The sequence below is a fragment of the Balaenoptera musculus genome, chromosome 12 (genome assembly GCF_009873245.2).
Source record: "Balaenoptera musculus isolate JJ_BM4_2016_0621 chromosome 12, mBalMus1.pri.v3, whole genome shotgun sequence".
In the NCBI taxonomy this organism is placed as follows: Eukaryota; Metazoa; Chordata; class Mammalia; order Artiodactyla; family Balaenopteridae; genus Balaenoptera; species Balaenoptera musculus.
Window position 1 is genome coordinate 11430670 of NC_045796.1, and position 72089 is coordinate 11502758.

A 72089-nucleotide genomic window follows, 5' to 3' on the forward strand; every position below is an offset into this window, starting at 1 on the left:
GTGTCAGAAGATGGGGAATATCATTATGGCTGGAACCGGGGGTCAGTTTTGGATTTTGCTATGTGAGAAGCTGTGAAGAAGAGAACTGAGGGAAGAAGGAAAGAAATTTGAGTAGTGTTGTATATTATTCATTGGTTCCCTTTTGATGTTTTTCTGGAGACATAAGTAAATATTAGAGTTCTCTTTTCAAGTTAATTTTTGGCCACTGGGCTATATGTCTTCGTTAAGATTCCATACAGAGACCAGGCCATGTGAGGTCCCAGGATTTATTAGTTGTATTGCTCTCTAAAGTACCATAAAGAGAATAACATCACACGCACAAAGCAATGTATTTTATTTTTACTTACTCTTTTCTAGATACCTTAGAATTACTAAATATTTCAAGGACTTTGACAAAGAGTATACAACACTCACAGGGCCTATCGTTGCCAAAAAATAGGTTAATGAGAATTTTAGCTTTGGGCTTTGATGGGAAGGATCGCTCACTGCTTTTGCTTCTCCTAAGAAGGAGATTTGAGCCTTTGTTTTGGTTCACAGGTGACAATCCAAGTTGGATTCCTCATTTGAGTAATGTGCTCTCTAATAGACCAAAGAACAGCATTAAGAAAATAATTAATTTTAAAAAGCAATTGCCACTTTGCAAATTAAGAATTATCTATTTATGTGCACAGACTCAGAAGAATTATAACACATGATTCTTATCCAGTGAGGGCTTACTGTCTACTTAGTTCAGATAACACAAAAAAAGCAGAGAAGAGAGAGTAACCTAAGAATGAGGACAACATAACATCCTGGGTCATAAATATAAATATCTGCAGATATACAAGGTACCATACAGCTGTTTAGAGCAGCTGTCAAAACTTCCATTAGAAACTTTATTTGAAATGCAGAAAGGTAATAAACGTGTGTTGAATGAACGAATGAATGCAATAGCCCCTCTGTCCCGTGCCCGAATGTGTGGTTTAGGATCCACCCAGAACATACAGCTGCTCTTGCTAAGTCATGTGGTTTCTTCCTTGTAAGTTTCTTCACTGTGACGGACACCATTCACATGTTTGTGAATTCTGATAGGATCACAGCCCCAAAATAACACTTTGGAATGCAATTACATTTTAAAATAATTTAATAACTCAAGGACAACATCCAAAGGAATGAAATTGATTTTCTCAGTTCTTTCAAACCTCAGGCAGCAATCAAATTATCACCAAGATCCCCACCAATAGGAGCAAAGAATGGTTTTGAATAATCAAATACTTTGCAAATGCATGCAGCTCTTACCCCTCTACAGATGTCTATTCAGTGCTTACCATCTTGGATGTAAAAAGATTTTGATCAACGTGTTCAATAATCACAATGGTACGCCAGGTTTGCTAATCCATATACTAGCTGCTGTCATTGTAGGTACAGTTGCCCGTAACAGTCAAGCTAAGCTTATGCATAACTCAGATAAACAGCACCAGGGAGTGCATTGTATTCTGTTATTTACTCCCTGAGTCTGCTGAGGTCTCAATGACAAACTGTATGAGGCAAATTCATCTTCAGTTCATATAGTATACCACAGAAGGCTAGAAATGCACTGAATGAGTCATTCATAGTCTATTAAATTTAAATAATATCATGTCTTAAAACATTTATTCTAGTCTCAGGGTATCCTCTACCTGTGTTTTCTCTAGCCCCCCAGAGGCCACCCACCAATGGATCATTTCCATTCAGAGACCCAGTATTGAGTCAGGGCAGAAGTAGTACCCCAATCCCCATCATGTGACTGGATCTTCAATTAATCTTTCTGTCAACAGATTTGGTGAGTCATATGCTGGGGCTGCCCAGGATGTTCCTGTAGCCTGAATCCTCACTGTGTTTGCTAAGTTGGGCTTGTGTTTAGTTCCCTTGACCACTGCTTGTGTTCTTTCCTGACATGGAATGCTTGTTTTGAATTCAGGCCCTGGTTGGTGGGACCCTGAAAACTTGTTAGATGATGGCTGGGCACCATATTTCAAAACTGAAAAAAAGAATGTCAACATAAAATTCTATACCCATTAGAAACATCTTTCAAAAACAAAAGCAAAATAAAGACTCTACACACATGCAAAAGCTGAAAGAATTCCTAGCCAGCAGAGCAACATAAAAAAATGTTAAATGCAGTCTTTTAGGCAGAAGAATAATAACAGATGGGTATATGATGGACACAAAGGAATGAAGAGCACCAGAAATAGTAACTATATGGGTAAATATATCAGATTTTTTCATATTACTTAAACCTCTTTAAAATATAATTGAATGTTTAAACGAAGTAATAACAACGCATATAAAAGTAAAATGTTTGACAACGCTGGCATAATGATCGTGATGGGATAAAAGAGAATGAACTATTGCAAAGTTTTCATACTATATATGAAATTAGTATAATATAACTTTAAGGTAGATTGTGATAAGTTAAAAATGTATTCTGCAAACTCTACAACCACCACTATAATAACAACATATTTACAGCTAGTGAGCCAACAGAGGAAGCAAAGTAAAATTGTAAAAATAATCAATGAAAGAAAGGTAGTACAAAGAACAGATGGGGGCTTCCCTGGTGGCGCAGTGGTTGAGAATCTGCCTGCTAATGCAGGGGACACGGGTTCGAGCCCTGGCTGGGAAGATCCCACATGCCGCGGAGCAACTAGGCCCGTGAGCCACAACTACTGAGCCTGTGCGTCTGGAGCCTGTGCTCCGCAACAAGAGAGGCCACGATAGTGAGAGGCCCGCGCACCGCGATGAAGAGCGGCCCCCGCTTGCCACAACTAGAGAAAGCCCTCGCACAGAAACGAAGACCCAACATAGCCATAAATAAATAAATAAATAAATAAATAAAAATTAAAAAATAAAAAAATAAAATAAAATGGGAATTCGACGTTACCTGCAATTTTGGGAGCAGCTCACAGTGCATACAGGGTTATTGTTTCTGTGTCAGTGCAAGAGCCAGCAGTCCACACACACACACACACACACACATATGTACATATACAAAAATATACATGTACTTACCTATGTGTGTATCTGATTTGGATTGTGTCAGGATAGATTAACTGAACTGCATGCCCTAGAATTTCCTTCCTGGCCCACGAGAGGCCATTTTGCATGTATATACCAGACATGTAGTTACACATTTACTACTATTGGAGAAGCTGTGCTAGGAAGAACAATGACCATTAATGAGCACGCACAGTGTGCAAGCTCTGTGCTGATTGCTTTGCATACATTATATACTTTTATCCTTAAATGATTCTGTGAATAGGATTATTGTCACCATTTCATATATTAGGAAAAGGCAGAGAGGTCAAGTGACTCGTCCAAGATTAGATGTTAGTAAGAGGTAAAAGGGCTTCAAACCCCAAAGCCTGTGCTGGTAGCATGTGCTATGAAACTTACACAGCAATCCAATAAGATGAAAATAAAAAACAAAACTAAAAAATAGAAAGAGTAAATTACCAGGACATAGTTAAATAACCAATTAAAGAATTTTTAAAACATGGCAATGTTAAACAAATTGAAAATCCTCCGAGATAAATAACTTCTCAAATCACATTTTAAAGATTTTAATCTCATCTGTGTAGGACTCTCTTTAATTTGCACCGAGTATACACACTCCTAAAATATATGCCAACAACATGCAAATGTTTACTGACTTCAATAACCAAAAAAAGAGAGGAATCAGAATAGCCGCGAGGATCAGAGACAGGCTGGTGGGTGCAAGGGAGGGAATTTGACAGAGGGAGAGAAAAACAGGAACGAGAGATTGAAAGAGACTGAGTGCAAAACAGAGAGAGGCCTGAAGCCGAGGGAGAGAAATGCAAATGCTCATCGACTCTGTAATGAAAAATCTCCTTATTAAACTGTGCTTTATCTGGGAACAGTCTTCCTTTTAGGAACATATCCAAGCAGAGATAAAGGCATCTTACTATCCTCATTAAACTGTGCATGGTTTGATGCAATCAGACTTGTGTAATTTGCATATGGAGCAGTTTAATCTAGCTCATCCTGTCTTGCACCTATTGTTAATCATGCCCAGGCTTCCCTCCTCCTTCCCCCCTCCTCCTCCACTAACCCTTTGATTTAAGCAGATAAATGAATAGACATAAGGACATCAACATCTTTGTGAGTGAGCATCCGCCTCGTACATTCAGAATATCCCTTGGTTTGCTGATTATGCCTTGGTTGGCATTCCATATGTTTTTGATAGTGTCCATCTTTGGTGATTTAGAAAAGGCTGTATACAGGCAGTTTGAGATGACAGAAAATCATTATCAACACACATTGTGGGCCTAAGTCTTTTGTTAGTCTTTAGTCACCATAAATAATAAGATGGGTGTTCTCACTTTATATATCGGGTGGGTGCTCCTTTCAACAAAGTATCTTGGACTCAGTATGCCAGGTTTGACTGTACAAGAGCCTTTTAAGAAGGTATGAAAACTTTGTAATTGCTTCTTGGCAGTAAATAATATGCAGTTATGAAGATGGTTGCCGTTGCAGTTTGATATTCAGTGTGTTGGTCTCTGATGAATGTGAGAAGAACTATTCAAAGTCTTTGCTTTGGTCAGTCATATGGCTTCCTGTTTTTTTTAATATCAAGGGGATAAGCCTGGAAAATGGGAAAAAGGAAGCAGTGTAAGGTTTCCTCTACCTCCTATCAACTTGACCCCATTCCCCAAATCCTGGTTCATCCTTCACCATCACACACACTCTCCCAGTGTCAGAGGTGGGGAGGAATATAGGAGAGAAGATGGTGGACATTTTTCTCTGGGGTGAATTGCATCCACTCAGAAATAGTAGGAACTCAGGTCATAGGTCTTCCCCAGGTGTACCACAAAGACAAAACCAATGGATTTGCCCCCCACATATTCTGTATCGGAAGTGGCATGAGATGGAGGCACTAAGAATTGCTCTCCCACAATAACTACACGAAGCAGTTCTCCACCAGTACAAGTCAGATGCTTGTCTTGTCTCTCCAATTAGTGAGATCTCTGAGTTAAGGAACTGTCTTATAATTCTCTTCCGTTGCTTAGATGACCTACTCCAACAGGGCTGAGCAAATAGTAGGTTCTCAGCATATTCTTATTGATGGCTGAGAGACTCTGAGAAATGAAAACATTTGCCTCGAACTGTTGGTCAAGAGGCTCCAGAAGTAAGATGTTTTTCTAAAACTCAAAGTTAATCTTCATGTGTGTTGCTCAAAATCATGTTCTTCAGAACTGTAGCACCTGAGATAAAATCCTGGCAGCGAAAAATAAAGATCATTTTTAACTTTTTGATCATGATTTTAGTCGGAAAGCTGTACTTTTCAGTGACAGCTTACCCCAGTTTTGGACGTGAGGCTGTTGCCCCAAATTTTCTGTGATCTTCCAGGGTGAGGAGTAGGTACTAGTGTTTTAATATCATCATTGCCTCTGTCGGCCCTGCTCCCTCTATCTGCCACCAAGCTGAGAAGAATACCAAATGCCTTTTCTCATTCATATGATTGCTGTCAGACCTCTGGGAGATCTGATCAAAAAACTGAGTCCTTCTGGCCAGACCAGGAATCTGGAAATTAACTTTTTATAGTTTCGAGAAACCTTGCAATGAAAGAAGATGTTAGGAGAACAAGTGGCAACCAGGTCAGAATCAATATTTATTGGCTTATTAAAGGAAAGGGGGTGTTGGAAACAAGTGTCTCTCCACATGAGTGGGCCGGAGAATATGAGTCTGTATATGCCAACTGCTGCCTGCCTGTGAATACCAACTGTTAGGGTCAAGCATTCTCATTTTTCTTATGTTTACAGCCTTTGAAGTTTCTCATTTAACATGCCACAGGGCTTGCATGCTAGCCATTCAGGTGTTAATGCAGCAATTATTACCCAAGAAATTATTCCTAGTTTTTGTTTCATCTCTCTCTTCATCCTACCCTTTCCCCACATGCTTGTCTTTTCTCTCTTCCTGCATTTAATCTCTGTGGGGGACATTCCAGTAGGATTTTAATCTTCAAAGGCAGTCCATCTCTGTGCCACAGAAGTCACGGATGTGCTCGTGAATCAGTCTCTCACTCCATTAAGACACAGAGATGCATAGACACGAGGGTTCCAATGAGAGCAATTTCCCACGGAATGTGAGGAGGTCTGGGAGGGTGATCTGCCCACCCCACACACCCTTCTTGTTTTTGTCTTTCCTTCCATCACCAATAAAAGTATTCTCCATTATTGCTGATACTAGAAATTTCTCCTGTAAGATTTCCTCCTTTGGATCAAAGTACTCTCTAGGGCAGAGCAGGATTATATTCTAAACCTTATGTGAACCCAAGACTACCTGATTAATTCATGCAATTTCAAATATTTGAGACCATTTTTACTGAGCAGCTATTGTGTACCTGACACTGTGCCATGTGCTTCGTATAGGTCAATACATACCATTTTCTCAAAAACCCTAGGTAGCAGGCTGCCTCATTACATCAATTCCACAGTTGGCTCAAAAATTTTTCTGAAGGTTATTTAGTTGACAAGCAACATGACCTGAATTTGAAGTCAGTCTAACCTGGCTTCAGATTTAAAGCCTTTCCATATACAAAGTGAAATAAAACTACAATCACTACATATAAAATACTTAGATAAAAATATTAATCCCTTCATACATCTATTCCCTGAAATTTACATTAGGGCAGACTATCATAAACTGTAATACCTGAATACTCTTGGGGAATAGGGGATGGAGAGATTCAATCATTCAATAATACTGAGTGCCTACTATGTGTCAGGAACTTTTCTAGTTGCTGGGGTTATAGCAGTCAATTAAACAAAGATTTCAAGTCTCTTCTATTTTAGTCGGGGTAAGTAATTTTAGATGGTGTGTTTGAAGGTTATTAGTGCTAGGAAAAACATAAATCATGGATGGGAAATGAAGCAAGGAGGATGGGTGGATTGTAATTATAAATTAGGAGTCAGAAGCCATGTAGCCTTTACTAGAAGGTGACAGTTGAGCAAATATGTGAAGAATATGTAGGAACGAGATATGGGCAGAGAGTTCCAGGCAAAGGAAATAGCTGCTACAAGGCCTAGAGACAGTATTTTACCAGGTGTGTTCCAGGAACAAGGAGGCCAGTGTGACAGGCAGTTAGAGCTGAGTGACTGAGCAACAGGGAAGAGATAATATGAAGATGAGATCAGTGAATTAATGATGAATGGGGAAAATTACTTGTTGCTTGTAGGTCCTTAGAGAAGATTTTGGTTTCTAATCTGAATAAGATGGGAAATCATTGCTGGATTTTAAACAGAGGAATGACTTGGTCTGAGTTACCTTATAATAGAATTACTCATTTGCTCTATTGACCAGAGTCTGTGGAGAGGAAAGATGGAGGCACAAAAATCTGTCAGAAGGAGACTGCAGTAACTCAGAGGAGATGTGATATTAGCTCAGAAAAAGTGTTAGTGGTGGAGATAGGGGAAAGTGATTTTATTCTTTATATACTTTTAAGGTAAAACTAATGGCATTGTTAGCTGACTGCATGTGGAAGGTGAGAGAAAGAGAGGAGTCAAGGTTAACCCCATGATTTTTGGGCTGAACATCTGGAAGAATGAAGTAGTCCTACTGAGATGGTGAGGATTTAAATAGGGACGTCAGGAGTTTAGCTTTTGACATGTAAAATCTGTGATACTCTTAGATATCCAAATATTAATAGACAGGTAAATATCTGAGTCTGAAGTTCAAGGGAAATATCTCAGCTAGTGATAAAAACAGTTTGGGGTTCATTAGCATATATACAGTATTTAAAGTAAAGTTATTGATAAAGAAGAAATTCAAGAATTGAATCTTGGAATACACCAAAAATGAGAGGTTAGAGATATGTTTGGAGAGATGTGGAGAAAAAAAGCAAAGACCAGTGGGATATTAGATAAACCAAGACAGTCTGGTATCATGGGAGCTAAGGGAGGAAATTATTTCAAGGAGGAGGAGGTACAGAAAGGTCAAATAAGATGGAAACTGAGAATTGACGATTGGATTTAGCTATGTGGAAGTCTTTGTTGACACTGACAAGAGCAACTCAAGTGGAGTGGAGTGCCATAGGTGAAAGCTACCTGCTGTGATTTTAAGAGAGAATGAGAGAGGAGGAATTGGACACAGTAAGTATAGACAGGTCTTTCAAGGGTTTTTGCTGTGAAGGAGAGCCGAGAAGTAGCACATAGAGAGGAAAGTGTTTTTTTTGTTTTTTTTTCAAGATGGTAGAAATAATAGAATGTTTATTCTTCATCATATCACTTACCTATTATGTCCTTTGTGGGTGTGATTCCAGTGACCCCTGTTATTACTCTGGTTAACTGGTCAACTTTGACTTTGTTTGGAAAGGTTTCCAAAAATTCTGTGGGCTTTGCTGGTCAACCACAATCTTTGTGACTTCTGGTATTAGCATCATAGAATGCTAATACCACCACTGAAGGTTAAAACTGGAGGAGCGATTCTAATGTGCAGCACAGAAGGAGAGCCACTGCAGGCCAGCTTCTCCAACTCTGAAGGCACTCCAGGATACAAAATAATATCACAGAGGACCTTCAAAATGGCGGAAGAGTAAGACATGGAGATCACCTTCCTTCCCACAAATACATCAGAAATACATCTACATGTGAACAACTCCTACAGAACACCTACTAAACGCTGGCATAAGACCTCAAACTTCCCAAAAGGGTGTCAGACCTGAGCCTCTGAGGTGGGAGAGCCGAGTTCAGGACATTGGACCACCAGAGACCTCCCGGCCCCACATAATATCAATCGGCAAGAGCTCTCCCAGAGATCTCCTTCTCAACGCTAAGACCCAGATCCACTCAACGACCAGCAACCTCCAGTGTTGGACATCCCATGCCAAACAACTAGCAAGACAGGAACACAAGCCCACCCATTAGCAGAGAGGCTGCCTAAAATTATAAGAAGTTCACAGACACCCGAAAACACACCACCGGATGTGGTCCTGCCCACCAGAAAGACCAGGTCCAGCCTCATCCACCAGAACACAGGCACCAGTCCCCTCCACCAGGAAGCCTACACAACCCACTGAACCAACCTTACCCACTGGGGGCAGACACCAAAAACAATGGGAACTATGAACATCCAGCCTGCAAAAAGGAGACCCCAAACACAGTAAGTTAAGCAAAATGACAAGACAGAGAAATACACAGCAGATGAAGGAGCAAGGTAAAAACCCACCAGACCAGACAAATGAAGAGGAAATAGGCAGTCTACCTGAAAAAGAATTCAGAGAAATGATAGTAAAGGTAATCCAAAATCTTGGAAATAGAATGGAGAAAATACAAGAAACGTTTAACAAGGACCTAGAAGAACTAAAGAGCAAACAAACAATGATGAACAACACAATAAATGAAATTAAAAATTCTCTAGAAGGAATCATTAGCAGAATAACTGAGGCAGAAGAACGGATAAGTGACCTGGAAGATAAAATAGTGGAAATAACTACCGCAGAGCAGAATAAAGAAAAAGGAATGAAAAGAATTGAGGATAGCCTCAGAGACCTCTGGGACAACATTAAATGCACCAACATTCGAATTACAGGGGTCCCAGAAGAGGAAGAGAAAAAGAAAGGGATTGAGAAAATATTTGAAGAGATTATAGTTGAAAACTTCCCTAATATGGGAAAGGAAATAGTCAATCAAGACCAGGAAGTGCAGAGAGTCCCATACAGAATAAATCTAAGGAGAAACATGCCAAGACACATATTAATCAAACTATCAAGAATTAAATACAAAGAAAAAATATTGAAAGCAGCAAGGGAAAAGCAACAAATAACATACCAGGGAATCCCCATAAGGTTAACAGCTGATCTTTCAGCAGAAACTCTGCAAGCCAGAAAGGAGTGGCAGGACATATTTAAAGTGATGAAAGGTAAAAACCTACAACCAAGATTACTCTAGCTAGCAAGGATCTCATTCAGATTCGATGGTGAAATTAAAACCTTTACAGACAAGCAAAAGCTAAGAGAATTCAACACCAACAAACCAGCTTTACAACAAATGCTAAAGGAACTTCTCTAGGAAGGAAACACAAGAAAAGGAAAACACCTACAAAAACAAACCCAAAACAATTAAGAAAACAGTAATAGGAACATACAGATCGATAATTTCCTTAAATGTAAATGGATTAAATGCTCCAACCAAAAGACATAGACTGACTGAATGGATACAAAAATGAGACCCATATATATGCTGACTACAAGAGACCCACTTCAGACCTAGGGACACATACAGACTGAAAGTGAGAAGATGGAAAAAGATATTCCATGTAAATGAAAATCAAAAGAAAGCTGGAGTAGCAATTCTCATATCAGACAAAATAGACTTTAAAATAAAGACTATTACAAGAGACAAAGAAGGACACTACATAATGATCAAGGGATCAATCCAAGAAGAAGATATAACAATGGTAAATGTTTATGCACCCAACATAGGAGCACCACAATACATAAGGCAAATGCTAACAGCCATGAAAGGGGAAATCGACAGTAACACCATCATAGTAGGGGACTTTTAACACCCCACTTTCACCAATGGACAGATCATCCAAAATGAAAATAAATAAGGAAACACAAGCTTTAAATGATACATTAAACAAGATGGACTTAATTGATATTTATAGGGCATTCCATCCAAAAACAACAGAATACACTTTCTTCTCAAGTGCTCATGGAACATTCTCCACAATAGATTATATCTTGGGTCACAGATCAAGCCTTGGTAAATTTAAGAAAATTGAAATCTTATCAAGTATCTTTTCTGACCATAACGCTATGAGACTAGATATCAATTACAGGAAAAAGTCTGTAAAAACTACAAACACATAGCAACTAAACAATACACTACTAAATAACCAAGAGATCACTGAAGAAATCAAAGAGGAAATCAAAAAGTACCTAGAAACAAATGACAATGAAAACATGACAAGCCAAAACCTATGGGATGCAGCAAAAGCAGTTCTAAGAGGGAAGTTAATAGCAATACAACCCTACCTCAAGAAACAAGGAACATCTCAAATAAACAACCTAACCTTACACCTAAAGCAATTAGAGAAAGAAGAACAAAAACCCCCCAAAGTTAGTAGAAGGAAAGAAATCATAAAGATTAGATCAGAAATAAATGAAAATGAAATGAAGGAAATGATAGCAAAGATCAATAAAACTAAAAGCTGGTTCTTTGAGAAGATAAACAAAATTGATAAACCATTAGCCAGACTCATCAAGAAAAAACGGAGAAGACTCAAATCAACAGAATTAGAAATAAAAAAGGAGAAGTAACAACTGACACTGAAGAAATACAAAGGATCATGAGAGATTAATACAAGCAACACTATGCCAATAAAATGGACAACCTGGAAGAAATGGACAAATTCTTAGAAAAGCACAACCTTCTGAGACTGAACCAGGAAGAAATAGAAAATATACACAGACCAATCACAAGCATTGAAATTGAAACAGTGGTTAAAAATCTTCCAACAAACAAAAGCCCAGGACCAGATGGCTTCACAGGCAAATTCTATCAAACATTTAGAGAAGAGCTAACATCTATCCTTCTCAAACTCTTCCAAAATATAGCAGAGGGAGGAACACTCCCAAACTCATTCTACGAGGTCACCATCACCCTGCTACCAAAACCAGACAAAGATACTACAAAAAAAAGAAAACTACAGGCCAATATCACTGATGAACATAGATGAAAAAATCCTCAACAAAATACCAGCAAACAGAATCCAACAGCACATTAAAAGGATACACCATGATCAAGTGGGGTTTATTGCAGGAATGCAGGGATTCTTCAATATATGCAAATCAATCAATGTGATACAACATATTAACAAACTGAAGGAGAAAAACCATATGATCATCTCAATACATGCAGAAAAAGCTTTTGACAAAATTCAACACCCATTTATGATAAAAGCCCTCCAGAAAGTAGGCATAGAGGGAACTTACCTCAACATAATAAAGGCCATATATGACAAACCCACAGCCAACATCGTTCTCAATGGTGAAAAATTGAAACCATTTCCACTAAGATCAGGAACAAGACAAGGTTTTCCAGTCTCACCACTATTATTCAACATAGTTTTGGAAGTTTTAGCTACAGCAATCAGAGAAGAAAAAGAAATAAAAGGAATCCAAATTGGAAAAGGTGAAGTAAAGCTGTCACTGTTTGCAGATGACATGATACTATACATAGAGAATCCTAAAGATGCTACCAGAATACCAGTAGAGCTACTCAATGAATTTGGTAAAGTAGCAGGACACAAAATTAATGCACAGAAATCTCTTGCATTCCTATACACTATGATGAAAAATCTGAAAGAGAAATTAAGGAAACACTCCCATTTAGCACTGCAACAAAAAGAATAAAATACCTAGAATAAACCTACCTAAGGAGACAAAAGACCTGTATGCAGAAAACTATAAGACACTGATGAAAGAAATTAAAGATGATACAAACAGATGGAGAGATATACCATGCTCTTGAATTGGAAGAATCAAAATTGTGAAAATGACTATCCTACCAAAAACAATCTACAGATACAATGCAATCCCTATCAAACTACCAATGGCATTTTTCACAGAACTAGAACAAAAAATTTCACAATTTGTATGGAAACACAAAAGCCCCCGAATAGCCAAAGCAATCTTGAGGAAAAAAAAGGAGCTGAAGGAATCAGGCTCCCTGACTTCAGACTATACTACAAAGCTACAGTCATCAAGACAGTATGGTACGGGCACAAAAACAGAAATATATATCAATGGAACAGGATAGAAAGCCCAGAAATAAACCCACACACATATGGTCACCTTATCTTCGATAAAGGAGGCAAGAATATACAATGGAGAAAAGACAGCCTCTTCAATAAGTGGTGCTGGGAAAACTGGACAGCTACATGTAAAACAATGAAATTAGAACACTCCCTAACACTGTACACAAAAATAAACTCAAAATGGATTAAAGACCTAAATGTAAGGCCAGATATTATAAAACTCTTAGAGGAAAACATACGAAGAACACTCTATGACATAAATGACGGCAAGATCTTTTTTGACCCATCTCCTAGAGAAATGGAAATAAAAACAAAAATAAACAAATGGGACCTAATGAAACTTAAAAGCTTTTGCACAACAAAGGAAACCATAAACAAGATGAAAAGACAACCCTCAGGATGGGAGAAAATATTTGCAAATGAAGCAACTGACAAAGGATTAATTTCCAAAATATACAAGCAGCTCATGCAGCTCAATATCAAAAAAAACAAACAACCCAATCCAAAAATGGCAGAAGACCTAAGTAGACATTTCTCCAAAGAAGATATACAGATTACCAACAAACACATGAAAGGATGCTCAACCTCACTAATCATTAGAGAAATGCAAGTCAAAACTACAATGAGGTATCACCTCATACCAGTCAGAATGGCCATAATCAAAAAATCTACAAACAATAAATCCTGGAGAGGGTGTGGAGAAAAGGGAACCCTCCTACAGTGTTGGTGGGAATGTAAATTGATACAGCCACTATGGAGAGCAGTAAGGAGGTTCTTTAAAAAACTAAAAATAGAACTACCATACGACCCATCAATCCCACTACTGGGCATATACCCAGAGAAAACCATAATTAAAAAAAAAAGTCATGTACCACAATGTTCATTGTAGTACTATTTACAATAGCCAGCACATGGAAGCAACCTAAGTGTCCATCGACAGATGAATGCATAAAGAAGATGTGGCACATATATAAAATGGAATATTACTCAGCCATAAAAAGAAACGAAACTGAGTTATTTGTAGTGAGATGGATGGACCTAGAGTCTGTCATACAGAGTGAAGTAAGTCAGAAAGAGAAAAACAAATACCATATGCTAACACATATATATGGAATCTAAAAAAAAAAAAAAGGTTCTGAAGCACCTAGGGGCAGGACGGGAATAAAGACGTAGAGTATGGACTTAAGGACAAGGGGAGGGGGAAGGGTAAGCTGGGACGAAGTGAGAGAGTGGCATGGACATATATACACTACCAAATGTAAAATAGATAGCTAGTGGGAAGCAGTTGCATAGCACAGGGAGATCAACTCCATGCTTTGTGACCACCTAGAGGGGTGGGATAGGGAGGGTGGGAGGGAAAGGCAAGAGGGAGGAGATATGGGGATATAAGTATACGTATAGCTGATTCACTTTGTTATACAGTAGCAACTAACACAACAATGTAAAGCAATTATATTCCAATAAAGATGTTGAAAAACCCCCAAAAAACTGGAGGAGCCTTAGCAAATGTCTGGCCTCTCCTTGCCAGTAAGGCAACAGAAGCCCAGAGAAGAAAAGTGATTTGCATAAAGCTATCTAATTTAGGATAGAAGTGAGGCTGGTACCCAGATTTGAAACTTCTGCCCACTGCTCCTCCTGGCACATCTCTCAGCTGGTTCCTTGGATTCAAGACAACTGCACAACTTCTCTCAACTGTGAAGTAAGAAGTGGCTCTTGTGATGAATTTTGCAATGTTTCTTCATGCCAAATAAGCCATGCTGATACAAAATCGATTTCCTTTGCTTGCCAATGCTCAAATAAGGAGGGATTTAAATAATGACACCTTGAGAGAACTATCTGAAATGTCAGGTTTAAGATTTCATGACTAATCAGGACAATCCGGACAATAGTGAAAGTTTTCTAGTTGTCAATCACAATCAGACCCCTTTTCCTTTTTATGACATGACATGTTATAAGGCTACCCCCTAAAGTTAAGAACTGTACTTCTAATGTGCCCAGTGGCCACTCACATAATACTGGCAATGTGAATTCTAGACCTTCCATTAGACCGATTATTGTTAAATGTGAAAAGTAGGAGAGTAGCATACTCTCCACTATATAATAATTTTAACTCCCCAGCAATAATGGTACAACTACATGGGAGATAACAATATGAGGGAGAAACAATTATGAGGGTAAGTTATGAAAAACACTTCTGCTTAGTATCCTATAATTATGCAGTTAATTTTTGTTGTCACTATGAAAGGATTAGCATTTCCTGTGATATACTATTTTCTTCAGCCCATAGTGGAGTTCTTTACTTGCTTCAACAAGTTGGGATTTGTGTGGCCTGAAGCGTGGGAGAATGGAGCCATGAGTTGTTCCCTGAGTGTAATGACCAATTATCTGATGGGACTTGACTCCATTAATGAACACTCTGAAGTGAACCACAGGCAGGTCAACTGAAGTGCAAAGTTTCCAGGGGAGTGCAGCTTAGAAGCTTAAATAGAATGAGTGAGCATGGTTTAATTGGCTAGTGTAGACATTTGATGGTGATTTGGTCTCAAGTGAGTCTGGCTGTGAATCTAAACCTTGGGAAGGAGCACCCGCCCTATTTTGTTACTATGGTGTGCACATCTGGGGCGTCTTTGTTAAAGCAAAGCTCTGTTTTCAGCTTCACCATGAACATGTGGTTCTCGTTAGAAACATCTACAGATCCAGGGATACCCGTGTGTGTGTGTGTGCGCATGTGTATATAGGCATACATGCACCCACATGGGAGTTGGTTGGTTTTGTGGGGAGGGATAGGGGTGGAGGAAAGGCAGTCATTTGAACTACAATATTACATGAAGGAATGCAACCTTATAGATTATGGGACGGGAATTGAAGGATGGCTGTTCTCCCACCCAAACCTCTGAGAAGGTTTTATCACAAAAGATCTCTGAAGTACCTGGAAGACATATTGGAGGGACTTAAACCCACCAGAGCCCTTTACTTTTCCTTCCTGCCTCATACTATACGCCTAGGAGAAGGCCAGAAAGAATGGTTTCTTTATAAACGCTTGTTGCTCAGACATTCCAATCCATTCTCTGAACCATGCCGTCTTTTCTCTCTCTGTGTAAGAGCTTTGGCAAGACGTCACTGTGCTCACTGGGGGTTCTCAGAAGATATTTTGATGTGCTGATCATGCCTCCTGTATGTGGGAGGTCACGTACTCTTAAATTTACCTAACTCCCTCTGACATGTTGAACTAACTAATAAAACGGTGTTGCTAAAGCATTTTATATTGGGCAATAGACATTGTGCAAGGAAATGGGATTCTGTTCTAACTTATACCAAGTAGTGACTTGGGATACCCTTAGGGAAGAGGGCATGCTCTTCTGGGTCACACGGGATAAGTTAATCTATTCTATAATTAGTTCCAGTATCTTCCAAAATTCCTGATTGACTTTAATAGGAGGACTTAGAAAGGAAGGAAGAGGTGAACATCTTCATGGAAATAGTGATTGTTTTGCCTTAGAAATTAGAAATAAGAAACTATAAATAGAAATAAGAAATTATGAATAGAAATAACAAAGATGACTGATGTTAAGAAAAAGGCTTCATGCTGTTTCGGAGACAAAGGCACTCCATAATTTTCGATCTGTTCAGTAAGTTATTAGGGCAACTTTTCAGAGGCCTGGGTCTTGTGCTTCTGTGGCTGGGATGGAATATGTGGGTCTTGCTGAGGAATTGAATCATGGTATCGCAAAGAAGTGACTTCTCGAAAGAGAATTGAAGGAATCTTTCTCAGATTGCAGTGAGACTGAGTAGCATGTTGGTTTGAATATCAGGGCATCATTTCATCACTAATTAATTTGAAAGATATTTTTGTTAAGCCATTGTGCGAGGTGTTAGGGCTACACAAAGATCATAATGATAGGCCTTTGCATGCAAGGAGCTTACAGTCCAGAGAAGAAAGCAGGCATTGCACATAGGGAATTTTTAGAATTTTAACGTAAGGCAAAAATAAGTGACCTAAAAGGTGTAAATGGAGAGCAATGCAAATGAGGCACTAGCCAAGTTTTCCTTGAGTGCCTATGGGTACGTATAGGACATGGTCCTCATGCTTTCAAAAAGCACCACCCAGTTGCAGCAATGATATCATTTTACCCATCTAAAGCAGGATGAGGCAGCTGGCATAGTGATAATCGCAGAGAGTATTCATAAAAGAAAGATGTCCATTCCAGCTGGGGTGATCAGAGAAGGCTTTATCGCTGAGGAAGGGTTTGAATCTACTCACGAAATGTATCTTTTTTGACAGATGAAGGTGACAGAATAAGGGGCATCTCAAGGGGGTGAAAGAGTTGGTAGCAGTAAAGTTCTGGAATTGGGAAAGCGTAAGGCATATTCTGGGCTCAGTGTCTAGGGTTCCCATAAGGAACCGCCCTGAAGTGCTGGTCTAGGTGACTCTGAAAACTTTCTAGTGTGATGGTAGATTCCGCAGGTCTGCCGCAAAAGTGGGCACTTTTCCAAGAGTCCCCAGGGTTCTGTTTACCAGACAGGTCTTTGCGATCTGCAAAGGAAGGTTTGTTTAGATGAGGGAATGAAGAAAGATGAGATGATCGATGGATTGGGGTCAGATGGCAGAGCCCTGAGTGACAGGCTGAGGCTTTTGGTAAAGGAGGTGCTGTCAGCTCTTTCTAGAAGCCACTCTGGGACTCCTTCTGTTGGTCAAGATAGGTCTGGCAGAAGTTGTGGTAATTTGGAGAGGTAATGGAACTCATTACCCAGCCCTGGGAAGCTGGGGGAGACATCTGGAGCACGGAGTGGCCTCTTAAAGTGGGTGACAGGGTGACTCAGCCCCCGTGAGCCTTCTCGTGTTTGCTGCAGGGGATCTGAGCTGCTTGCTTAGCCAGTGGCCCTCACCCAGTTTCTTTGGGACCTGAGGGATCATGTTTATAGTCATTGTGGACCACAGTGGGGCACCTGGGAAGGAGTGAACACTTGGGCCAGCCCGTTGTTTTGTTAGAACCAGCCAGGTAGTGGGCATAACATCTTACCTTGGTTCCTTTATGTTCTCTTTCTTCACCTCAAGCCTCATTTCCCAACCCCTTTGTCTGCCTCTATCCGTTTCTCTTCGTAACAGCACACATACAATTGCACGGAGTCCCCCCTCCCCATCTCTAATACAGTGAATGCTGCTCTCAGTTCAGATAAGAGCACCGCTGGATAGAATGGCAATATTTTCAGTCCTGGCAAACACCATCATAAGTTCAGTTTATTAATATTGCAACAGTTGCACTAAATGAGATCACTTGGCTAACAAAACATTTATCAACAAAACGCTGCCACCTACTGAAGGTTTGCAAACAGCCCAGATGATTGGATAAGATCACAAATTCACTCTGTCACAAGTTTGTTGTCTTTTCTGAAATTGTTCTGAAAAAAGAATGATAACCAGTAAAACCAGACAAGGCATCTCTTTCACACAGTCTGTTTAGAAAGTGTCGGGGTAAATCCTGCAGAGAGGCAGCCAAACAAGAGAAGGGAGTTTGGAGGTCATTGATGTTTAGTTTATTATGGAATTTTCCAGCAGGGTTTGGGATGCTCCCAAACAACTTCTAGAAAGGGGTGTGCCTATTAGGAACACATTCTTGACAAACTGATTTGCAATACCGATGTTCAATTGGCACATGAAAACAACTCGGTTTTAATTTTTATTCTCTAGAAAATAAATATTTGGGGTACCAAAAAAACATTCCAATGAAACTTAGATTAATAATAATAGCTAGTTTTGTATGTGAATGTATAACCCTGGAAATATACTTTCATTCAAAGACTTCTTAAACTGTGGAAAACACTTTAGGAAGGGATAATTAAGTTGTACTGTGTTTATAAAGTTCAGACTGCTTTTCTAAGTAATGTGGGAACTAATTTGTAATGCCAAGGGGGGAGTCTGAAAAAAACAAAAGAGTGATGATTTCTCTGTAATTTATTTCTTCCAAAGCTAATAGTTACTGTCTTAGGACGTAACTGGAAATGTTGAATGACAAAACAGGACTCTGGGTACCATTGCTTACCTCCCCCAGCTCAATTCTGTAGCAAGTGGGAGTTGGCTAGGAGAGAAAAGAAGATACGCTGGCACCACTGTGGAGCTTACTCTACTTTCCGTATGTGAAAACGTGTCATTTCCCCCGTGATACTGTCACGTTCTCAAGGGTAGGGCTCTGACTCCTACGGTCCAGGACAGGGCCTTGTGTATTGCATACTGCAGGCACCATGAAATGAGACATCAGAGAAGTTAGTATGTCTGAGATCTGTTTAGCAAGCCACGCCAATTTTAGATAACTAATTTTCTAGATTCCCTAGCATTAGGGGGCCTTTAAGAACTGACTTTTCTCTTTCTGGAAAATTCTGTACCTCCCTGACAGCTATGGGTATGAGATTGTTGGTTGAATGATTTCAGTGGATGAATGCAACCTTCTCCCCACTCTCTGAAAGCAGAAGGATAAAGAGGAGGGACCTCACTGCCTGTGCCCATTTATGATGGGGGCGGGAAAAACTCCTAGCCTGGGCTTCTCTTCTGCTTGTCCATGCCTCTGCTCTGCCATTTTTCTGAATTCATACCACAAAGTGAGCTTGAAAGAGAGGAAGTGCAGGGTGGGCATGGGAGAGAGGAAGCAGGCTGGTACTGGGGTTAGGGTCAAGTAAATATATAATATTAACAAATGACACTATTTATTGAATACCAAGCATTTGCCAAACACTCTTCAAGGCATTTTACCTTTATTAGTTCTATTCCTCATGACAATCTCTCAAGGTAGAAATCATTGGGTCTATTTTACAGACAAAGAAACTGAGGCCCAGAGAGATAATTGACTTGGCCAAGGTCATCCTGATGGAAAGTGGCAGACAGAACCCAGATCTAGGTCTATGTCCTCTGGCTCAAAGGTTCCTGCGCTTTGGGGGCCACCGTTTTGAGCACAGCCGACCAATTTTCCTCTTTGCTTGTGCAGAGGGTTAAATAGAGAGAGAGGAATAGTATAGAGGAAGTTCCTCTCTCCTCCAGGGAAGTTGCACTGCTCTTGCACATGGGGGAATAGAATTCACAGCGTGCTAGTAAATGAGATCATGGGTAGAAAGCCCTTGGACCTCCTTAGAAGTAAGTGACTATAAAAAGTCCAAGCCATTTGTATTACTCTTGTAGGTGATGTGATTTCAAATGGACAGAGAGCACAGTTTGTCTTCTGTTCAAATTGGCATCCCTTCATGCCATTCTGGGAATTAGTTCAGAACTGACTACAGGAAGCATAAATCACCTTTGCTACCCAGTACTATTTCCTAGCAGGCCCATATTTTCCCAGGAGGTTCTTTCTCTGTAGTAGATAAAAGTTTGCCTTCACTTCATGTGATCTCATTTCATTTTTCTCTTCAGTAGATAACCAACCAACGTCCATCATTCCGGGCAAAGCGGGATCCTGTCCCATGTACCTAAATTCCAGGTGGTCCTACTGGAGTCTCACTTTTTCCATTGAATGCCTCCACCACTCCTGTTGTTATAAGGGGAATCATTCTCATTGAAAGGAAAAGCACATTCTGAATACGTAACAATAACCTGCCTGCCGCTCTCTGATTATAAATATCAAGTGTTATAAAAGCCCCATCAGTGTATGATCAAAGGCGTGAGGAACTCACTGCTGAAGCAGCAGGTGACCCAGAACAATCGGAATCAAAGGAAATGCTGAGTAGACATGGGGTCCCAGGAAATTCACATTAAAGGTTTTTTCTGATGTATTTCAGTTGAGCTTATCAAAGGATTTAACTAAGAGCCAACGAAGCAGTTGATTTCACATTGAATGCTACCTGATAATTAAAAATAAGTTTAAGATTTACTGATCAGTAATAATTCCCATTTTTCATCACTAATAAAGCTCAAAAAGTGTTCATTATAAGAATCACTTACACTTCCAGAAAAAAGGTAATAAAAGCATTCCCATTATCACTTTCTTACAGAAAGATATTTTTCTATGAACCTAAAGGGTGCAGGTCAAGGAGAGAAACCCAGAAAGAGCTGGTGACCAATTAGTCAAAGAAAGCATGTGTTTGGCCAATAAATTCCTCTTCCTTTCTGTGAGTTAATAATCCAGGCTAAAGAACCATCAGCTACTTAGATTGAATGCACCTGTCAATGCACCTGTTGGTCCCCAACAAAGTAAGTTTGGGGAGACATCTAACAGGACAACACTCTTCCCAATTTTTTAAAGATCATTCATTAATTTTTTTACTTTAAAATAAATTTGTCTCTCACAAAAACAATCCCAGAGCGTAAAATTCACTAAGGATGACTTCATGTTAGCCCTAATCCAAGGGAGTCTCTGAGAAACCAAAATGACAGTATAATGACCCCTTCACAAAATGAACACTGAGCACAGGGTAGAGTCAGATTCCAGCGAAATAGTAATAGAGTGTAGAGCTGAATCTATGAATATAACTTAACCTAAAATGAAGCACAATGGCAAAAGTTCTTGTGTTCGCTTGAAAGAGGTAAGACTGTCTATATCACTGTTTAGTATCCGTATCTTTAAGGTATATATTACTACTTAGTCACATTTTTACTAAAGTAAATAACAGCTATTATACCACCAACACTCTTCTGCCTGAAAATCTAAATCTGTTACTTTAAAAAATTTTCATTTCGTTTCTTATGAGTAAATATCAATTACAAATTTTTCCTAATAAGTGAAGAAAATCATCAGGTTCCGTGCCGGTCGTTTGTCTATTTCTTCTCACATCCTCTCCTGGCACTTCCTGATCGGCTCTGGATTGTGGGCACCTGTATCTCTTGGGTCCCCAACTTTCTGGTTGCTGGTAAGGTTCAACCAATGGGAGGCACCAGCAGAAGACTGGAGGGTGGGAGCAGGGAAAAGCCGGGATATCTCTTCCTATTTCTCTCTGCTTTGGGTGGTGCCTTTAGCAACAGCCCTGCTTCCTTCCAGCTCTGGCTTCCTCAGACAGCCTCTCCCTGTGGAGCCAGGCTGGGAGTGTTGTCTTTGGCCCCAAGGCTCTGGGAATGATCATGACCTCCTGCTATTGAAAATGTCTGAGTTGTCTCAGTGTCCCTTGTTTGGATTTTCAGTTCACCCATTATCTTTGTAGCTCATTCCCTGTATTAAATTCTCTGTTTGACACACCTAGAGTGCTTTCTGGTTTGCTGGTTAGACACCGACCGATACAGTGTCACACTGGATTAATTCATAGTCTATTAATAACACGTTTCACATCTCAGTGTCCATTAAGTCAGTGTCATCTGACCTTTTACCTAAGAGGTTTTGGGGTGGTAATTTTTCTTATCATCATCGTTATTCCTTATTCCATTACAGAGTCCCCTTACTTTTCTGAAAGAATGTGTCTTTTAGGTAAGAGAAATGTCCAGAGATGTTCTTATTTTAAAAATCACGACTCTAAAAGGTTGCCGACTTTTGTACTAAAAGTCTTAAAAGATTCCCTGTCTTCCAGACGAAGGGTCCACAGAGGGCCATGTGCACTATCTTTTCCTTTCCTTGAGAATATCTGTCCCCATCGAGTGCAAAGCAGGCACTCTCAGCTCAGAGCAAGTTTGCCTCTGCTGTTAGCAACAGCAGCCCTTGGCACCCTTGGTGGCCAGATGCAGCCGTGCTTATTCAGAAGTAAAAGGAGAGCAAACATTTGCACTTCCTTCTTGTCCAAGAAAGGGGAGGTTTTCCAAACAGCCGGGCAGGCAAACCCCAGGAATGAGCCATGATGCTGAAGTCATGGTCCTTTAAGCGATAATGAAATTAGACCACAGAAGAGCATAAGTGATATTTGTCAGCTGGTCATAGGGAACCATGCTCCACAAACAGCTTTAGTGACCATCAACAGGAGATGCATGCTGATCTGACAAAAACTAATATTCATAAAATGTGAATGTTGCCTGTGAGTATATATTGTAATTTAGAAGAGATATAAGAAATCTTTATGAAAGACTAAAGCTTAGTACTTGATTCTTTTTGTTTTTTTATTTTAGCCTCAGGCAGTGTAATGTTTCTGGGGGAAGTTTAGGTTTCCGTATACCAAGGGTAGGGGTCTCTTCATCTTAGGTTACCCTAAGGGCTCGGTCGATAACAGGCTGTGTGTCAGGCCATCTTCAGACCCAGGAGTGGGAGCCAGCACGTGTCCAGAGGCTCCCAGGTAAGTGTCCCAGGCATGGGCTTTGGAGCCAGACAGGCTGAATTTGAAACACCACTCTAACCATTGCTACCTCTGTGATCACAGATAAGTTACTTTACCTCTCTGAGCTTCACTTTCTTTTTCTGAAAAATGAAAATAATAATTACATCACAACATTGATGAGATATTAAATCAGATAATGCATCAAAAATATTCACCATGGTTCCAGGCACAAAATTAGTGCTCAATCACACATGAGTTGAGGGTCTGGAAAGTTGGACTCTACCCAGGGCAATGCTAGAGGCCCCCCTTCGGGCTGGTTTCTGCAGAGTCTGAACTCTCCTTTCCCTTCTGTTTCTCTAGGCCAAAGACACTTGTCGTATTTTGCATTCAATACAGGTCTCGCTAATCCCAAACTTTCTTGAGGACTCAGGGTGCAAACCAAGAACTCTAAGTGCAATCTGGTACAAAGCTGCCACTATGCAAGAAGCTATAGTCAGCTGAATACTAAGACATTTATGTCTCTCTAGGAAGGGTTCCTGGTTTGAGATACTTGTTCTGGACTTAATGTTCCTGTTTAATATACCAAAATTCAGTTGCATCTTTGTTTAACTCTACTGCCAATTTTAGAGCACATGTGCTATTTATTCTTATTATCTTTTAAAGTACTTAAGCATTCATAGCAACTGGGAAGGTCACTGTGAACTTAATGACTAGATGTAGAAGTCAGCACAGCTGGTCATTAACTGCCAGGAAACACCTGATTAGGAGAACATTATTTCTAGAAGGCTGATAGAATTGTGCCTTCCCTGGCTTTTCTCTGTAGCTCAGTATTGAATCCCGTGGCCTTCTTCTGAGGGTTTGGGGTTTCAAAGAGAGTTCATTCATGACTTTTAGCAACTGGGAAAACAATAAATAGGAATATGGCCTTTAATCCTCAACACCTCATTAAGTCTGCATGAGGAAGGATGAACTTTCTAGAAGCTGCTGGAACTCGGGGAGCATAGAGATGGGGTGTTAGAGAAGAGGAACCCTCTCTGGGGGTGGAACTCCATTGCTGACTCTTTGAAGTGGCTGCAGGCAATAGTCCTACAAGTGAAGGAGGAGGGAAGAGGCCTTTTCGGTTTTATTTTCTGTTGCTTTTATTGCTTGGCTCTTTGGAAACAGAATATTTTCCCTAAGATGTTTTCTCCTATATGCCTACCATTTCTCTTTCCTTCACCTGCTTTTAAGATTCCAAGTTCTAACCACGATTATCTTTTTCTGTCGTTTCAGCTTTGCTTTTTTTCCCTTAATTGACCCAAGCTGTCCCTTCAGCTACAGGCCAAACAGTGCCCTCAGCCCTCCTTGACCCAGAGAACCAGGGTCCAGAACAGTTGAGGGGCTTTCGTTTTGATATTGTCGGGCACTCACAGTGCTACAGAGTCGGCCGTTCCTTTAGAAGCCTCCACATCCTTCACACAATTGAAGGTGCACTTGGCTGCCACGTTGGCATCTTGCAATCCCACTAATAGTCTTTTACTGTAGACAGACCATCTACAGCGACAGCTAAAAGTGCCTCCCGAGGAAAAAGCACACAGGGCAGCTAAGAGAAGGCTAAATGCTTTGTTCTCCCACTCTAACTGCAGCTAAGTCAAGTCACTGATTGTTTACAGAAGCCGTGGGCTTTCTTCCCTCGACTATGTTTCCACCCGATGGTCTAGTGACTGCAGCAGACATTGAAAATACGTGTAAAGCAGAGCACTTCTCAATTTTCTGACAGGTGTGACATGAAAGATATGGAACGTTTCATTGTCACTATTAGTAATGAAATCTAGCATTTAAACTTCTCTTTAAAAACTTCCAGACCAGAGCCTTGCACTGTCTAAAGGTACTTGTCAAAGATCTGTCCTGCGCAGTGGAGGTGATGCTACACTGAGATGAGTTTTCATCTTAAAAGGAAATGTAGCTTTCTTTAATTTTCTATAATTTATCTCATCTTCTGCTTGGGACCCCCATCCTTCTGTGGATGGAGGAAAAACTGCCCATGAGAGGTAAATGGATTTCTTTCCTATAAAAGAATATGTTGGGGTTAATTCAGTTTCTCTCAGGTAAATGTTCAGGCTTTTAGGGTTTCTCTTTTCCTTCTCCCTGCCAGGGTGGTATCTGGGTGTACAGAGAAGACTCCATGACCTCATATCACAGTGTCCTCCTCTGCTTCTCATTGGCCAGAGGGCAGTGTCTTTCTGACCTTGCCACAGAGGCAACCAGTGTCTTTCTGACCTTGCCACAGAGGCAAGGGTCCACACTGGCGTCTTCACGGGGGGGAACACAACCTTTCCCTCGGTGTGACCAAAACCCTTGCCCTTGGCACTAGATGGCTCTCCTCTGAATCTCAGAGCCACATCTTCCATGCAAGTCCTAGATGAGCCGACCTCCCTGTAGCACCTGCTCCGAGGACACTTCACTGTCCAGCAGGCTTGCCCTGGCAGGTCCACTGCTCCTCAACTCCGCAAACTGTCTTCTCTCCCCCTGGAAACCCTCAGGAATTTCACTAAAATTGGCAGTAGAGTTAGAGAATGAATGATGATGAGAATTTTGAACTGAAACATTAAATCCAGAACGAGTATTTCAAACAAGGAACCTTTCTTAGAGACACATAAATGTCTTAGAATGTGCCCATTTGGAGCTGCATTCTGGAGTTCTGAGAAGCACTTAGAGTCCACGGTGTGTGCCCCACATCCGCGGGACACTTTGGAATTACTAGGGCATCCACGGCAAAACATGACAAGTGTCTTTGGCTTAGAGAAACAGAACATTCTATTCTACAGGGGAATTGGGGAGAGACACAGGACACCATCTCCAGTCCTGTCTATGATAAGATTTTTCCCTTTGTCATTTTGGACCTACTGTGTGTTCAGTGCCATGTTGGATATGGCACTTACATGATGACATTTAATATTTTTGCTACCTGTGAAAGTATTAGATAAAATGATATAGAAGCCCACAACTCTGGGATTCCCCCACACCTGCAACCAACTCCCCCCCTGACCCCCATCACCAGCCAGGGCTGTAACTGAAGGAAGAAACTCCACGCTGGTCTCTAACCTCTTCTGTAGCTCTTCCTCTTCTCTCCTTTCCCTATGTTCAAGGCTAGAAAAACTCTTCATTCTTTCCAAGGTGAGATGGAAACTTCCTTTCGCCAATCTCTATCATCCAAGTGGGTTAGGTATCCCCTTGATATGCAAAAGAGATATTTTGGAGCCTAGAAACCATTTCTCTGTTAACAAACTCTAGTTCCCAAGACACTATGTATCCTGTTATACCCTAAAGAAACGTCTCATTTGAAACTAAAGCTTAGCAATGGCTGCCTTGTTCTAGCTGGAGTTGCCCATTTCCAGGGTCCACCCATTTCCTGAAACAGGAAATATAGCAGTAGAAAGCCTGGGAAACCCCAGGGCATTAGGATTTTTGAGGGGAGCAAAGAATGCAATCCTTTTTTAAAGATCTAAATTTCAGAAACAAAACTTTAAAACTTTTAGAGGAAAATAAAAAAAGAATATTGTTGTGATATTGGGGTAGGAAAAGATTGCTTAAATAAGATCCCCCAAACCATAACAAAAAGGAAACCTTGATATTATAAACAGATTGAGGTAGGAGGTGGGACACAGGAAGAGAAGCTGTCCTTGGAGAGAGGTATCAGTTCACTGCTTTATGACCCCTATCAGGGATGCTTCCTTCTCACTCCAAGTCAAATGGGGTATCTTTGGTCGGGGAGAGCTAAGGGGACCACTTGGATAATCTGATGTGTTTCCTATTGAATTTGATGGGAACAAGGGACTGGTGTTTGATTTATGTCTATGAAATTAAAATATTTAAAAAGGCTATGGCAAGAGTGGGAAGACGTGACTGCATTAAGAGCAAGCAATGTTCCCCAGTAAAGAAAGCTTGTGTGGATGCCCCAGGTCTGGGGGTTGGAGTTTTCAGCTATCACTCTGCATCAAAGGAATTGCAGCTAGAGGTTTCCCTTGGGAACGCTCAGAGGAACCCAGCAATGTGTCCCATGTGTTACAAGCTCACATTCAAGTCACCATCACTGGATTACATTTGTGCTGATCAAATAATATTGCTTTTGTTTCTTATCTTTACTCTCTGTCCCCACCTCCCCCACTTCTAACCGGGGATGTGTCAGAAACTGAGGCTAGGAACCTGGGGTGTGAGGGCAGAAGAGATGAGTTTAGGAAAGAAATGCTTACAATACCTCTTTTCCTCTAAGGCAAGCTTCCCAGCCTAAGCAGATAAAGTAACAGGGAATCTCAAATTCAAAGACAATCAAATAAACAAGAAGCACCAACCACCAAAAGTAGGGGCATAAAACAAAGTCTAGAAGAACTAAAGCCTAGAGAAATAGAGTGAATAGTGAGAGTGTGTCTTAGTTTGGATTTCCCCAGAAGCAGAGCCAGAGACAAGGATTCAAATGCAAGTAATTCACTGTGAGATGAAGGAAAGAGCAAGAGGAGAGAGAAGTGAAACAGGCACAGGAAGGTGGTCAATAAAGGGAATGACATCAAGCCATCAAGCACTGTGGAAACTGGAACTTAGTTCCACTGTGGAAACTGGATCCAGTGTCAAACACATGAGTCCGAGTGACCCAACCTGAGGGTGAGGGAACTCGGGGTAATTGCACACCAACTGACCAACTCCCACCAGTGATTGGTTGCAAGCTGCTCCCAGAGTTAATTCCTCAATTCCTTCAGCCTACAATTTTGGCAACAGCGTGGGCTTCAGAGGCAAGAGAAAGCCATTAGGCAAAGAAATACAGTGTTGGCAATTGGCTTGCGTGCACGTCTATGTTAAGAATGAGGAGATATACCTAGGCACTGAGACAGAGCCTACTACAGAGGGATACAGATGACTTTTACAATAAATTAATATCCTCAGAAAGATGTGAGAAGAAATTGCATTCACTAGTAAAAAAAAAAATCAAGTAGAGAATTTGGAAATAAAAGGATAACACACACACACAAATAAATGAAGAGTAAATTAGTGTAATGATTAAATTGAAGCATTTTTCCAGAAAATATTGGAAATGCACAAAGACTTAGAAAACATGAAACAAAAGTTAAAGCATAAAGGATGGATCCAAAATATCCATTTCTTCTAGAAAAAGGGAATAGAGATAATGTGGGAGAAAAATTACACACAAAGCAAGATAAGAAAATGGTATTGCTGAAAAAAGAAGCAAGTTCTTAGACTGAAATGTCCTACCAAGGGCTATGAAGGATAATGTTACAAAGACAAACATCTGAACATGGAGCTTTCACAATGGAAAGTTCTTAAACACGCCTGTGTACATGGGAAAATATGGCACAAGTTAAAGTGAATTTTCGCGTTAGTAAGGATAGAAAATCTGTTATTTGAACACGATATTGTCATGATTACCCATCGATTTAGAAAATAATAGCCAGACCTCTGTTTCACACCAAACCTCAAAATAAGTTGCAGATGAAATAAATATTTAAATTAAAAACTTTAAAACATCTATAAAAACAAGAGGATAAAATTATAGGAATTTTGCCTCACATTTACCATCAACTGACTTCAACAATGGTATGAAAACAATTCTGTGGGGAAAAAATAATCTTTTCAGCAAATGCTGCTGGGACAACTGGATATCTACATGCAAAAGAATGAATGTGGGCCCTTATTTCAAAGCGTGTGCAAAAATTAACTCAAAATGGGTCAAAGACCTAAATGTAAGAGCTAAAACTATAGAACTCTTAAAGGAAAACATAGGAGCAAATGTTTGTAATCTTGGATCTAGTGATGGCGTCTTAGACATGATGCTAAAAGCACAAGCAAACAGGAAAAAAAATAGATAACTTGTTTTTCATGAAAATTAAAAACTTTTGTGCATCAAAGAGCACTATCAAGAAAGTAAAAAGACAACCCAGTGAATAGCAGAAAATACTTGCAAATCATATGTCTGATAAGGAACTTATATCTAGAATATGTAAAGAACTCTCACAACTCAATAATAAAAAACCAAATAACCCAGTTTAAAATGGGCAAAGGATTCAATAGATATTTCTTCAAAGAAGATACCTAAATGACCAATAATCACGTGAAAAAAATACTTAACACGATTAGTCATTGTGGAAAGGCAAATCAAAACTACAATGAGATACTACTTCACACCCACTAGGATCAAAAAGTCAGATAATAGCAAGTATTGGAGAGGATGTGGAGAAACTGGAACCCTCATAAACTGCCGGTGGGGACACAAAGTGGAGCAGCCACTTTGGAAAACAGCCTGGCAGTTTCTCCAAAAGTTAAACATAGAGTTATCATTTGACTCAAAAGTTCCATTCCTAGGTTAAGACCCAAAAATATTTAAAAAAATACGTCCATGCAAAAACTTATACACGAATGTTCATAGCAGCATTATTTTTTTTTAATTTTAGTTTAACAGCATTGTTTATTTTAATTTTATTTATTTATTTATTTATTATTTTTGGCTGTTTTGGGTCTTCGTTTCTGTGCGAGGGCTTTCTCCAGTTGCGGCAAGCGGGGACCACTCTTCATCGCGGTGCACGGGCCTCTCACTATCGTGGCCTCTCTTGTTGCGGAGCACAGGCTCCAGACGCGCAGGCTCAGTAGTTGTGGCTCACGGGCCTAGTTGCTCCGCAGCATGTGGAATCGTCCCAGACCAGGGCTTGAACCCGTGTTCCCTGCATTAGCAGGCAGATTCTCAACCAGTGCGCCACCAGGGAAGCCCATAGCAGCATTATTGATCATAACAAAAGGTAGGAACAACCCTAATGTCCATCAACTGATAAATGTCCAAGTAAATGTGGTCTATCCATACAATGGAATATTATTCAGCCATAAAAGAATATAAAGAATTTATACATGCTACAACATGGATGAACTTTAAAAACATTATGCTAAGTGAAAGAAGCCAGTTACAAAAGACCACATGTTGTATAATTCCATTTGTATGAAATGCCCACGATAGACAAATCCATAGAGACAAAAAGTGGTTGTCTTGGGCTGGTGGGGATAGGAGGATTGGGGGATGACAGCTAAAGCATATGGGGCTTCTTTTTAAGGTGATGAAAGTTCTAAAATCGATTGTGTTGACGATCGTACAACTCTGCAAATATAATAAAAACCTCTGAATTGTACACTTTAATGGGCTAGTTGTAGTGTATGTGAATTATATCTCAATGATTTTTTAACAAAAATAAGAGTATTTCTGTAATCTTGAAGTATATAAGGCCTTGCTAAGCACACAAACTGCAGAAGTTAAAAGAACAGATTGATAAATCAACATTCAAAATCTATATTCGGCAAAAGATACGGTAAAGTTAAAAAAAAAAAAAAAAAGAAGTGACAGGCTGGGAGAAAATAGTTGCAGCATATATATCAGACGAAGAATCAATATCCAGAATATGCAGAGAGCTGCTACAAACATCAAGAAAACACACACACAATTGATAAGTTACAGTGAGTACTGGAGGGGAGGGTGGTGAGGACAAAGTGAGAACTGCGAGGCACATGCCCTTGTCTCCCTGGAGGTGCTGGAGGGAGGGGCGTGTCCCAGCCCGAAGAGGAGGGGCTGGAGGACAGAGCAGCTCTAAGCTGAATGACGAATTATGTGCTTATGAGGCTGGACTGGACATTTCAGTTCCTGAAACAAGATTGCTCCTGTGATTGAAAGACATAGAAAGACTTTTACTTTCTGTTAGTCATTGGAAACACAAAGGGATTTGTCTGAGATTTCATACAAAAAGTGAGGAAGAGGAAGAAAAAGTGAAAAAGTCTGAGTCCTGGTTTTGAATAGGAAGTTGTGAGAATGAATAAAGTTGTTTTTTTGCTTAGTCAATGTACTGGGTATAAACATGTGGAAAAGTACCCAAATTCGGCGGTAACCAAGGAAAACTAAAGTAAAATTATATATATATTTATATATATATATAAAACATACATATATATATATATATATATTCATCCACCAAATTGGACAAAATTTTAAACGTTTAGCAAGGGTGTGGGAAAATTGATATTTTTGTACTAGGTGGTAATATAATTTGGTGGATACTTTTTGGAAGGCAGTTTGAGAGTCCCCATCAAAATGAAAACTTCTTATTCCCTTTAACCCAGCAAGTCCAAGTATACATATAGCAGCAATGTTATTGCGAAAGTAGAATGTGAAAAAACTGAACTTCTATAAAGAAGAGAACAGCAGGTGAATTTGGGGGACATTCACACAGCATGCACATAGCAAAAACAAAGAACGAGGGAGATGCATTCGTACCAACATTGAACAACCTCTTAGGCATACTGTTGGGTGAAAAACAATGACAGTTTCAGGAAAATACATATAAAATGGTTTCATTTCATTTTTAACTGCCTGAGTATCAAAAAAGTCTTTAAAAATGCATAAAATGTTACAAGTGATTTTTCTGGGGAGAAGAACGCTGAGAGTGAAGGGAAACTTTCATTTCATCTTCCATTTTGGCACGGCTCGGCAGAAATATAATGAGAGGCATGTAAGTGAACCACATAATTAAATTTAAAATTTCTAGTCGTCACATTTTAAGAAGTAAAAAAGAAACAGATGGCATTAATTTTAATAGTATATATTTTTAATCTGATACATCCAAAATATTATCACTTCAACATATAATCAGTATAAAATTATTATTAATGTCATGTTTTACCATCTTGTTTTCATCCAGAGTCTTTGAAATCCAGGTGTACTTCAGGCTGACAAACAGCACATCTCCATTTGGAGCTGCCACATTTCATGTGCTCAAGAGCCACATGTGGCTATCGGCCACCATACTGCATAGTGCAGTTCTATATTTTATGTACTTCTGCCTTGTTTTGAATTTTTTATGATTGTATTTTTGTGTTTTTTAAAATTATTTTAAAAATACAAAGAATCAGAACCTTTAAACTATTCCTAAGGAGAAAAGCAAAAAAGAAAGAAAGAAAAAATGGAAACTCCCGAATATCACCTGCTATGTGCCCGTCATTTACTGGAAGTCCAGCTGCTGCTTCCTTCTGAGCTCTGGATCATTGCTATCGATGTGGGTGACTGGGCAAAGTTTGGAGCTGGGTGGGAGAGGTAGGGGAGCCGGAATGAGGTTCCTGTCTTGTGGGACCGTGACTCATTGACAAGTGGCTCCCCAGGGGGTGGGGCAGCTCTCTCCAGTTTCAGGGGTCTCGACCTCCTCTGCCCGGGCAGTAATCAAATCACCGATATCTGGTTGCTGGCCTCCTTCAAGCATGTGAACAAGTGATTATTCCTGGAACCTACATAACCTTAATCCCCCTGCTGCCGTCTGACCCTTTCAACTTGTCCAGTTGTCCCTGCCTTCGCTCCTCTTTATATGCTGACACACGGACTTAAAACTGCCTCTTAGCTTTCTTCTGGCAGAGTAAATATTTCCAGTTCCTCTAGACTTTCCAGTACAGGTTTGCATTCCGTTCCGATGGGCCCTTCCCAAGTTTTCCACACCTCGTTTTAGTGCAAAGCCCCAGCATCTAATTAGTGGACTTGCAAGATTAACTTGTGGTTCTTATAGTCTCTGCCCTGGTTTAGACATTGTGGCATTTTCCTCACTTTGTGTTTTTGGTTGTTTGGTTTTTTTTCTCCCCCACACAGCGGCATTTGATTCCACCAGCTATTCCTATATTGCGTTTGTAAGGAAAGTTCAGAAATGAGAGTTCTTCCTCTGTCCATAGGATAATTGACTCCCCTGGCAGAAATAAGATAAATTATCCTTCACTCCTTTAAAACTCCGACATGACAGAAGTGGGAAGTAAAATTTGAGAGAGGCCCAGGATAATGATTCAGATTAGAGGGAGATTCCCTGATTTGAACCATACATGTGATAGACTTGAGGAATGTTAAGCTAAATACTGTTTTTCATTTGTGGATACATGATCCTGTGAGTTGGTTCAGACCCTCAACCTCTCCTAAGTCCCTGGGGTTGGGTTAGGAACCTCTCCTGTGGATTTCCACTCTGTCTTGGGCCTTAAGTGCTGAATCTTAATTGACTGTTTACTGTATTTACTTCTCCTGGGGTTTGGGGCTCACTTAAAAAAATGCACTGAGGCCAGATTTTGGTCTAGAGTAGAGATGGTTAAAGGCAAGAGGCCCTTTGAAGTAGCCTGTTCCATCAAGACTTAATGATAAGTAGATGCATTGTATTTGAAAAGAAGGTGGAGAATCATGCTCAATGCCTGCCTGACCATCCAAAGGACTCCAGAAGTTTCTTTGGCTGCATGTCAAGAAGCACAGAAATTAAACATTTCATGTTGTTACTCTTTGAGTTGAGACTCAATCAAACGTTAATAACGATACTGTTCCTACTACAACAATTAATAATAAAGCCAGTTAAACTTGTGTAAATATTCCACTGAGCTCTTAGCTCCTTGAAAACAGAGACTCTTTCAGGTGCTCTGTTGACCAGTGTTCTTGCATGATGCCTGGAAGGTAGTCAGTGCTCCAAATGAGATTGTTGAACACATGAGATGGATTAAATGAAATCACATTAGGCAATGAAACCATTCATTTTTTTAAGAATCCTATTTCTAGGCAGTCGAATGCCACTTGATACATTTGATAGTTTTACTCATCTGGTTGTAATGTTTGTTTTCCAGGTGCAGAAAGTAAAAATAATAATTGGTATAGATGTTCATTCACTTTTTTTTGCCAAAACGTTAGCAGGATATGTGATATTTACACTTGTGAAACTTGCTGCATATTTCTGTGTTGCTATTTTCAACTAATGTTTTATAACAATAATTACTAATAATGTTAATGCTTTGTACTCATGTAGCAATTTCCATCAAAGAATTTCAAAAGCTTTCAAGTCAAGGTATTTCCAAGAGCAAATTCATATTATATTATAGAGTCTTACTTATTTCAAGAGTGCTTGCAGATATTGTTCATTTCTTTCCAATTTCATTTATTTTAAATCCTGTTTCTTCTCTTCACAGTTCAGTAATCTGTCACCTTTTCAAGCACTCCTCCCACCCCACACCTCAGTACACATTACACTGTATTTTAGGCTAGTCAGATATTTCCTACTAAATACTAGTTTGAAAATGGCTCTTTAGAAGCAGATGATCATTTCAAATGCAAATACCAATTTACATTCCAAATGATGCAGATGTTGCCCAGGGATCAAGAAATAAGGTCCATTACACCTACTGGATACAGACCTACAGTTGTGATTAACTCTTGGAAACAAAGCTGCTATTAGTATAAAGTAGAAACTCTAATTTTAGAAGCTCTTTTATTTCCAGTGCATGATCTCAGGTAAGGACTTCTGATCAACTGAAACTGGAAATATGATCCATTGGGCCCTTAATAATGATCAAGATGTATATTTTTACATTTTATAATGAGTTTACTTTTCCACACTATATACATATATATATATACTCAGATATATATATGAAAAAAAAGTATGATTCTCTAGAAGACTCCAGCTGGATCTCAAACCAGCTTGGCTCTTTCTATATTTACTCAAGTTGGAATATGAAAGAGATTTGGAACAGAAATGATCATTTGCATATTAAGTGTTATTTTATGTTAGTATCTGTGGGATTTACTTATCCTATGCACATATAGGGTAGGAGAGAGATTAGTTAAATGACTGATAATGGTTTTTTTTACTGTGACAATAAATCACATCAAAGCATGTTGTGCTTAAGTAGCCTTTAAAAGCAATGTCTCTGCTCTAAAAGTTGCAATAACTTTGAGTAAAAACATTTGAATGAGAAAAGAAAAATGCAGTCAATTTATTCATATGGTTTACTTGCACAATGCCAAAATACTTGAATAATCGGAAATGTTTGGGTGACTAATTGGCTGAAGTATTTGAAGTAGTGAGTCTTCCATACCAAGTGCTTTATTCTTATTACTATTAGGATTATTAGCTGCAATTCATATTCCTCTTTTGAAGTCTGGCAGACTGTAATCGAATGTAGTTTTTCTTAATTTTCAGAATCTAAATTTTCACCTTTAGAAATATTATTTCAAGAGAGGAAAGAAGAAGTAAATTATTCAGATGGCATATTTATTCAATAATGATGCGAATAAAACACTTTTATTGAGGGATCAGTCTAGTTATTTACACATCTGTGTTGATGTATTAATGCTATAGAGACTCACACATTCACATCTATGAAGGGGTGTGCCATTATGAATTATTTGGTTTTATGAATTAGCTTGTAAAAGTAATGCAATTGCTATCGAGGCTATAATGCCTCACAGAATTTACTTTGCTTGTTTGTTTTGACAAGTGAGGTTTAGTTTTATGGTAATATTTCAGAGCACACAAGTAAATGCCCTGTAGTCTGTTTTATAAAGGTAATGAAGCCTTAGTGATCTGCAATCTTACTGCTGCTTCTAGATATTAAATCTTTGCTTGAAAGTAGAGTGAGGCTGTTGGCATGTTCACTGAGAATTCTTAGGGCAGGCGAAAACGGTTAAGTATCCCCACCATGGATATTGTTTCCGTAAATCTACCCTGATCATTACCTTGCTGTGTTAAAATAAGTATTTCAAGAGCATTATTCAGAAGGTTGATTATCTTACTTAACAATAACAACACATTTTTTTTAGAATACCAACTGTTGCAGGCATTGTCAGGCACTGGGGGTGCAGCAGTGAACAAAAAAAGAAGTACTTCCCTTGTGGAGCTTACATTCTAGTGGAAGAGGACATCCAAAGAAAACAATGAAAATGCAGAGTCCAGGACACAGCTGTTCTTACTTGGGCTGCTTCTATGGCATCCCTAATCTATACTTCACACAGCAACAAGAGCATCTTCCTAAGACAGAAATCAGATCTTGTCACTTCTCTGATTATGTCAAAAAAAGAAAGAAAGGAAGAAAGCAAGAAGGAAGGAAGGAAGGAAGGAAGAAAGAAAGAAATTCCTAAACTTATTGCCTAGAAGCCTGGTTTTACTTACGCTGTTGCTTTTGGCCACAATGTTCTTCGCTTCATTTCATTGTACAGCCAGCTCTTTCTCATATTTTCAGACTCCACTGAAATGTTACCATCTCAAAGAAGCCTTATCTGACTACCTTATTTGAAGTGGTTCCCCCACCACGTCATTCTCTATTTTACCCTTGTTTGGTTTCCTTCCTAGCGCCAACAGCATTTATCATTATTTTGTATGTTTCTTTATTTGTGTTTTTGTATGTTTCCCCAATGAGATGCAAACCGTACAGGTAAGATGCTTGTCTCGTTCATCATTCTAGCCCTAGTGCTGGCACTGTGCAGACACATACTAGGTGCTCAGTAAAGTTCTGAGTGACAGATTCTGAGTGTCTGAATAAATGGAATGAATGAATGAATGAACAAAAGTCCCCTGCCGTGACACTTCATGTTCATTGTCAGACACGTCATTCGAATCGTCTTTGTTTGAGAAGAGTACGCACTCTCTTGTTTATCCCCGCAACACACACCCACGTGTAGGACCATGTCAGATTACCCTGCTCTTTGCCATTGTAGCATCGCCCTCCTTTCACTGTTTTGATTTCACCCGGCACTTTTTCATGTTGAAATATTACAGTACTTTGAGTACTATTTGCTTAACATTGGGTTCTCTAGAGATGGTGAGCATCACAAGGGCCAAATCTATATTGGTTTTGGTTTTGCTAATGCTTGTATCTACAAAGCTAGTACAAAGTCTCACAAATGATAGGCACTCAATAAATATGTACTGAATGAGTGAAGGAAAGGCCTACCTAATTCCTGCCAGAGAATCCCCTGTGTATAGGTATGTCAGTTATCAGAATTGTATGCATTAATTCAGGATGTAACAATCAGAGAGGAAGGCCCCTCAAACTATCTATTAAAACTTGGACAGCTTAAGGAGTGGACCTATTTCTTACCTTCTTACCAAAATTAACAAGAGGTTAGTTAGAAATGTCTTCTCTGGTTTAATTACTGATTTATAATATGGATGATTCCTATTCCCCTTTTAGCAAATGGAATATAATCAGCATCGTTTAGTTTTCATTGAAAGGCGTGGACAGATGGAGTAAATGGTAACACTGGGTATAGGAATCAAGAGAAGAGAGAGGGGTGAGAGTGAAGACTTGGAGAAGAATTGCCCTATCTAAATACATTCAAAACAAATAAAACAAAATAAAGCAGCAAAATCCTAAACAAACAAGATAAAACAGACAGAACAGCCCGTCAGAACCAAATATAACCCAAGTGTCCATTGACAGATGAATGGATAAACAAAATATATTATTGGCACAAAAATGGAATATTATTCAGCCTTACAAAGGGAAGACGTTCTGACACATGCTACGATATTGATGAACCCCGAGAATATCATGGTAAGTGAAAAAAGCCAGTGAAAAAAGACAATACTGTACGATTGCACTTATATGAGGCACCTAGAAGAGTCAAACTCACAGAGACAGAAAGTAGAATGGGGATTGCCAGGGGCTTGGGGGAGGAGGAATAGGGAGTTGTTTAATGGGTACAGAGTTTCAGTTTTGCAACATGAAAAAGTTCTGGAGATGGATGGTAGTGATGGTTATACAACAATGTGAATGTACTTAATGGCCCTGAAGTGTACACTTAAAAATGGCTATAGTAGTAAATCTTACGTGTATTTTGCCATAATTAAGCTTAATTAATTAATTAAGTAAGTGATTACTTAACTAAAAAACCCACAAATGTGTCTGTATGGGCCATTTGGGACCTGAAGTCTTGTGATTTTCTCCCAAGTGTCTGTACACACTGAGTTGCAGAGATGGCTCACCCATTCTTTCATGCTTCTGGTTGACTGAGCACCTGTGAAGAAGTAGGTACTGATCTAGGTGATGGGAAATAGTGAATGAGAGACCCAAGGCTTTTATTTTCACAGAGCGTACATTCTAGTTAGGGTTAGAGATAATAAAGAAGTACATTAAACAAGAAAATAGTGGGTAGTGGCACTGTGCTGGGAAAGTTCAATATTTTCTACAGTTGAATCCATTTCATTTATTTTTACCTCAACTGATAAAAATATCCTCTCTCTTTCACACACATGTACATGAATATACACACACCCTCATTACTGACGGACTCCCAGCTTGACTGTGCCCAAGATAACCAAAGTTTTACTGTAAAGGATACGAATTGTGATGATGCTGACATTCTGCAACACATGTCTTGTTGTTTGGGTTGTAGAAAATAAGATGCATGAATAAGAAATTAAAGTGTGTAATAATATAACTAAATCACACTTATGGGATGTTCTTTGTTTTGTAAATTAAAATGCACCAACAGCTCAATCCTTTTGTCTTTATTAAACAGTTTTTTGGATTGCCTCATGGACATAAATATTCAAATTGAGTTTTTCACTCTGAGGCAATTGTGACATTTCCATATTGGGTTCCTCAGTGTTTTATCTAAGAAAAATTAACCACATGTGACCAAAATATGATCCCTTCTATTTGTCTTACAAATTCTTCCAGTTCTATAACTGACAAGTGGATGATTTTACCAAGCCCTCCCAAATGAAAGTATTGTAAAGGGTTTCACGTTAACCACTTAAAGAATTAATAATGAAATGTTTATAGGGAGATAAAATACCATTAGCTCAAATAATCCAATTGGTATCTCTGCGGTTCTGTATCTCTTTTCTACCAGTCTGAGATGTTCTGGGTGTAAAGCACTTTTATTTAAGAAGAAGGCTGTGCTAGCTAGCTGCTTCGACTGATTTCGATTTGGTATGTGAGCAGCATTAAGAAAGGAGCCGTGCCAGCCGGATGCATATGGATGCAGGAAAGAAACCTGCCCTAGTCCAATCTCGCTTGTAGTTCAGATGAATTCCTTGGGGACAGCGCCTTTCCATTTCACTCTCGGCTCTGACCTTTGCCACTTTGCAGGTGATACGGAGAGGAAGGAGCCACATGTCCCTGACAAGTTTGGACCAGAAGCTCGTGAGGCATAATGCACTGGTGAAAAAGCAGGAGATCCAGAAGTAGAAAATGTATGTTTATGTCCGGGCTCACCATCTAACTAGACAAGTAGGAGCAAAACCTCACCTCTAAGGAGAGTGTGAAACTGCCCCCTCCCCCAGCTATGCTGCGGTGAGGGGGTGACTGCCATGTAATAAAGCATCCCAGGAATGTGTGTTGAACCTCAGAGTCTGCCATAATTTCACTCTGTTATTGGCATTCAGGATAAATAGCCTCCCCATAATGCTTCCCCTTCTCCCCACCCCTTTTTTTGCTGGAAACCTCATCCAGATCTCAGCCTATCCTGGCTGCATATTTCAAATAAGTGGGGGGCCACCTGGGGACCTTGAAGACCTGAGTGTCTACAGAGCCCGGCTCAGAGACACCACCAGAGGAAGGAGGAGGAGTCTGGTTTACTAGCAGAGACAAAGCATCTTTGTCCATGAGAAAAACACAAATTGGGCACCTCCAACCTCTTATGCATCTATACTTCCATATATTAGAGTAAATTATGTTTTCAGGGATTCTCTCTAAAATGCCAGGTCAAATTTTCCCTTGCTGGCGGCAATTTTCAGGGCAAGTCTAAGGGCAGCTTTTGACCTAAGGTTATTAATCCATCATTACCGAAAGTTTCATTACATAGTGTACATAGTCTTAGATCGTAGTATCCTGAATTATGGTTATTTAATAGATATGTTGTCTCTCTGTCTCTGTCTGTCTCTTTATACACACATATGTATGTATATATGTGTATATATGCTTATATTTATACATGCACACACATATACGTGTGTATAAATATACATGCACAAAAGGATACTATTTATTTTACCTGCAATGACTAAATTTTCAGGCCCTATAGGTTTATATTTTCTTGGGCTTAATGTTGCATTAATGCATTTTTGTTTGCCTGAATGAGTTATTCCCAGCCCTGGCTTGAATCTGTTCATTAAGATTTCATGAAGTCAGCTCTTGATGAATTCAGAAGCCAGAACTGCAACCTTCTCACTGTTTTTGCCGTGTGAAAAAGCGCAGCCCCAGCTTTTCATACGGTGGATGGTAGAGATAACTTCTCCAGTGCCAACTCGTCACCTCAGGATGACAGAACTCCTGCTGAATTTACAGAAGTCCTTTATTATGTGAAGTGATTTGAGTGAAACAAATGGGTTATTTATTGTGTAGCAGACTAAGAAGTGACTCCTTTAAAATGGTAAACATTACAGTACGTCATATCTGGAAAGATGTTTTTGCCGAGTGTTTGTCTGAGATTTCTGCCGTGGATGTGAAATTTGCATTTCCAGAGCACAGATTTCTTTCGAGGGGAGTGTCTGGAGAGGGGGACCATCCCCAGGGGTTTTTGGAGGACTTGCACAGCGCTGGTCTTGATCCAGCTGAGAAGTTATTTTCAGGCATTTCTTCATCGAGGGTTTTAAAACCACAGAAATTCTGTTTGGGGGATCATGAAGGTATTGCTTTGTCTTCAGGTTTTAGCTTTTTGAGCTCAGGGAAAGCACATGATTTGAGAGCAGGACAGAATGTATTGTCACCGAGGTTTCTGTGAAGTAATGGATTGAAGGATGGGAAATACCATTACTTAAGTAAGATTAAGAAAGCTGGACCCATGAAGACTTCCCACCCTGACTGTGAGGACTGTCCTCAGCTTTTGGCATGAAATTCGTGATGGTTCTTCCCGAGAACTAAGGAAGAAAGGTGAGGGCCCAAGTGTTAGGGCTTCTGGTAGGCATTTGTGTATGTCCAATAAAGGTAATAATAAGTAGTAAATACCAAGGATCAGACACTACATATACTTTTAAAGCTGTAACCATGTAACCCTTTGCAAGGGTTTTATTATCACTGTTTTACTTTGAGGAAAGAACATTCAGGAACACATGCTTGGTGGGTGGTAAGTGTGGGCTCTGAACTTGGGTTTTTCTGATTCCAGATTCTATAGCTTTTCCACTGCATGTTGCACCATCACACTATCACAGTATTTAGGATACTGGCTTTGTAGCTGTAACAAAGAGATGTAAGAAGGAAGTTCACTTCTCTCATTAAAAAAAAAAAAAAAAGACCTCAAGTCATCTGGGGTCCCAGGCTGGCCAGGTGGCTTTGCCTTGCTCCAGCCAGTTGGAAGGAGCAAGTCCATGGCAAGTGTGCCTAAGAAGATCACTGAGGATTTGCACGTGTCAGTTCCACTGGAATCCCACCAGCCTGAAAATCCGTAGCACCAATGCATGCTGGGTATTTAGTCTATGGCTGAGTGGCCAGGTGCCAAGGTGAAACCCAGGGGTTTCTCTAGTGAAAGGGAAAATGGATATTGGGAAACAATTGTCTCTGCCTCAACCAAGGTACCTCTATAGTGCCTCTACCCTCCACACTCATGGGAAAATCAGGATGGGAATAGCTGGAGCTTTAGGAAAAAAGGTGATGAAGAAAGCATAGCTCAAAGTAGTTCCTAAAATCCTGGATTTTAAAGTTCTGTTTTTTATGTTTGTCAGAATCTGAACATAATCTGCCTCCAAATTCCCTTTTCAGCCAAAATAACTTTCTCTTTCACATTACTCACCTACTTTCATAATAACCCAGAAATTGCTCAGTTTCAGAGTAATTATTGTTCTAGAAAGTAGTACCAAAGCTGTCTACTTTATTTGTTCTCTTTTGGGGTCTTGTCAACAGGGCTACACACCTGCAAGCTGGGCTTGGATGACTCCAAACTTACCAGTTTGGCTTAACTCCCGGAATATTTCTTTATTTCTCACCCCTTAGCTGACCCAGACTATGAGCTTTTGAACCCTCTTTGGAGGTGGTATGATCTTGTGATAAACATCCATTTTTTTGCCCCCATTGTTCTGTTATTTCTTCTCTTTTGAATTTCTGCCTAATTTTAACTTCTTGTGGTCCACAATTTTCCCAGTCTGTTGAAGTACAGAGGTTTACTTTTTCATTCAACATATTTAATGAACACCTACCACATTCAGTATTGAATAGAACTAAGTCCCCACTTTCATGGAGCTTACATTCCAATGTGTATGGGGGAGAGAGGAAGGAGGAGGGAGCAGGCAATAAACAAGCAAAGTTGCGAATATCAAGTATGTCACTTGGTGATTCACGCTACAAAGATAAGCAGAGTAAGGGATAGAGTGCTTAGGGTTGTGAAGGCTGGGTTATTTTATGCAAGTAGTCAGGTAAGGACTTTGGATTTTATTCTGAGTGAGAGAAAAATGATCTGATTTCCATACTGTGAAGATCACTCCTGTCTGGAAGTCATAGTCATTCTCTCACTTCTGCTATATTCTATTGGTCATATTAGCCAGATCTGATTCAATGGGAAGGTACTATTAAAAGGGACTAAGGGACAAAGATTATTGGGGCCATCTTGGAGGCTGGCTTACCCATGGATATTTAATTGTTCTAACACCATTTGTTGAAGAAAACTAGGTTTCTCCGATTGAATTACACTGTCACTCTAATAAAAATTAATTAACCATATATGTGTAGGTTTATTACTGGACTTTCTATTCCATAACATGAATTTATATGTCTAAATTGTGCCAACCCCATGCTGTCTTAAAGAAATTTATGAAATAAGGTAATGTAAGGCCTACAACTTTGTTCTCATTTTGGGGGTTAGTTTGGGTCCTTTGAATTTCCATATACATTTTAGAATCAGCTTGTAAATTTCAACAATGAAAAAGCCTATTGGGATTTTGATTGAGATTGTGTTGAACCTATAGATCAATTTGGGAAGAACACACATGTTAACATTACTGAGACTTTTGATCTATAAACATAATACATTTCTACATTTGTTTAGATATTTTATTATGTCTCATAGCAATGCTTTGTAATTTACAAGTCAAGATCTTTGCTCATACTTTCTTTACACCTTAGTATTTTATGTTTTTGGCACTATTGTAGACATTTTTTCATTTCAACTTCCAATTCTGTGTTGCCAGTATATGGAAATGTAAATTTTTATATTGACATCTTATCTTATAACCTTAGTAAATTCACTTCTTAGTTCTCCTAGCTTCTTTGTAGATTATTTTTTTCCCTTAGATTCTTTAAGATTTTGTACAAATTTAATCATAGTGTCTGTGAGTAAAGACAATTGTACTTCTTCCTTTCCAATTTGTATGCCTTTTCTGTTTCTTGTCTTATTGCACTGACTAGGTTCTCTAATACAGTGTTAAATACAAGTGGGAAAAGCAGTCTTACCTTGCTCCTAACCTTAAGGGGAACTCATTTAGTCTTTCAATATCAAGTATGATGCTAAGTGTAGAATGGTCATAAATTTTTTATGAGGAAATTCCCTTCTGTTTCAAGTTTGCTGAGAGCTTTTAAAAAAATTCTGAATGGATATCAAATTTTATCAAATTCTTTTGCTCATCTATTGATGAGTTCATATATTTCTTCTCTTGTAAATATGGTTAATAAAGATGATTTTTTTTCTAATGTTAGTCCAACTGTTGAGTCCTCAAATAAACCCCAATTTTTCATTAATTGCTTAATCCAATTTTCTAGAAATTTGTTAAATATTTTTACCACTGTGTTTAAAATTTGGTCTATAGTTTTCTTTTCTTATAATATCTTCATCTAGTTCTGATACCAAGGCTGTGCTGGCTTCATAAAATGGGCTGGAAGTTTTCTTTTGCCTCTTCTATTTTCCAGAAGAGGTGTGTAGAGTTGCTTTTTTGCTTCTTTAAATGTTCGGTAGAATTCACCAATGAAGTCATCTGGACCTGGAGTATTCTTTATGGGAATTTTAACCACAAATTCAATTTCTTCAATAGGTAAAGGGTTATTCAGTTTATGTATTTCTTTTTTAATGAACTTTTGTAGTTTGTGTCTTTCAGGAATTTGTCTGTTTCATCCAAGTTGTCAAATTCATTGGTGTTAAATTGTTCATGATATTCCCTAATTATGCTTTCAGAGCATACAGAAACTGTAGCATTATTCTTTCTTTTATTTTATATTAATAATTTTTGTCCTTTTTTTCTTAATCACTTGGAAGTTTATCAATTTTATTGATCTTTCAAAAAAAAAACACTTTTAAAAAATTTTATTGATAATTTTCCCTGTAGTTTTTCTGTTTTCTATCTGATTACCTTCCACTCTTATCTTTGTTATTTCTTTTCTTCCACTTATTTTGGGTTTCATTTGCCCCCTTTTTTCTAATTTTATATATATAAGCTTATATAATTGAGTTCACAGATTTTTAAGTTTCTAGTAGAAAATAGTAAGAAAATAAATTTTCACTCTAAACACTTCTTTACCTACTTCCCACAATTTTGATATGTCGTGTTTTCATTTTCATTTAGTTAAAAAATAGTGCTTTAATTTTCTTTAGGTGTTTTAAAAATATATTCTTAGATTTGGTAATTTTTCAGAAATATGTCTTTTTTATTGATTTCTAGTTTACTTTCAATATGGTTATGTTTTAATCCTTTAAACTTCATTGAGTTTTGTTTTATGGTTCAGAATGTGGTCTATCCTGGTGAGTGTTTCATATGCAGTTGAAAAGAATGTGTTTTCTGCTGTTGTTGGGTGGAGTATTGTAGAAAACTTTTTAAAAGTCAAATATTTTATACCTTTATTAGTTTTTTGTTTAATTGTTCTATCAATTACTAAGCAAATTAGATACTGAAGAAAAAAAGATGAGAGACTTTGAAGGCATAGCAACAGAAACTATTAAAAATGAATACACAGAGAAAAAAATACCAAAAAACATGGGAGAAATGTAGGGGCAAAGAAAAAGCATTTGAAATCATAATGCCTGAAATAGTTTCCAACTGATGAAAACTAAAAACCCACAGGTCCAAGAAGTTCAGTGGATCCTAAACAGGAGAACCATAAGAAAAAAACCACAAAAAGACACATTATAATCAAATTTTCTGAAAAAACGTGATAAAGAGCCAACTTTAAAGCAGCCAGAGATAAAAGACACATTTTGCACAGAGAAACAAAGAAAAGCATGGCAGCATATTTTTCATCAGAAGCCATGACAGCCATTAGACAATGGAATGACATATCTGAAGTGTTGGGGAAAAAAATCTGTCAACCCAGAATTTTATATCCAGAAAAAGCACCTTTTAAAATTCAGGCAAAATAAAGACTTTAGGATCAACAAAAGCTAACAGAATTCATCACTGAAGACATACATTAAAAGGAGTGTTAAAAGAGCTTATCCAAGCAAGAGGGAAATTATGTCCAATGGCTATATGGACCTAGAAAAAAAGAATGACTAGAGCTCCAAATGGTAAACCTGTGTGTAAATACAAAAGACATTTCTTTCCTTATTTTTAAATTTCTTTAAAAGACAATTTATTGTCAAAAGAAAAAAAACAATAACTCTGTATTTATTGCGGGATTTATAAACTATGCAGAGGTAAAGCATATAATAACAATGCACAAAGACAGGGGATAAAAGTATATTGTTGTAAGATTCTTACACTGTATGTGAAAGGTGGTAATGTAATTTGAAGGTAAACTTTAATAAGTTAAAGATGTTTGTTGTAAATCAATCCTGAGTAATTTTAGTTCAGATATTTTATGTTATTTCTAGAATTTCAATTTTTTTGTATTTTTAAAATATAGTGTCCATTTTTCGCCTCCTCATGTTCATGTTTTCTTTTCCATCTTTGAACATATTTTACAATTTGTGAGCAGAGTGATACTGAGCCAAAGACTCAAGATTGCCCTTGACAGATTTCTGCAGCTTTCTCTCTGTGAGGCTGCCTGCTTTCTGGTACTCCATCACACAATTCTAGCTGCCTTGGCCTTCTTGGTCTCCATCTTTATCTCCTCCACGCGGCCATACCAGTCATACCGCCGAGCTCTGTTTGGGTTGGTCCGCCCAGTACTTTGACCTGAATCTGCCTCCAGTCAGTAGGCTAGAGCAGTCATAAGGGTCACCTTGTTTTCCTTCTCCCTGGGGTCACAATCCAGTTCTGATTGTTGTCTATTGTCTGAAGACTGTGGTTTCACATATTTCGTCCATTAGTATAGTTGTTTATGACAAGAGGTCAAGTGGCATGTGATCTTTCACAGGACGTGGATTCCCCTGAAGATTCTTGTGTCTCCCTCCCATGTTGGGGTATGTTAGTTGCCATCTCTTTGTGCTCTCAAAGCTCTGTGTTTACACTCTACCATTGCACACTGTGTTTTGACTTAAAAGTCATGAGCCCTTCTCTCCTTCTGGTCTCTAAATAGCTTGAAAGTGATGGTTATCTTACTCATCTTTGTGTTTTAACATCCAGCATAATATCTACACAGAAATGATTCTCAAAGAATATTTATTCAAGCTTTCTATCCTTGTGATTCATTTCCTGTTCTTGGAACAGGTTAGGTAGCAAAAACCACATGCATATAGGGATGGCAGAAATGGGGCACATCTTGCCACTTCCCATATCAGAGCCCATGTGGGTATCATCAATCACCAGGGGTTCTACTTTTCATCTGAGCCCAAATGTGGCTTTGAACTCCTTCCTAACATGATTTCAGATATCTCTTACCAATAAATAAAAGTTCTCTCTTAGGCTGAAGTTTATTTGCCATTCATGAATTGGTATTATCCTTTCTTAGAAATAGCATTTTATTTTCTTAATTTAGTAAACATTTATATGGCACTTATTATGTGCTAGCATCATTCTAAGCACTTTAAAATATTAACTATCTTGTCCTATTACAATCATATGATGTTGGAACTTGTATCGTCTCCGCTTTACAGATGAGGAAAATGAGGCACAGAAAAGTTAAGTAACTTACGCAAGGTTGTACGGTTAGTCAGTGGTGTGTGTAGATTCCACTCCAGGGAATCTGGCTCAGTGTCCGTGCTTTTCACTGTTACACTATGCTGCCGCCTCCATGACCTAAACCAGCCAACATGTGTCTCTTTAGGAAGAATCTAAGAAAGTAGTTATCTCTTTTCTGACAAGCAGCAGTAAGGGACAGACTGAAACAGATGGGGCATGGCCTTAAAAGTGCCTTGTGCCTCTTAGAACACAAGAGAGCAATACCACTGCTCCTCTGGATTTATTCACTTAACAAATACCTATTCTGCCCTTTCTATGTTCCAAGCACTGCTGGAAAGGAAAGCAAACATGAAGCCAAGTGAAGCACAAAACAGTTACAGATGCCAGGTGTCACTTCAGACACACAAACAATCAAGTTTTATGAGAGCTCAGCTTAATTCCAGGAACTGCCAGTTAGAACAACAGATATATTTTATGCCCTGGACAGGATTTTTGGGGACACGGGAATTGCAGAAGTCCTGGACTACAGCCGGGAGGGATTGGGAAAAGCAGGAGATGATCTCCACCTTCATTTTCTAATATCCATTGACTGTCAGTGGTGCACCGTTGTTCAAGGTACTTCACCACCCTCGTGCAGCTGTTTTCTAGGGCACACAATTTGTGTGTTGGTCCCCCACAGACCAGAGCAGAAAAGTACCAAGAGGCCAGAGCAGGAAAAGGGTCCAGTATTGGATGTAGCATTTTTGTCAGAAAAGGCAGGTAATTCATGACACTTATACAACAGGGTGAGCAGACTTTCTCTTGTTCTCTTTCGTTTGTTTTCTCGTGGTTTGTTTGCTTTAAAAGCTAGTTGCCCCAGAGGAATGGAGTATAATGTTTCTGGAGGAAGTTTCTTCCTCCATTTATGATATCTTGGTTTTATCATGGGAGACTAGAACTCTGGGCAGAAAGAGGTAGGGAATGTCTTTCACTAGTATTTTGAGAACTGGCTAGTCAGCTTGACCTTTGCCCACAAGCCCCCCTGGGTAATCCACGGAATTCAACAAAAATGCTGAGTACATGTTTAATTATTAACATGGTATTTAACCAGGCTGACTGTGTGTGTGGTATTTTGTTGGTCATTGCCCCGGGTCATTCATCCTGCGCTCTGGTGCGGGGGTGGGGTGGAGTGTGGCCACACAACTGCTTCATTTGGATACTTTGGAAAAATCTCATTTCACAGGGATTCCACCTCTCACTTCAAAACCTATTTGATACTATGCTTCTCAGTAGCCCCGGAGCAAAATATTGTCAGAACATACGTTTTTAATGGGTTGCTATACTTCTTGTTTTCCAGCGGTACAGAGAGTTGCTTGTGAGTGCACATGCCTTCTGGGGCCCAGGAGACTTGGTGGTTGGAGTCTCCAGTGAAAGAACACGGCCCCTTCCTCCTTTCCCCCTGGGAGTGGGCTATGGAATGCAAGGGAAGTAGCGGGAACACCCATCAACCCCATTAGTTATCAACTACTGGCTTTGGGTCTGGAATGGAACACATGCTTCTAGAATTCTGGGCAATTGGTGGGATTTTGAGCAAGTTATGCCTTACCCAGCTCTATCTTTTCAGACAACAAACAAAAAGTTAGGAGTGAATGTATATTCATATATGTGTATAGATAGGGTTATTGTGATCTAAGTAAAACAAAAGTAGGTTTTAGTTTTTTTAGGGCAACACACACACATGGTAAAACAAAACAAAACAAAATCAAGAAGGACAAAATGAAGTGGAAATTAGGTTACCCTCTAGAAACCAATCCCTGATATCAGTTTTCTAGCTCAGAGAAAATCGCTGTTACCAGTTATGAGTTTTGTGTAATTGGTAACTTTTGCACATACAAGCATGTAGGCATATATGAAATTTAATCTTTATATATTAGAATATTTTCATTTCCTACAAATAGATACAGACCTTGTTGGGGGAGGTGGTGGTAGGGGTTCTTAGGACCGCTGGTCAAGAAGTTGTCCCACTTGAAAGCAGGAGAAAACCTACTAGCTTGAATTTCATAATTTGGTCAGGAGGATAGTATGGAGAGGAGAGGCTTGAAATAAGTATTTTGTGGTTCTTATGTAATAGGCATCATGCAGAGAATTTTATACACATGGGGTCGACTACATAATTTGTGGGGCTCAGCGTACAATAAAAAATGAAGCATTTCAAGAGAGGACAGGAGAGCATTACACCAAGCCAGGGGTCTGCTAACATGAGGTGCTGTGTTGGGTGCCCATGAAGCTGGCCCTGTGTATACATTTCAAATTTATCCAGAAAGAAAGAACCCCAGATGGAAATATCACTGCCCTCATTTTGCACACGGAAAGCCGAGACTTAGAAGTCTGACTCCTCAATGTCCTTTCCAGTGCATTTACCTGTAGGACATCATGGTTTGAAAACAGCATCCATACCAAAACAGTACGAGCTCCCAAAAGAAGGGAAATATTTGACCCTGATATTGGTCATCCGGACAATGTGAATTTTATATGTTAGAGCTGCTCCAACTTCCAGCTACCAGATGTCTGTAAAAATTCATAGGAGGCTATTAAATTTAGCAGATCCTGTCTTAATTAGATTAGCTTTTGCACAGCACGACGGCAGAGTGTCTCTCTGATGGAAGGTTTATAAAGATTTCTGGTGGGAATTCTTTGTGGAAGATGGAGTCTTTTATCTACAGAGACTGACACATAGAAGAAAAAAAACCCCACCTCATAACAGTATAAAAATGTGGTCATGGTGTGTCACAGCTGAAGAACGAGGATAGTTTGGGATAAAGATGGGGGAGGGGCATTCAAAACAACCAGCTAAGAGAATAGCGTAAGGGAGGTGAAAAACTACGAACAAATTCTTGTCGTCAAATCCTCCAATAAATCTAGCACCAAAGGAGTCCTCGGAACTCGTTTGCCTGTCAGTATGTGAGTTTTTTTTGTTTGTTTGTTTGTTTTTCCCGTCAGGAAAGAAAACTGCACAGTTTGTCTTGAGTTGATCTTACGTGATTAAACTCAGCATCTATTCTCTCTTCCCATTTAAGGTCACTTAATAAAGCTCACATACACAAAAACAACAGCCCAAAGCCCCCTCTTTGTTTGGGCCTCTCTGCTCTGCTCCGGGCAGAGGCCCTAACCTGCGGTGTTGTATGGAAACGTTACTTGTTTATCGATGTGGGAACAGAATAGGTAACAGTTCCGAGAGCTGGGCAGCGCTTCTCGGCGCCTGGTGTGTAGGTCACTCGAGAAGGAAGGCAGATGCGAATCATTTTTCCTGTCCTCTGATTCACCAGCTGGAAGGTCACGTTCACGCAACGGCCTTCCTCCCTCAGCTGTGGAGTCTATGGAGACAGAACACAAAGAAGAGGAGAAATACTGTTTCCACCTCACAAGCTCCCTGCTCGTGGGCAGGAGGGGGATTTGGCGTTTCCAACCCACGCACGTGAAGGCAGGACAGGGGCACTGGTGGCTGGTAGACAGACTGGCCCATCACTTGCTCTGAGGCAGGTTGATCCGCTTCACATCACAGGCAGGCAGGGTTACTAGGCAACTGATTAAATAAACGTGCTGGTCCTACAAGCAAGCTCGCAATTAATTAACTTAACCATTTTCATTTCGGCTGTTTTCTTCCCTTCTCCGCCTCAACCCGCTTTGAGATACTGGAATGTGAGAGGCGCTGGGGAGGCCGAGGACCCATGTTGCCTTCCGTGGGAAATACCCGATTCCTGTAAGTGCTTCCCACGCATGGGATGGGAGAACCGTATCCGCAGGTAATTAGCCTTTTAAGCAAATAAGAAATCATACATGAAAAGGCCTAGAAGAGTGCTGGGCATATATTTATTCACAGCCTGTCATTCTCCCTAATCATGCTAGTCACTGGCTTGAACAAGATGAGGAACTTAGACACCGCAGGAAATCATTTCAGTAGACTGATCGTTTCCATGTAACAGGGAAGAATGAATCTGACTCCATATTGCATCTTTCTTTTACTTTAACCTTTGTGTTTTATTGCTTTTGCTACAAGTTAAGAATGTTGCCTATAGCCAGAAATATACAGGATAGCCCATACTCAAGGCTCTGATCTTTAAAGGTATAACATTTTCTCATTCATACAGAGATAAAAAGTTGCAGAACAGAGAATAATATTTGTCTGGTTGGAGGTTTACAGGAACATCATGACCTGACCTAAGTGGATAGCTGCAAGAACAAAGGACTCTGACACCAAGAAGTCTGCAACAACCAACCACACTCCCTCCCCTTTTAGTAAAAAAAGAAGCTGTAATTCTAACTCAGGTAAGACGGTTCTTTGGGGCACTAGTCCACCATCTTCTCTGTCTGCTGGCTTTATGAATAAAGTCACTATTCCTTGTCCCAGCAACTTGTCTCTTGACTTATTGGCCTATCGTGTGGGGAGCAGTATGAGCTTGGACTTGGTAACAGTAATATCGCTTTGCTGAGGGAGAATCATGCAAGTGCTACACGTACATTCTCCTGCCTGCTATGGGGATGGGAGGTGGATGCTTTGAAAGCTTAGATGGCCATCGGAGCATTCTTGGAGGACAGGAGGCCTTAGACTTATCTTGAAAGATGAGAGAAAGTCTGAAGAACTACCAGTGTGAGGTAGAAGTTCCAGGGAGAGGGCCCCAGAGGGAGCAAAGTCCCAGTTACATTGGTAATATTTGGAAAGATTTGGTTTTGATAAAGTAGAAAACGAAAGGTCTGGAGGAAGGATCTGGAGAAATTGGCAGGGCCGTTTATAAAGGCCCATCCCTGTCCATCTAAAACGTTTATACTCTAAAGTGTGGGCAGTAGAATCCTCTGAAGGATTTTACAAGGGAAGTGGCATGGGAAGACTTTCATCACAGATGGTTTACTCTTAGTCATTTAGAATTAGGATTTAAGAGAACTCTAGAAGGGAGAAAATGCTGAGCAGGCTTTTGTAATAGTTCAGAAATGAGATGAGGCAACGAAGGAGGGCTGGGGAAGAGGGATGGGGCAGAAGATGCAAGTGGAAGAGATATTTGGCACTTGGAGCTTGACTGGTGATGGGGTAGGAGGGAGAGAGAATGGTCCAGGCGGCAGCCAGACTCTGGATCTGAGAGACTGAGTGGGTGGTAGAGGCTTTAACGGAAAGCAGGAGTACAGAAGGAGGAGGGTGGAAATAAATGAATCTGTCTGGCGCTTGTTGATTCCCAGGATTCTCTGTCCATCAGGCTACTGGTTAAATAAAGCAATTACTTAATATTTCCTGAAAGACAGGAATTAGGAGAGATTCCTTGTTTAACCTACAGTTTAAAAAATACTCTTGTATAGCATTTCATTTCCATAGTAATATTTAAAGCAGGATAGAGAATGTGTAGAGGGAAGTGTAGGGTTGCAGGGGGAGGGGACAAAACATTGCAACCAGATTGTTCTCCACTTAAATGTATTTTAGTAACAGCCAAAGAAAATACTGACCTAATAGCCACAATAAAGTTATTATTAATCATAACTACTTGATTCACTCTAATCTCTCCTTCTAATTATGGAATGGAGTTGTCATATTCAAATGTGAAACAGGCTGGAATTACCCACGGCAAATAATAATCCCCCAAAATATGAATCATCCCTGGAAGATCTGAGGTCCCCTGTGCAGTTGATCAAATGCAGCCGTCAGCCTCTCAGGCGAGGGCGAGATCACCTCTGATGGCAAGAAGGTCTCCTGGCACATGTACTCAAATGAGGAGCTCCCGGCTGCCATGCGCGGGTCCTGAATAGAGAAGAGCTATTTCTCCAGATCCTAGGAACCAGGATTCTGTTTCTTTCTGTAATAGTCAGGAGATTTACGGTCTTGCTTTCCCATTTGCTTTAAACTGGCCGTATGTCTGTGTGGCCACTGTTCCCAGCACTTCTCAGTGAAATATGAATGACTGTTTTGGACACGAGGGTGTTGATTCAGCAAAGCTGAGGAAATGCCACAGTGCACCAGACCAGTGGGTTGCAAGGAAGATGCTTTAGCATTTAGAAGTAACCTAGGACATGCACCCCTCTCAGCCAGGGTTCTATACTCATTCCCTAATTAAAAAAAAAAAAAAAAACTTTACATCTATATTTTATATAAGACGTCTATTTTTTAAATTCATAGACTACTTGATAAGCTATATAGTGATTTTATCCGTGGAGGTGGAAGTGGATGGTTCAGTGCTGGTGAAATAGTTCACTGAAAACTCCAACATGAATTTTCTATTATTTGCTGAGTTTGCTGTTTCTGACCTTACTTTTTAGACACCATGTTTTTCCCCAAAGAATTACTTTTATCCTAACTGTTTCCCTTCAGGCACAAACACTTGCTGCAATTGCTCCAAGGGAACCCTTACTTGCAACATTCACCGTCCACTTAAAACGCAGGCAGTTTTGTTCAGTCCTTTGATGTTTCAGCCCTCTCGGCCCTGACCATTTGGGGTTCATAGCCCTTAACTCTTCATTTAGTGCCATTGACCCAGGCTTGGGCTAGTCAAAGACTTTTGCCATCCATTCTGGTAGAGATCCGGATAAGGGGATGAGTCTTGGTTTTGCAGTTTCCATGAGCAGTAAGCTACCAGGGAAGCCAAATATCACCAGGAATGTACCAAGCTGAAAAAATTATTGTTACTTGTTTTTAACCTTTATATTAAAAGTGTCAGAGTTTACTTACTTTAATGCAATTTGATTTTTTTCTTCCATACCATTGCTTATATTGTTCTAGTTCACTGACTTTAGTGATTATATAGTATTCCATTAAATAACTCTACCATGATTTGTCTTATTGATGAACATTTAGATTGTTTCATGATTTTCAGGGATAAAAACAATACTGATTATTTTAAGATTTGTCTTGAAATCTCCATTGTTTAATTTAATATGGCTGCACCAGCTTTATTTTGGTTAATATTTTCCTTTTCCTTTCAAACTTTCTATGTCTTTATGTTTCAGTTGAAATTTCTATAAAGAGAATATAGCTGGAGTTTATTTTCTTATTTTTACAATAATCTGATCTAATGATCTCTAATCTTTAACTGGAAAATTTATTCTATTTACAATCATTGTGAATTTAGGGGTTTATTTCTACCAACTTACTTTGCTCTTTTTACTACTCCTTTCTCCCTCCTTTCCTATCTTCTTTTGATTTGCTCATTTTTTTTTCCAGTAGTTACCTCTAAAATATTAACATGTATGATAGAAAGTCTAAAATCAATTAATATCTCTATCTTCCTCCTGAGTGACATATGGACCTTAAACATTTTATCTTGGGTAAACCTTTTTCCATCTTGCATGTTATTATAGTGGTTTATTTCTACTTTGTTATTATACCACTCAAAAACGGGTAGCATTATTGTTATCTTTTTAAATGGTCAATTTTTGTTGAATTTGAATTGTGAAGTTTCCTTGTTAACAATTGCTTTTTTTCCCCTATGAGACAAATTTTCTCTTTCTTGAAACATATCCACTAGAGGGTCCTTCAGTGAGGGTGTGCTAGGGGTAAATGAATTTTTTTTTCTAAACATTCTTTTATTCCACTTTTGATTTGTTATGCTGTTTGTGTTTTGAAATAATTACAGATTTACAGGAAGTTGCAATGTGTGCTGTGCACACTCTTTACCTCCCCCCACCTCCGTAAAGAGAACATCTTGCAGAGCTGTAATATAGTATCCATACCAGGGAATTGGCTAGTGATACAAACCACAGAGCTTATTCAGATTTCTCCACTTCTGCATGCACTCATTTCTCACTCTCTCTCAGTTTTTATCAAGTGTATATCTTTGTGTAAGGATACCATAGTCAAGATATGCAATGAACCATTACCACAGTTTCCCTCTAGGTACCCTTTATAGACACTCACCCCTTACTCCCTCCATTTGTAACCCCGAGCAGCCATTGATCTGTTCTCCATCTCTATAATTTCACTTTTCAACAATGTTATATAAATGGAATCATGGACTATGTAACTTTCTGGGATTGGCTTTTCTTTATTCAGCGTGATTCTCTGGAGATTCTTCCAGGTTGTGTTTATCAATTGTGTGTATCAATAGTACATTTCCTTTTGTTGCTGAGTAGTGTTCTGTGGCATAAGTATGCCAGTCTGTTTAACCATTCACACATTGAAGAACATTTGTGTAGTTTCCAGTTTGGGGCCATTGTGAATGGCTCTGGACATTCGTGTATGTTTCCACATGGACATAAATTTCTCTGGGACAAATGCCCACAAGTGCAACTGCTGGGTCATATTCACCCTCAATTTTTTAAAAATATAGTTTAGCTGCTTGTAAAATTTAAATTCTTTCTGTGTTCTGACTTCACTGTCACTTTTCTTTTAATTACTTTTCTGCTTTAAGTTGATTCTCCGTGCTCCCCCTCACCTGGCTGCTTTTAAGATCTTATTTTTGCTTTGGTGGTCTCCAGACACACTTTTTCTGCTTGGAATCTTTTAATTCTATGAATCACAGGATTCATATATTTCATCCTTTTTGGAAAATCCTGTCATTAGCTCTTCCAATTTTGCTTTTCCCCATTTCTTTTATTCTCTTCTAATTGACAAAGTTTGAGCTTCCTCATTCAATTTCCCATGTCTTTTAATCCCTCTTCACATTTTTCATCTCTTTATTCTGGTTTATTTCTTTGGTTATATTTTCCTAGTTTACCAATTTTCTCTTTCTCTGTATCCAAATTAGTGTTTAATCCTTTAATTATATTTAAAATTTATTTTTCATAACTGATGATCCCTTTAATAGTTTTTGTTGCTTTCTCATGTTTTTAATTTTGTAAATTCTTAATATAAATATCCTTCTTTTAATATTTGTTTCTGATAAATATTTTACCTGAATTTCTTAAGCATCTAATTCTTCTACTTGCTATTTTTGCTTATGGGGGATTACTTTTTCATTTCGTTGTTATTTTGCATTTGAGCTCATGCTTTTGGGGGGCTTTACCTATGGGAATCTTTTGCTGCCTGGGTTGAAGGTGTATCCTTCCAGAGAGTTTTTCTGTTTCTTTAAGCCAGATACCCAGGGCATTACTAGTCTGGGACTGCTTCTAGATTGATTCTTTTGCTTGGGATTTCCCAGACCAATTAAGTAGCATGAATTCAAACCTGAAACCCATGTGAGGGCAGACATTTTATTAATTCTAGAAAAAAATTTTTTGGTCTACTCAGGCTAAGAGAGATAGACTAAAACAGTATAATATATGCTGTGGTGTGGTCTACATTCCCAGGATATTGGCAGTAATACAAACCAGAATTTATCAGATTTCTCTACTTATACCACCCCTTTTGGGTGGAAGGACTTGTTTCCCCAGCTGGGATTCTATCTGCTGACAACTGAGGCCAGGGAATTGTTATCAGCTAAAGGTCATGCTCCTTTTGCCAGGGTCAGCCTGGATCCACTGAGGTACAAAATCTGGGTCCCCGTTATTCCAACTAAAGACAAGTCTGAAGAGCCATATAGCTTCTGAACTCTCTGTGGGGCTACCTAAAGCCTTGTTGTGAGTACATGGCAGTTCAGCTTCTCTTTCTGCCCAATCCTGATTCTGTCTCTCCTCCCAGGGGCATTGATCCCTAGTAAACCACCCTGCATGCTAAGCTCTGTCTTGTAGTCTGATTCCCAGAGAGAGCAACCAGTGACAACAGGCCAGCCCTCTTCCACGACCATGCATTCATTTGGGGTCCTGGATTAATACAGGTGTCTCTGGTAACGCTACCCACATCATGCAGCCACAAGTCCTCATCTTCTCCCCTGGCTTAACCAATAAAACTCCTGTCACACCAAGACTAATAACCACTCATTTTCCACTTCTTATTTTCCCCTGGGAAATTTCCTTATTGTTTTGTAAATTCAACTTTGCATTAAAAGAATGTGGGTTTTTTTGTTTATTTATTTATTTATTTATTTATTTATGGCTGTGTTGGGTCTTCGTTCCTGTGCTAGGGCTTTCTCTAGTTGCGGCGAGCGGGGGCCACTCTTCATCGCGGTGCGCGGGCCTCTCACTATCGCGGCCTCTCTTGTTGCGGAGCACAGGCTCCAGACGCACAGGCTCAGTAATTGTGGCTCACGGGCCTAGCCGCTCTGCGGCATGTGGGATCTTCCCAGACCAGGGCTCGAACCCGTGTCCCCTGCATTAGCAGGCAGATTCTCAACCACTGTGCCACCAGGGAAGCCCCCTTTTTTTGTTATTTTTTAAAAATTTATTTATTTATTTATGGCTGTGTTGGGTCTTCGTTTCTGTGCGAGGCATTTCTCTAGTTGCGGCAAGCGGGGGCCACTCTTCATTGTGGTGCGCGGGCCTCTTAATATCGCTGCCTCTCTTGTTGCGGAGCACAGGCTCCAGATGCGCAAGCTCAGTAATTGTGGCTCATGGGCCTAGTTGCTTCGCGGCATGTGGGATCTTCCCAGACCAGGGCTCGAACCCGTGTCCCCTGCATTGGCAGGCAGATTCTCAACCACTGCGCCACCAGGGAAGCCCTCTAAAGGAATGTTTTTATGTTGAATTCATGATTGCTACAGGCTTTGTAGCAACAGGTTTTTTAAAAAGTCATATAGATCACCACAATGTCGGGACAGTAGATTGGCACAAGGGTTTCAGATGGGACTGCTCAATAAAGTTGTTTTTGTGCCATTAATGATCATTGTTCTTTCTGTGAAAATAGTAATTTGCGGATTCTCTCTTTCCGTATTTCGTAGATGTTTTAAATCCTTGCCTCTATCTATTGCCTTTTTGTGGGTTGTTTTTGGATGCATCAGCCCCTCAGTCAGCAAAGCTCTTCCGGTCCAGAAGGTGCGGTATGGGGACTGCATTTCCTTCCCCAGGTCCCTGGGACTGGAGTATTTTCCCCCTTAACCCAGTTAGAATCAGGATAGTCAACCTTCCTCAACTTTTTCAAAGCAGAGAAAACACCATCAATATTTTTCTAAGGAATATTAGTACCCAAAGATGGAACACACAGACTTTTTTTTTTGGCCACACCACGCGGCTTGCGAGATCTTAGCTCCCTGACGAGGGATCAAACCTGGGTCCCTGCAGTGAAAGCACCGAGTCCTAAACACTGGACCACCAGGGAATTCCCAGAGTGCACACTTTTAAAATCAACTTTATTGAGATATAATAATTGCCACATAATAAAGTGCACTCATTTTAAGTGTACTTAATGTGCTTTGACAAACATACATGCATGTAACCGTGACTACATCAAGATATAGAATAACTTTTTAATCACTCTTAAAAAGTTTCCTGTGCTTTTCCTAGTCAATGTCCCCAAACCTCCTGGCCACAGGCAACCACTGATATACTTTCTGTCAGCGTGGATTCCATTAATTTCTCCTATCCATTCTATAAGTGAAATTATACAGAATGCATGCTTTTGAGTCAGGCTTAGTGTTTTGTGATCTAACCACGTTGTCTGTGTATCAGTGGTTCATTCCTCTTTATTAACGAGTAGTGTTGCATTGCATGGGTGCACCACAACTTGTTTATCTGTCCAGCAGTTGATGGACATTTAGGTTGTTCCCAGTTTGGGCTATTACAAATAAAGCTGATATAAACATATAAAGACACACACCTTTAGATGTTCCTATAAACTCTCCTTTTCTCTATTCCAAAAGATTTGGGCTTCCAAAGCCCTTAACCACCAAGATATCATAAGGTATTTCTGAGATGAGATAAACTGGGCACCTGACATCACTGGGTACTTATTTTCTCTAAGAATAAATATCCTAGCCATGCTGTAGAAAACAAAAACATGAGTTCTTGAGAAGGCCTGCAAACATAATATTTTGATTATCATCATTATGATTTTTTGCTAATTCTGTCATGTTTCTACATACTTGATTATGCATGTATATCTGTGATTGGTGCCTTCCTGCTTCTCACTGATTTCAGTCCTTCCATCAAAAATATAATAGTATCTTTCTTATTCTTGCATGTTCCCTCCTTTCTGCTATTTCCATGACGCTTCTTTCTCAGCTGTATGTAGATGATTGGCGGGACATTCGGGTTCCTTATTAGGAGATGGGTGAAGAGGGCCAGGTCTGGTGGGAGAACAGAGAACAGGATGGAAGAAGGAAAAAAGGAGTGGGGTAGGGCAATTGCAGACTGAGAAAAACAGAGCACAAATTATAGGACATGAAAAACTTTCTTACCCATTGAGGACAGTAGGCATTGGGAAAATATTATTCAGGGAATATGCACAAGTAAAAAGAAGCAGAAAACTAACTCCAGTGTGTCATTTTCTTTTACTGTTAAAACAGAGCTATATGAAAACCTAATATACAAGCATAGGTACATTCATGAATTATAATTTAGTTATGGATTATGATCATTCAGTTGGAAAGAGAAAATGAAGGAGGGTCTCCTGATATCATCCAACTTCCCTTTTAAATTCCCTTCTTGAGTCTTTGTATCTCCTCTGTCAATCCTGTGACTTCCTAAATCAGCATCTCTGCTCTCAGTTTTCCAGTTGCTACTTAGCCAGTGTGAGGCTTTTCCACATTCTAAACCTTCTGCTTGCTCTTCTCATTAAGTTAATAGGATGTGAGGGGTCTTAGTACATATTGCACAGAAGAGGATTTCTACAGTTTAATTACCTAGGGACTTGCTGGGTTAAACAAAGTGAAAGAATGCTAGTCCTTTACTAGAGGTTTTCTCTTTTAACGTGTTATGGGGTACTCTTTGGGAAATGGCTGCTGGAGTGGTGATTTAATTATAGATTAAACCCTAATTCCTGTCCTGAAAGCTTCTGTACCCACAGGCTTTGCCTAGAGAAGGGCTGCCCTTCTTCTTCTGCTAGAGCAGCTCCTTTCCTAAAGGCGCTGCCCACAAACACTGCTGGCCCAGCACAGTCCCCTGCTGGGTACAGTTTTCTTTCTTCTTCATGCCAAACTCTGAACTTCAACTAGAATCCAATTTGTAAAGCTCCTTGTGGGTAAAGGCATACAAAATTTTCTTCTTCTTTTTTGCCCTTTGTAGCATACGGGATACAATTGAGTCCAGAGTAGGATCACAGAAGGTCCAAATTTGAAAGTAATAACGGCGATCTTAACATACCTTAGGTCTCTAGAAAAATACTGATAATTCACTGTTTCTTTAAAACACAAACAATTCTTAAAAAGGTGATTATTCAAAGAATGCTGGGAAAGGTAATGAAAGGGAGATTTGAGGTGAAATTGGGAAATGGAAATTAAGAACACGTAGGAAGGCCATCTGCCTCTCCCAAGACTTCCTCAGCCCCCCAGCCATTGGCTGGTGCCCCCCACCCTGTGAGTGTGGGGCTTTTCAGGGGAACCTTGAGCATCTTCTCCTGAGCACATTTACCACCTTCAAGCCCAGCTGCCTCCTGGCTGAGCGTGTTCTCCCTTCTTGCTGGTATCCTTGAGTGCTCCGGACCTGACCGCCATGGTTTCGACCCTGGGATTCCTGCACCTCTTGGCACTCTGAGCTAATTGGACCCTTGAGCTATTTTTAATCTACCAAAAATGAGTGATTCTCTGCAGTAAGGCTCCGATGACTAACCACAAAGTCACCATTTTGGGCGGGAGGGAATCGTAAATCTGATGTACTCATATAAGCTAGTTTGTGATGATTAAAAGCTCCAATGGCAATTCTGCATGTTGTCAGTGAACACAAATGATGAAGCAAATTAATCAGCAAGCCATAAAGGTTGTGTGGTTAGTAGACAAAAATTTGTAAAATGTGTACCTTACTGAGGAAAGTAAGAAAGGTGGCCCTTGGTGGTGAAAGAAATTGGGGATTACTGCTGTAAATCTTTCCTGGACTGTCTTTAAGTAAATTCTTCCTCAACCTAACTACTCACTTTCTGTTTTACTTATTTTTTCTCCCTTCATAAAGATTATTCTGCCATCTATTCCTTCCCTGTCTTTCCTTCCTTACCCTATGTGCCCAGCAACAGATTTACAGCATTGTTCTGTGTTCTTTCTTAAAAATGATGACATAAAGAGAATGGGTTCGTAAGTGACAAAAGTGACCCAGCCTTACACAGGCATAATGTGGGAAACAACGGATCTTGTACAACACAGCTCACCTCCTTTGACTCTTCTGTGACTACGGTCCCCAAACCCAACTTGAGTCTCCCTGGTTGATATTGCCAAGAACAGGGACCTTTTTCCTTTTATTTCTTTCAGGTCCCTTGCAGTTTTGGGTGCCATTCTGAACACGTGATAATAAAATATTCAAAAATTTCTTAAACTGATTTCAAGTTGTCAGTACTTTAGAACTTCACATACCGTTAACTAAATCTGGGCAAAATTAATAAATGATGAGATTATGGCATGATACCCCTACACCCACTCGTGAAGGACTTGACATTTTTCTGGTGGGTTGAAAAGGCAGCAGAAGACAAATTCCTTTGTTCTGGTATAAATTTGGGGCTAAGGTAATATGGTTATCTTATTCCTCAACTGCTCAAAAGCTTACAAATTCCTTGAGAGCTGCCAGGTGAGACAGTATGAAGGAATGACCCAGGTAAGAAGGTTTGGTCAGTTATCTCTGTAGCCATGTTTGCAGGACTGATGCTGTGGTGAGCTCGTTGTATTGTCAGTGTATTTGTAGGTTTGAGAAAACTGAACTGCAAGTTCAGCTTACGGTGCTAACTGTAGCATGCAACTTGACATGATCAGACATTTCATTTATTTTCCTTGTCACACAAATAACATAGTATGTTAATGAAAATTGAAATGAAAGAAAATCTTTACCTGTGATTCACCACTGCAGTAAATGACCGTTTTCATCTCTTCGTGTTCTGTGTTCTCTTACCAAATGAACACATTTTTATGTGGTTATAACTGTAATGTAGACACAGTTCCATATTCTGTTTTACATTTAACATTTTATCACAACCATTTTTCTATGTCATTATTGCAGTTCAAAGCTTTGTAGCCTGGAGCATATGGGGCACCCAGCTTTGTCATTTCCCTGGAGGAGGTTCAGATAGAGCTGGGTGAGGTCTGTTCTGGGACTAGGCAGGCCCTTCCACTGCCTGTTCTGGCTGGGAGCTTGGTGGTGGCTTATTGTATTATGAGGCTAAGGGTTGGGGGAAGAGGAATTTTGAGATTGTGTGCAAAGATCAACTTTTCCATTTTCTTTCCAGAAAAGGCCCTGGTAGGAGTTGGAGGAATTAAGGCCCATGGGTTTGGTGATGAAGTGAAGGAAAGGGAAGTCAGAATTTGGACTTACTCTGTTAATCACCCAGCATGGGCCTTGGTAGTATAGTATCCTCATCCTAGGGCCAAGAAGAACGTTTTCTCTGCTGGATATTCTGTGCAGCTGGGCACGGGAGCATGTTTAGACTCAGGCTAACTCTGGTCAGTAGAAAGTCTAGAGGACCTGGTGGGTGCTTAGGACTGATAGCACTGATAAAGCTTGGGAATCACTCAAATTGTTGCTTCTTTATCCTAATTCCAGTTTAGGCCGCATAGGCCATTTGATTTATTTATTCTGCATTCTTACTCTGCCTTCTTCCATAAAAGATTTGAGATGTCTTGCCCAAGACATACAGATTCAGTAAATCTGGCTTGTTATTAATATCTGTATCCCTTTTATTTAGACTTGCATGGTGTAGAGTGCAGAGAAAGAAGAAGAAGAGCTGGAGAAAGACAAATCTCAAGGAGGGTTGTAAAATACACAGAAGTAAACAGGTGAGTTTGGCCATTATTTCTTAGACAGGACACACTAGGAATAAAAAATACATGGCCTACTATTCCTCGGAGGAAATGATGCATGAAATAAATGTTATTAGACGCTCAAGGGGATGCTTTTCCTTATTTGTTAATGTACCTCATGCTGAAAATATGCCAAGGGCTGTCAGCACTGGGCTGTAGAATTATAAGAAGCCTTTCCTCCTGAATCTTCTGGTGAGTGGGAGGCACATTCGCTTTGTCTTCCAGAGCCTTCACCATAATGAATATCTGCATTTCCTCAACTCTCTTTCTATCTCTTCTTATTTCTCTCCTTCCTGGCCAACATTTGACAACGGAATGCCGTTCCAGGATGAGTACAACAAACATGAACCCTTCCAGTTTATTCCTAGAGCATCTTTCTTGCCCTGAATGGGAAACATCGTTCTCTTGATCTCTTAGTTGAGGTTACTTTGTAGGAAAATGTGATTGCAGCCCCGGCCATCAAAGTGGTGAAGAATGAAGCTGAGGATTCCCCATCTTTCTCCTGTCCGTGCGGGAGCATCAGTACAATGTGTGTCTGTCAGTGACAGGAAGTAATGCCACCCAAACACACTGAAAAGACTTGCAGGGGGTCTCCTCTTCTTAGTCTAGCCGAGGGAGAAAGGGAGGAGGAAGAGGGGAGAAATGCTGAACACCTGGAGTTTGTTCACAGAGCTGATGAGTTGTAGCTCACCCATCTTCTCCACTCTGTATGATAACACTTTATATTTAAGACTCCCTAATTGGGCTTGCATGCCTCTTTTCTTTTCATCTCTCACAGTTTGTGCCCAAATATGGCTTCATTTCAGCCTTTATTTTCCACTTCACTTCAGATGCTCAATCCTGTGGGGTGGGCAGAAAAGGCAGTTTGCCAAGTCTAGGGCAGGACTTGTGTCTAAGGGAGTCAAGAAGCATCTCCCTGGTGTGTGTGTGTGTGTATGTGTGTGTGTGTGTGTGTGTGTGTGTGTGTGTGTGAGAGAGAGAGAGAGAGAGAGAGGGAGGAGAGAGCCTTCAATAAACACTTTGGAGCTTTCTTCTTCCAAATGGTGGGTGTGATTCCTTCATATAGATACGTGACTATTCTAGTAAACTTAGTGTCCAACCCAGGGTCACAAGATTGACCTTGGCATTCAGTCATTCATCTATCCATTAATTCAACAGCTATTTAGTGATGACACCTGTTACGTGTGCAACGTGCTTGATTATCAGCTCTTTTCACTTGGATTTGCTGTTTCTGTCCAGGACTTTAGGGTGAAGTGCTACACTCATAGTGGATAATCATTAAGTGATGGTTGATTGTTCTTGAATCCTCAGCCCCTTCCTTCACAGTCCAGAAAATACACAGTCATGGTATTTCCTTGTCCTAAAGCAGGATTCTCATAAAGAACGTGCTCCAGCCTTCTACAATATGGCAAACTCTACTTATGTATAAACACTCATTTTGGGGTTTGCCAACTAGGATATGAATCCTGGATCTACCACATTTTTGGGTGTGACCTATGGACAAATTATTTGGCACCTCTGGGTATCAGTTTGTACACCTATCATGGCTCAGTTCCTGTTACTGTTGTTTTTATACCACTACCTCTGGTAATTCCTTCACCTCCCTCTACATTTCTGATCACCAAACACTTCTCCACATACTTCGTTTGCCATGTGTAGAGTTAGATATTCCTCATCCTCAGCCATGAATGGGCAAAGCACCAGACAGGTACTCAGTAGATAATTATTCATGCATCAAGTTTTGAATCTAACTTTCCAGAAGTTGATAAATATGGGATTCCTCCCCATCTCCTTCACACATGTGGGTGGTTTCAGCGGCCAGAAATGGAGCAAGTGAAAGGTCTGTTAGAGCAGCGGTCCCCAACCTTTTTGGCACCAGGGACCTGTTTTGTTGAAGACAATTTTTCCACCGGGGGGATGGTTCAGGCGGTAATGCGAGTGACGGGAAGTGATGGGGAGCGGCAAATGAAGCTTCGCTCACTCGCCCACCGCTCACCTCTGGCCATGTGGCCTGGTTCCTAACAGGCCACAGACCGGTACTGGTCCACGGCCCGGGGGTTGGGGACCCCTGTGTTAGAGAATTAACAGGAGTTTGACTGTGTGGTGGGGCTATGGAGAAAAAGTATTGAGAAGCTTATTTTTTAATATAATAGGGAAATTTCTGACTTGTTGCAACTAGAATTCCAGTCCCCTTAAGTATTTGTTTTCAAATTTATTAAAATATTTTGAGAAAAATAAATTATTTTAGTTTAAAATTATTTTCTCAGGTGAAAAGTTGTTCTTTTTTTAAAAAAAAGAATGTATTTTTATGGAGAATGTGGAATATTGGAAAATTAAAATATCTTTCTGCTGGGTATAGGGCATTAAGTATTATTTTGACATTTTCATCAATAATGTGGGTATTGTCTTTGGGTTCAATCTATAGGAAAGTTCATGACCGTATGTGCTTTTGCAAGTAGCCAATTGTTTCTACTGAATACCTGTATCTGAATTTGAAAGAAATTCACTGGCTTAAGTATTTTTTCTGACCATCCTTTAACTACAACTTCTTTATTCATCTTTTTTTTTTCTTAAAGGTGTCTTCCAGTTTTAGTGTGCATCCTTCCAATTTGTATTTTGTACATTCTTCAATTTATTTTTTGTTGTATCCTTATGTATGAGGGGTTCCCCAAATCTAGCCTATCAGCTGATATTGTAAATAAAGTTTTATTGGTACATAGCCATGACTGTTTGTTTATGAATGGTTTATGGCTGCTTTTTAGAACAGCAGAGTTGAGTAGTGGAGGTAGAGACCAATATGACCTGCAAAGCTGAAAATATTTACTGTCTGACCCTTTATAAACACAGTTTGCCAACTCCAGAAATACAACACAATCTCCTGTTGACGAATATTTAGGTTGTCTCCAGTATGGGGTCTGTATAAACAATGCTTCCTTGAACATTTGTTAAGCTGCTCACTGTTACATGTGTAACATTATATGCTTAGGAGTGGATTCAAAGGGGTTAAAGAGTAGGAACATTTTAAACTCTACTCATTTTTGCTGAATTGTATTCCAATCCTCTGTTAACTCTTTTCAAAGTGTTATTAGTATTATATTCTGTGCAAATTGCTTTTCTTTTTAAGTAATATTATCGTGAGGCATAAATTCTTGAATCATGCTTTCTCTCCCTGTGGACTTGTATGCCTTGTTCTGAATGCTTCAGTAGAGAGGTCTGAAGCTAATTTTTATTCTTATTTTTTAACACTTATGGGTGCTTGATTATTTTATGTATTTATGTAGTTATTTAGCTTGAGTACACTAAAGAAAGATTCTTTTCTCTTTTTCTTTTATTTGAAGCCTAGGAACTCAATAATTTTGATCTGTATCAATTGTTACTGGGTGAAGGTTCTCCTTTCAATATGAGTGATAATATAAGGCATGGGATGATATCATTTTCGTCCATTTTTCTGTTGCTTCTGCCAGAGGCCTGAAGGTACCAGCTATCCTGGGTCATGTTATTAGGATGAACAATGTTCCCCCAAATTCATGTACTTCCTGGAACCTCCGAATGTGACCTTATTAGGAAGTAAGGTCATTGCAGATGTAATGAGTTAAGATGAGGTCATACTGGAGTAGAGTAGACCCTTAATCCAATATGACCAGTGTCCTTGTAAGAAGAGAAGAGACACAGAGACAGACACACGTAGAGGAGAAACCACGTGAAGACAGAGGCAGAGACTGGAGTGATGCCTCTACAAGCCAAGGAACTCCAGGGATGACCAGCAACCACCAGAAGGTATGAGCGAGGCAGGGAACAGAGCCTCCCCAGGTACTTTCAGAGGGAACCCATTCTGATGACACCTTCATCTTGGACTCTGAGCCTCCAGAACCATGAGACGATATGTTTCTGTTGTTCATGCCACCCAATCTGTGGTGCTTTGTTATAGCAACCCGAGAAAATGAATACAGTCACGTTATTCCAAAAAATTTCAAAGGTTGGGACATCCCATGCTGCACGGTGATTTTGAGACCATGCAAGAGCTGGCTTCCCATGGTCCCTCCACACTCCAGCCACAGCCCATCAGGCCCCAACCTTACGTGTGTGGCCACTTACCAGGGCTCCCACCTTGGCAGGCTCTGCACAGCTGTTTTGCAGACTACTTTGGAGAATTCCTTTTAGATGGATGGGAGCAGGCATCCTCTCTTGGTGTCCCCCTTCACTCCAGTGCAATCTTCCCTGCACTTGGCACGTATTTTTAAAAAATATATATTTTGGCTTGGGTTCTAAGTTCTATTTTCATGGAAAACACAGTATTTCTTTTGGTTCCCCCCCTCCCCGCCGCCACACACACACCCTTGTTTTTGGCTTATAGAAAGGAAAAGAAAGAGGCAGTGTTATATTTATTTTGTCATCTTATAATTGCCTCCCCATGACATATTTTTAAGTGCAAAGTGCTTAGTTCTACTCATACATCTATAGTTTCTCTGTTTTCTCTCTCTGTTCTAAAAACAGAACCATGGCCCAGTCCTCTAAATTGGAAAGTCAGAGGGTCAAAAACTAAATTTGAAAGAAGTTAAATAATATTTGGCAGGTAGGAAAGCAGAGCACTTGATCCTGGTCCTTTATGACGGATCCCATAAGTCCCCAGAAGTGTGGGAATGGAGGAAGAATGAGATGAAAACACAGGGCGAAGTTTCCATTGCTTAGCTTTGAACCCTTTCCCCCTTCTGCTGATGACTTGTACTTATTAATAGATAAGTCTTTTAAGTTTGCTAATTGAGGAGCTTTGAATTAATTGACCCATTTTGAAGGCACAGGTTAGGGAGATAATATTTCAGAATAGCTATTTTTACAATGAATCATGAATCATCCACGGTACAGCTAAGGTATAGCAATTGTTTCCAATTATTCACTCCAGTTCTTGGAGTCAAGGCAGACCATGTTGAACTTATTATGTGTTAACATCTCTCCCCAGAACAGCATGTTCAGGCTTTTTTTTTTTTTTTCTGGTTATTACTTGGGTCATCCTTTTCAGGCTATTCCTGAATTCTGCTGTGTCTTGTTTAAACTGATCTGGCTAAAACTGAACTTGGTTCTTAGAATAAAGGGGGACCTGTGCTTTTGCTCCATGTAATGACATCCCTCTAACGTTCTCATGTTCACTTTAAGGGATTTTTGGAAAGATTATTGAAAATGATTTCCAGTGTAGCATTACTTTTCCTTATCTAAGCTGAATTTCTTTCCTTGGCCATCTTTGTGACTTATTTCTGCCTGCCCCACAATTTCTGCTAGCCTTGACAGACTGTGTAATTATTTTTTATCAGCACATTTTGCACTTCCAGGTTGTTAATAAATATATTGAAGAAAATTAGCACCGGAGGATTAACTATAATCAGATTCTTAAGGCAGTAGCTATTAACTTTGTCTGAGCCTGAGAAATGACCATTGATTTCTGTCCTTTAGTTTCTGTCTTTTAACCAGTTCTAAAAACCCATAATGGGATTTCACATCTTGCTTTATGTGTTCACCAGGTTTCCCCAAAAAAGTCACTGAAATCTTTGGAAGCCTGAATTTGTTTTGTGCACTCATTTTTCCTTTATCTACATTTAAAATAAGACCTTTCAGAACATTCTCTAAGCTAAATAGTAACACTCTCCCCTGTACAGAAATAAGTATGTCTTTATTATAGAAAACTTCCTCTTGCAGGTGCATTACTATTTCGTAGTTATTAGCCCTACATTCTTAGCTCCTCCCCAGTCGCTGAAGAAGTGAGACAGAGGGAAGGCCTATCTTGTAATGGGCTTCCAAGGGGGTAGTTTACGTATTTCTAAGCGCTGAGCTAGGGAAGCAGAAGAGGGGATTAACAGACATCACACTTTCCCCAAAGATATTGAGAGATAAACTCAGCCTAATGCATTTAGAAACTTGGATTTAGAAACTTTGGATATCTTAAAAAAGGGTTTCTGAAAAAATTGTATCAATATAATTTTAAATTATGCAGCATCAGGTCTGTATTTCTTTAATCTTTGTCACTTTTTATCTGAAGACATCCTAAACACGGGTCCCTGGGTTTAGAAAAAGAAGCGTTTAGGCTGGAAGCAATCTTGGCATGGCTTTATAACAAGTCATATCTCTTTCTAGGCACCCAATGAATTTGAATTGGAGCCAAAAATACATTTCCAGTGAGAGATCAACACAGGGACAGACACAAACGTGTGGATTGTAGATCCTGGTAAACTGCAGGGATGGGAACATGGGTCCAGATGAAATAGGAAACCCCTCAGACATTCTCTCAAGGTGTTCCCTTGAATCCTGCTTCTCCGTAGTTTTGGAAAGAATTGAACAACAGGAGCTTTCCACACCTCTTATTTAGGAGCCTGCCAAGAAAACCCACCCATCCTGATTCCCATTTTCTCCAACCCACGGAGCCTGACGACATTGCTTATAAAACCAGTTCTCTTCTTATTTGTCAGCTGAGTGTCGTGGACCTGAAGTCTTACCCTGGTTTCACTACAGAGCTTTAGAGAGCTGACATTTAGGGGCAGGTTTTCAGAACCTGCAGGTTTAGGGGCTGTGCGGGGCTTGAGCACACAGTACTCCAGTCTTAGCAGAAGGCACAGCAAGAACAACCAAGGCTCCCCCCATTCATCTTCATTCCTCTCATCTATTAGAATCTCCCTCTAAAATTGCTCTGTATGTACTCATGACTTTCTCTGAGGCAAGACTATGAGAACCATTCATTTTACTTTATTAAGAAGATAAAGCAGGTTTAGGAAGATTGAGAGATTTATTCTACAAATCACGGCAGAAATGTAGTGAAGAGTAGGACCATGATTCTGAATTGAGGTCCATCATCTGTCACATGGGTCTCCTGGGGTTCCTCGAAAGCTCTCTGCTGTGTGCCCTATTCCATGACGGTTCTAGACCTGGAATGATCCAAAATCCATTACATGGTATTGAGGTTTCAGAGAAGTTACTAGAAGACTAATGAAAATTGCTATGGACTGAAGGTTTGTGTCTCCCCAAAATTCATATGTTGAAGTCTAAATCCCCAATGTGATGGAAGTGGGGCCTATGAGAGGTCATTAGGTCATGGAGGCGGAGCCCTCATCAGTGGGATTAGTGCCCTTATAAGGGGGTTAAGAGACCAGAGCTCTCTCCCTCTGCCATGTGAAAATACAATGAGAACACAGCTGTCTGCAAACCAGGAAGTGGGCTCTCATGAGACACCAGATGTGCCAGTACCTTGATCTTGGACTTCCCAGCCTCCAGAACAGTGAGATCTAAATGTTTGTTATTTAAGCCACCCAATCTGTGGTATTTTTTAAAAATAGCAGCCTAAGCTAAGACAGAGACCTTTAGTGAAATCTGTACAAATTTCATTTCTGGAAAGTAGGTGGTAAGGTGCTAGTATGTACTTTATTTCTCTTCTTTTGTGTACAACTTGCAACAAAAAGATTTTTTTAGAAGTCCTTATTTGAGCCTTAACAATTCATAACTCCCTTATGATTATATCATGGGCTGTGCATGTCCATTTTTAATAATCAGATATGTCCTTAGGGACTCGGGGATACATATCAGAGATTAGTAACTGTTGTTGCCTTGGCTTCAAGATCCTTAGATAAAAAGGTTGATCTCTCTTTCTCTCTCTCTGCAACTAAATGGACATCAATACAGTGTATATAGTTAATAAGTACATTAAATTAATTTCAATTATGACTAATCCTGTAAAGTATCTCCCCTCTGTTATGACAGTTTTGTTAGGTAAGCTTAGGAATTTGAAAAATAGAGATGATTTCTGTCATATAGTTGACAATAAATGTTTTTTAGCTTAATAAAAAAAAAACATTCATTTTAGATTGCTTAATAAGCATATTTGGAATTTTCTGATCTCCTCTTTTCTGCTTATTCTCTATACCTTCCCATGCCTAAAATGTCCTAAGTGGACCAGTGGAAGTATGCTCTTTTGATTTATGCTGATGGTAGGAAGCCTACCTTATAGTGAGGACTGTCTTAAGGGCAATAAAATTAATGTAAAGGACTTTACATTATTTCATTGGGTCAAAAATTGCAAAGTTTATGTTATTATTTACATTTTAAATATGAGGAAGCATGGTCAGAAACTGCTTAAGAAATTACAGATTAGAGGCCACAGAAATGAAATTCAGTCTAGATTGATCTCATCCCAGAGACTGAGCTCTTCCTACTTTGTTGTATGCTCTCTGTTTGTCAAATCTCAACATCGGTGAGTATGTTGATGATAGTGGTGAAAGAGAAGAGGGAATAGTTCTTCCTGCCATACTCCGATTTCATGGTTTTCCCATGACGTGGCCCGAGATGGAGGGGAGTTGACATGAAGCTCATTAAGTGTGCTGTGTCCTTGTCTACACTACACTCCCCACCAATCATAACAGGGATATCTTTAATATCTGTTAAGGTGCTTCTTCATGAACGATGGTCTGAGTAGACATGTAAGCAATGATGTATATCTAGTTTTAATTCTTCTTGTCTGTCATATGGTACTTTAGCTCATGCATTGGTGTAGGGCTTTATACATTTACACTTAGAAAGTTTTTATTTGATGGTATTTCTCTCCCCGTGGTTATAGCAAGATCTGTCATGTCATGTCTTTCTAAGCCATTGGTGATTTACTGTGTCTGTACTGTTTGGAATTTTCTAAAAATGTTCAGACAACCTTACCAGGGTTGTGATGCTATTTCTGCCTCTTATTTTTTTGCTGTCACTCTTTTTTTCTCCAGGGGAAGGTACAGAGTTGGGTGTGTGACAGGATGAAGGTGGGGGAGGTTCATTTGGCCTCCATAAAGTTTCAGTTCATGAGGAAGGAGAATTGCTTTAATTAATGTGTCTCCTAGGAAATCTGAGATAGAGTGGGACAATCTCATCACAATCAGAGCTGTCCCCTACCTAATTAGTGAAATATTAAAGCAGAATTGCTTAAGTCAACCAATCTTACTTTCATAATCAAATGTGCACCCTGAATTTGCATGCATTCTGATCCAGCCTTTCTACTCTTAATTTATTCCAGGGTCTGGGGTGAAAATTCCTTCAAAAAGAATTGTCCTCCTCAAGAAATATGCAAGTAGGCCTGGTGCCACATTAGTTAGCTGAGCAGATTTGTACTATTTGGGGTGTTTTCTTTTTTCCAACATCAGTCCAAGGTGCTTTCTGTCAAAATGCATTTGTTTGTTTTCTTAGTTTGGTCTTTAACGAAAAAGCTGGGGCCTCATAAATTCAATAAATAATGTTTAACATACAAATCTGACATAAGAAGATATGAATAATTCTTGTTCTTAAATTTTTCTTTTTTGCCCTTTGACATCATTTATTCAATGACTCCCATTCACAGTAGAAATTTGTAATTTTGAGTAAAGCCTTAGCATTTTCCAAATATTTACCTGTTCAACATTCTTGATTTATTGTCACTCAGCTTGTAAATTAAGCACAAATGTTTAGCAGCTCCTACCACTCCATCAGCATAAGTGGCCCTCCTTTCCGTTTTTACCAAAGGACCAACCAGGTCCCTCCCCTCGGTGCCTCCCCAGCTCCTGGATGCTGAAGTCATCTTCCTTTACTTGAAGTCTGTGCCGTTCCTGGGAATCTACTCCCTTTGTCCCCAAATCTGTACCTTTCACAGAATTCTCACATATTTACAACTTAGGTCTGGGCCCTAGAAGAGACCGGAGTTCACATAAAACCTTGTTCACCATTCAGT